The 60,474-nt window shown below is 44.8% G+C and overlaps 3 protein-coding genes across 3 annotated transcripts; 2 read left to right on the forward strand and 1 right to left on the reverse strand.

Moving 5' to 3' along the window:
- The first annotated feature begins 14,134 nt into the window (after positions 1-14,134).
- Positions 14,135-15,079, forward strand: LOC133375161 (olfactory receptor 6N2-like). The gene has a single exon (XM_061606723.1). It carries the CDS (start codon positions 14,135-14,137, stop codon positions 15,077-15,079), a length of 945 nt encoding a protein of 314 aa, XP_061462707.1.
- A 14,719-nt stretch (positions 15,080-29,798) lies between these two features.
- On the forward strand, positions 29,799-30,755 carry LOC133375162 (olfactory receptor 6N1-like). Its single transcript, XM_061606724.1, has one exon. It carries the CDS (start codon positions 29,799-29,801, stop codon positions 30,753-30,755), a length of 957 nt encoding a protein of 318 aa, XP_061462708.1.
- Positions 30,756-38,344: 7,589 nt separating this feature from the next.
- LOC133374693 (phospholipase A and acyltransferase 3-like) lies at positions 38,345-51,153 on the reverse strand. The gene is made up of 6 exons (XM_061605866.1): positions 51,046-51,153; positions 43,352-43,454; positions 42,441-42,709; positions 41,800-41,902; positions 41,183-41,451; positions 38,345-38,859 (listed from the first exon to the last, which is right to left on the reverse strand). The coding sequence occupies exons 1-6, from the start codon at positions 51,106-51,108 to the stop codon at positions 38,761-38,763; spliced, it is 906 nt and encodes a 301-aa protein (XP_061461850.1). The 5' UTR covers positions 51,109-51,153; the 3' UTR covers positions 38,345-38,760.
- Between the last annotated feature and the right edge of the window lie 9,321 nt (positions 51,154-60,474).

Here is a 60,474-nt window from a genome sequence, read left to right on the forward strand (position 1 = left end):
TCGCCCGCATATCACGGCTGCGCCCACAGCTTGATATCAACTTGTTCAACCTGCAGATATAGAAAAACTTCTGGGAGAGATGAGACCTACCACCTGCCCGCTTGACCCCTGCCCTTCTTGGCTTGTAAAACAGGCGAGAGGGGGCCTGGCCACATGGGTCTGTGGTGTAGTTAATGCCTCTCTTCACCAGGGCTCTTTTCCAAGGTGCCTTAAAGAGGCATGTGTAAGACCGTTGTTGAAAAACCCCTCCCTAGACCCTTTATGTTTGAGCAATTATCAGCCAGTCTCCAATCTGCCTTTTTTGGGTAAAATAGTGGAACGGGTGGTGGCTACTCAACTCCAACGGTTTTTAGTTGAAACAGACTACCTTGATCCATTCCAATCTGGTTTCAGACCTGGCCACGGGACTGAAACGGCTTTGGTCGCCTTGGTTGATGACCTCCGCAGGGAACTAGACAGGGGGAGTGTGTCCCTGTTGGTTCTCTTGGATCTCTTGGCGGCCTTTGATACCATCGACCATGGTATCCTTCTGGACCGTCTATCCAGGATGGGACTAGGGGGCACTGTTTTGTGCTGGCTCCGTTCCTTCCTGGGGGATCGGTCCCAGAGAGTAAGACTAGGAGTTTCCTGTTCATCCCCTTGGCCTTTGACTTGTGGTGTTCCACAGGGTTCTGTTTTATCTCAGTTGTTATTTAATATCTACGTGAAGCCGCTGGGTGAGGTCATCCGGGAATTTGGAGTTCGTTATCATCAATATGCTGACGATACTCACCTTTATTTCTCCTTCCCTCCTGATGCCAAGGAAGCTGTCCTACCCCTGAACCAGTGTCTGTCTGCAGTGATGGATTGGATGAAGGCAAACAAGTTGAAATTAAATCCAGACAAGACAGAAATGCTCTACGTCAATCGTGGGACAAAACTGGCAATGGAGAATTTACCTGTGTTGGATGGGGTTACACTCCACCCGAAGACCCAGGTTCGCAGCTTGGGTGTGCTCCTGGACTCGGCCTTGAATTTGGAAGCCCAGGTCTCAGCTGTGTCCAGAAGCGCCTTCGCCCAGCTCAGACTGGTTCACCAGCTGCGCCCGTTTCTGGAGAAGTCTGAGTTGACAAAAGTGGCACATGCCCTAGTTACATCCCGGTTGGACTACTGCAACGCACTCTATGTTGGGCTGCCCTTGAAGACTGTTCAGAAGCTAAAATTGGTTCAACGTGCGACAGCTAGGATGCTGACCGGGGCTAGTTTTCGTGCTCACAGGACTCCCCTTTTACAGCAACTCCATTGGTTACCGATTTGCTTCCGGACCCAATTCAAGGTGCTGGTGTTGTCCTTTAAAGCCCTTCACGGCTTAGGTCCTGTCTATCTGTCCGATCGGTTGTCTGCTTATGAACCCCCCCATCCCTTGAGATCCTCTAATGACTTCCTTCTTACGATTCCTTCAGTTTCACTAGTTCATTTATCAGGGACGAGAGATAAGGCGTTTTCAGTTATCGCTCCTAGACTCTGGAATTTTTTACCTCTGGAGGTACGGTCTGCCTCTTCGCTGCTGACATTTCGCCGCCTGGTCAAGACATTTTTATTCCGGGTTGCATTTAATTTGAATGAATAATAGAATTTCTTAATATTTGATTGTTATATTTGGCAATTTTAAGTATGGAGATTGTAATTTTTATTGTTGTAGTTGTGTATTTTATTTATATGTTTCATTAGGTTGTTCGTCGCTCTGAGTTTCTGGGAAAATAGAGCGGGCTATAAATGTTTTAAATGAATAAATAAATAAATAAATATCACACACACACACACACCAAAAAAAAAGCCATTGAACTCCTCAGAGGAATCCTCATCTTTCCAAAACTCTAAAATCCCCTTTGGGATCACACTGACTCAGCACACCCGGTCATCTGCCAAGCCTTCAGAGAGAACACCTGCAGAACAACCCCTTCAGAAAACTTCGCCCAGAGACACTTCATCTCGTTTTCCTTCCCTCTGCGGAGGGGTTCACAAGGCTCCCTTCCCAATCTCTTAATAACCTTGTTTACGAGGCTGCCTCTAATTTCCCCAGTGTGACTGCAAAGGTTTCATAAAGCCCTTGCTTTGTGTCGGAATAAAGTTTGTCGCAGACTTTAATAAGGACACCAAGATGGAAGATTGTGCGGGCATCAGCCTTGCCTCTGAGTACTGGAAAAGTCAGAAGAACATAGGAAGCTGCCTTATACCGAGTCAGGCCATGAAGCTCAGTATTGTCTACACTGACTGGCAGTGGCTCTCTAGGGTTTCAGGCAAGGAGTCTCTCCCAGTGCTATCTGGAGATACCATGCAGAAGCCTGGGACCTTCTGCATGCAAAGCAGATGCTCTGCCACTCAGCTACAGCCCTTCCCTGAAGAGGGGCATTTGTACATCTCTCCCTCAAAATGGGGGGTAGATGTGTACCCCAAAGAACTTCACGTACTTCCACACAAGCTAGAAAGTTGACATTTGGCACACAAGGAGCCTAAAGACGTCTTGAAAACTGGGTCTCCAATGAGAACTGGGTCACGCTGGCATTTGTCCATCAGACAGGGGTTGTAAAGTGTACCCCCCAAAAAAATCATTTACTTCTATGCAAGCTAGAAAGCAGGGTTGTGCACAGCTGACCTGACCCAGGTTGACCTGGTGGACACTTGACCCGGATCCGGTCCCAAATCAATTTGAGGGTGGGGCTCATGTTTAATTATGGCTATTTCAACCCCAATAAACCATATGGTGGAGAGGGAGAGGGAGAAGAACTAGACCCTTTTGCAAGCAGGAGAGTTCAATCCTGCTGGGTGCTGCTACTGTTTCATAAGCGCTTGCAAAGGAGAACCCTACAGCCTGCAGGATTGAACCCAACATTCAATGGGGTCAGCGTTCCTGTGGGCAACATGCTAGGGCTGCCTGCCATTCCTTCTTCCACCCAAGGAATGCCCCTGATAGCCCTGGATCACTCCAGGTGGCCCAACCCAACCCAGGCCTTTCCAGGACTGTCTCCACCCAGCTCAGGTGAAGGCAGGATCTCCCCCCCCAAAAAAAAAATTGGCCCAATTTGGTTCAGGATTCAGATGAATTCAGTGCAAAACCCTACTGGAAAGTACAAATTTGACACACCCAGAGTCCGAGATATTCTGATAGCTAGAAAAGTCTGGAACTTGGGCATCTCAACACCGGGCTGCCCCAAAAGTGTTAGCCTACTTTCACAAAAGCTAGAAAGCTGAGATTTGGGATACCTGTAGTTCTAAAAACAGTGACTTTTTTTTTAAGTCTAAAAATGTGATGGCCTATGGCCATACTACCCTAAACCTGGAGCTTACTTTTGTCATATTCACTCCTGGCAGTGGTTATAGGGTTTTTTTTCCCCATACAACAAACCAGAGGTTGAGTCAACATTCCCAACATTCAGCTTCATTGGATAGCTTCAACCACAAGACCCATTTAAAGCCCACTTATACCACTTTGTAACATAGAGAATCCTGGGAACTGTCATTTGTTAAGGGTGCTGGGCATTGTAGTTCTGTGAGGTCAGGACCACTAACAAATGACACTTCCCAGGATTCTTATTTTGAGGGGGAGCCATGGCTGTTAAAGTGGCATAAGAGTGTTTCAAAAGTATGGTGTGGATGTGAGCAATGACTCCAGGTTCTTGAAAGAGACCTCAAGGGTCCTTTGTCCAGCCCTGTACTGATGCAGCAGATCTGCTGCTACAACTTCCCTGACAGGTAGCCATCCACCCTCTGCTTAAGAAAACCTCTAAGGAAGGAGCAACCACCAACTTCCAAGGAAGTCTCTTCCACTGTGAAAAACTGTAGAATCAGGAGGTTCTTCCTACTGTTCCTCTGAATGTTGATTTGGGACCTACCATCTGGGGCCACAAATTGGATGGTAGCCAATGAAACTTTACTCAGAGTAGACCCACTGAAATGAATGGGCCTAAGTTACTTGTGTCCATTAATTTCCATGGGTCTGCTCTAAGTAGGACTAACACTAGATACAACCCCTTTACTCAATCCTGGGGAGGCCCTGCATCCACACTAGAGGTGCAGCTGGGCATGGGGGCATAAGACGCTGCATTTTATTGAATTGGAACATTGTTCTGTCTACCTCAGTATTGTATATGCTGATTGGCAGTTGTTCCCCTGGGGTTTTAGACAGCAGTCTTTCCCAACCCTACCTGGAGAGCCTCTGAATTTTTTATATTTATTTTATTATCTTATTATTGCATTTATCTCGCACCTTTCCTCCAAGTTCAGAGCTTGGAAAAGTTACTTTTTTAAAACTACAGCTCCCATCAGCCCCAGCCAGCATGGCCACTGGATTGGGCTGATGGGAGTTGTAGTTCAAAAAAGTAACATTTCCAAGCTCTGAAGAAGCTCAAGATGGCATACAAACATGGTTTCCCCCATTCCTGACTTTCATCTTCACAGCAACCCTGTGAGGTAGGTTAGGCTGAGAGGCAGTGACTGGCCCAAGGTCATCCAGTGAGCTTTACGGCCGAGTGGGGATTTGAACCCTGATTTTCCACGTCCAAGTCCCGCACTCTAACCACTTCACCATGCTGGATTTAACTTGGGACCTTCCGCATGCAAGGCAGAAGCTCTACCACTGAGCTACAACCCTTCCCCATCCATCATCTACAGGCTTTAAAGGGGGGCTAGATGGATTCAGGGAGGATAAGGCCATCATCGCTGCTAGACATGATGCCCTCCAGATCAGAGAGTGTTGTGCACGCGTCCTTCTCATCGGCATCTGGTTGGCTACTGTGGGAAACAGAAATGTTGGGCCAGATGGGCCCAAGGTCTGCTCTTGTCTTCTTGTTTTGGATAATGGATCAATAACTTTTGCACAATTGATATCTCTTTGTTTTATTGCTGCTTCTGCTATGGTTTGTTTGCTTTTACTTCTGTTTTATTTCTAGGGTTTTTTTAACATTTGATCCGCTTGTTTGGTATTCCTATTAAGCTGCTTTATGGAACATGGTGGAGAAAAACAGACAGACAGACAGACAGACAGACAGACAGATAGATAGATAGATAGATAGATAGATAGATAGATAGATAGATAGATAGATAGATAGATAGATAGATAGATAGATAGATAGATAGATAGATAGATAGATTCTGAAGGGCCACAGTTTAGCCACTTTGGGTCAATAGACAGACAGATAGATATTGATATTGATATTGATATAGATATAGATATAGATAGATAGATAGATAGATAGATAGATAGATAGATAGATAGATAGATAGATAGATAGATAGATAGATAGATAGATAGATAGATAGATAGATAGATAGATAGATAGATAGATAATTTAATGATATCTGACTGCTCTGAGAGTTTTGCACTTTTTCACCAACTTTATTGCACCGGTTAAACTCATTTCTATTAATTTTCATTGCTGCTGAATTCTGCTGGCAAGGATTTTTGCTTGGCTGTGTAAACAAATTGTAACTTGCTATTTAGAATTTAAAATGTTGCCAACCTAGCATTATTGAAGCGAACTGTTTATTTGGACAGTAATATTACATTTTGAAATGAATTGGTTTATTGCATTTTTTTAAAAAAATCATGTTAGCAGAATTTGCTCTTAATTGTAAAAACCTCTCAGCGATTTACATAAAATACAAAATATGCAGTTTTGTTCTGATGTGTTGACATGTATTTGTGTTCTTGATTTGTGAGCTGCTTTGGGCTCACTTAGGTGGGAAAGCGGCATACAAAATAAGTTAATAATAAAATAAAATAATAAGCGGAACCTAGGAAGCTGCCTTATACATAGTCAGACCATTGGCCCATCCAGCTCAGTATTGTCAACATGGACTGGCAGCAGCTCTCCAGGATTTCAGACTGGGGACATTCCCAGTCCTGCCTGGAGATGCTGAGGATAGAACCTGGGTAAGATGTTCTAACCACTGAACTACAGCCCTATAGACAGACAGACAGACAGACAGATATATTTTAATCTAACTTAATTTTGTTTTAAATTGTATTGTAATTGTTTTTAGATCTCCCATTCTCTGTACTTTGTGGTTCGTTTTATTGGATTTTATTGTATTTTGTATTAATCTGTTGTTCACCGCCCAGAGAGCTATGCTAGTCGGGCGGTATATAAATTTAATAAATAATAATAATAATAATAATAATAATAATAGATAGATAGATAGATAGATAGATAGATAGATAGATAGATAGATAATTTAATGATATCTGACTGCTCTGAGAGTTTTGCAAAGTTACTTTTTTGAACTACAACTCCTATCAGCCCAATCCAGTGGCCATGCTGGCTGGGACTGATGGGAGTTGTAATTCAAAAAAGTAACTTTTCCAAGCTCTGGCCACAGGTTAGTCACTTTGGGTCAACAGACAGACAGATAGATTAGAGAGAGGGGGGGAGAGAGAGGGAGGGAGGGAGGGAGGGATAGTGTCATGAGCCCCATGGTTCCATAAGGGTCTGGCCCAGAGTGGCAGCCTCAGACAGAGAAGGAGGGAACAGAGGTAGATTTGAGTCATGGCAATCTGGGATAGAAGGCACAGGTTCTCACCCTTGGACTCTAGCAGTTAGAGAAAGAGAAGTACATTCACCAGCTCTCCCCTCTGTTCCTCTTCCAGAGTGGAGAGACTCATTGGGAAGTGAGGAAGACTTTAATCAGCCGGGAAGGGTGGTTGACCAGAAGGAGGCTGATCTGGGCCAGGCAGGCAAGACACCATCCCATAGCTGAGAACCTATCAGCACCTTCAGCTACATGAACAGACCCACCCACCCTGGAGAAGCATGCGTTTGCAAGTGCACCACTGTTGTAAGAGGAGGGAGTCAAGTTGCAGGAAGCCAGATTTCAACTGAACCTCAGGAAAAACTTCCTAACTGTTAGAGCCATACTGCAATGGAACCAATGACCTCAGGAGATGGTGGGCTCTCCAACAGTGGAGGCCTTCAAGGCAACTAGACAGCCACCTGTCAGGGATGCTTTAAGTTGGATTCCTGCACTGAGCAGGGGGTTGGACTCAATGGCCTTGTGGGCCCCTTCCAACTCTACTATCCTATGGTTCTATGTGTCTTGCGAGTGAGCTCACCATACCTTGCCTTTAAAAACTGGGTGGAAGGGGTCTAACAGCTTGCCAGGACCTCTTTGTTGGTTCTGTCTAGTCCTGAACTTCTGGGCCAGTTGTTGAGCTCCTATATCAGGTCCCCTCTATCCTCCGCCTGTTGCTGAACCTGTACCATGGCTCTCTTGAATAAAGCTTTCTCTTGTACTTACAAAACAAGCCTCTGCTGTTATGTTGTGGGATGGGGAGCTTGGACAGATGGATAGATTATACAAACAGATGGACTGGAAAGTTTGGAAAGACGGATCTCATTAGAAAGATGCATGTGTGGACGCACGTTTCTGATAACAGTGAATCTGTACAAAGTAACTCTCTGATCAGCACCCATGAAAGTTCTACCAGAACAAACCCCTCGCCTCCTCCCTCAGCAAACATTTTCCCCTATTCCCTCTGCATTAGAACTTTCACGGCCCTGCCTACTTATTTGTCATTCCTTGCCTTTAGTTAATTGCCCCTGAGAGAACAGAACTGTGCTGGGACGGATCCCTCACACCAGCCCCTGTTCCCCCGCAAACAAGCCACTTAACGTGCAACTCCCCAGAGCGGGTGATGAGATTCTCACTTCCTCCAGAGAAGCAATTGCAAACTAATTAAGGGAGCAAATCCCAGAACTATTTGTTAAAGTAACATTTCAGGGGCACCACAGAAAATCCACTGGGGAAGAGACAGGGTTCAGCTAAACAGATCCATTTTTAAAACGCATGACATCTTCACTGGCATTTTGAAATGCACCTGCATTTTTCAAATGCCTCTGCATTTTTTGCCCAGCATACGAAGGAAAGCCAACATGAACCTGGAGGTTTTCATTCAAAGCAGGAACTTGTTGAGAGGTCTCAAGGTCAGACCCTATCATTTTAAACAAATTCTACCCAAGCGTCCAGTTCAGTATTCTTGGGCAAGTGGTGTCTTCTCACTCCAAGCATTCTTGAATTACAGTGGCTATTTGGACTTCCTCCAACTTGGTTTGGGATAATTACCACTCAGTTTCCATTATTCTGTCCTTCACCAAGGTGGTGGAGGATGTGGTGGCCACACAACTCTAGGTAATGTTGGGCAATATGGATGGTTTCAATCCATTCCAATATGGCATTATTATTTTTTTGCCTGAATTTGGGATGGAAACAGCTTTGGTCACCCTGGAGGTTGACTTTCCCCAAGGAATGGAGTGCACCTTATTGGTTCCCCTGAGCTTTCAGAAGCTTCTGATACCATTGGCCAAAGGTGGGGAATGTGGCCCTCCAAGCCTCACCATCTGGCCGTTGGGACTCTACCCAAGCCACACACAGTTAAAATGACCTGAAATAGCACCTATTATTATTATTATTATTATTATTTATATCCCACCATTCCTCTGAGTAGGAGCCCAGGGTGGCAGCTTGAAAAGACCTTTTTTCTGTGGCCTTGGAGAGGCACTACCAGTTGCAGTAGACCACCTTTTCCAACATGGTACACTCCAGACATTTTGGACTGCAGGTTCCAACAGCCCCAGCCAGCATGGCCAATGATCAGGAATGATGAGGGCTGTAGTCCAATAACATCTGAAGGACACCAGGATGGAGAAGGCTGCAGTAGACTGTACCAGGCAAGATGGTCTGACTCTGTACAACGTGACTTCATAGATTATGACGGAGATCAATGGTGGAGTGCATGGTTTAGATGCAGAACGTCCCAGTTTTGGAACATAAGAAGAGCCCCGCTGGAACAGACCAAAAGCCCATCTAGTCCAGCTTTCTGTTCCCCACAGTAGCAACCAGATGGCTAAAATCAGGACATGAGAACTACTGGGAATAGACAACCTTGCGTGCTACCATTAAGGGGCATGACCAGAGCTTGGAAAAGTTACTTTTTTGAATAACTCCCATCAGCCCAATCCAGTGGCCATGCTGGTTGGGGCTGATGGGAGTTGTAGTTTAAAAAAGTAACTTTTCCAAGCTCTGGGCAGGACTGTGTGTGCTTTAGTACAGTTGTAGGGAGATGCCATCTCTAGCTAGAATTGGGACAACTCTATGTTTGCTATGATGTAGTTTCCTGTTTGTTTGTTATTTTCTCCCTTCTTTCCTCCTCCTTTGTTAGTTGTTGTTTTGCATTTTCTCTGTTGACCACACAAGATGGCAGCCATGAGGCTGCTCTACCAGGCCATGGACTGAAGTAACCTACTCTTTCTATGTTTTTCAAGCTAAGCCTGTGCTTTGAACACATGAGAAGGTAATGAGGAAAGTGTTTTATATACCTTACTAAAGAAGAGTGTATTTTGCTAGACTGTGTGAGAGGGTGGTGAGCTGGTTATTGCTCAGTTCTGGTTTTACCATTTTACTCTGCTAGAGATATAACCATATCGTTGTTTTATCTCAAACCCAACAAGGACAACCACCTTCTCCTGCACTTTTTCCCCAGTGACTGGTATTCATAGGCATGCTACGTCTGATCCTATAGCACAGGGTAGCCAATGTGATGCCCTCCAGATGTTGTTGGCTACAACTCCCATCATCCCTACCACTGGCCATGCTGATAGAGGTTGTGGTCCAACAACACCAGGAGGGCACCATGTTGGCTACCTTTGCTGTGGTATGTAGCCATCATGACTAGCATCCATTGACAGACTTGTCCAACATGGATTTGTTTAATCCCCCTCTTAAAGCGATCTATGTTGGTGGCCATCACTGCATCTTGTGGGGGCAACAGCACTCTCTCCACTTGGGATCCCCAGCAATTGATATTCAGAGGCATACAGCCCTTGACAGTGGAGGGAGAACGTAGACATTGTGGCTAGTAAGCATTGATAATCTTCTCCCCCATGAATTTGCCTAATCCCTATTTGTAGCCATCCAACCTGGTGTCCATTGCTACATCTCTCAGGAGCTAACTGCATAGTTTAACTGGGTGATGTGTGAAGAAGTGCTTCTTTCTGCCTGTCCAAATCTTCCACCATTCAGCTTCATCAGATTTCACTGAGTTCTCCTATTATGAGAGAGGGAGAAAAGCTTCCCTGGCATCTCCAGTTAAAAGAGCCTCAAGTAACAAAGTTGAATCAGACAGCACTGGCCTGCTTGAACTAATGGTCTGTCTTGGTTCAAGAAGGCTTCCTGTGGATGCATTTCATTTGTACATGCATGCATATGAATTGAGTCAACACGGGGTCCTGGACCAGTGGTTTCTTCTCAGTCTTGCTGATTATCCAACTGGGGTAGAAGAACCACTGGGAGCCCAGCTCCAGCTCCAGCTCCAGCCAAGGCAGAGTTTGTTTTCTTTCAGAGTCCCAAAGGACCAAGCTAGCAAAAAATAAAAAGTAGAGAAAACTGACTCTTGTATGCATGGGAACATCAGAAGAGCTCTGCTCGATCAGACCAATGACCTATCTAGTCCAGCATTCTATTCTGGCAGCAGCCAATCAGATGTCTCTGGGATGCCCAAAAGCAGGGCATGAGCACAACAGAACTCTCCCACTCACGATTCTCAGCAACTGGTATTCAGAGGAACACTGCCTCTAATCCTGAAGGTAACATATTAGTCAAGTAGCTGTTGGGAACGGACCGCTTTGCTAGCAGCCAGAGACATCCAGAGAAGGAATCTGGGGAAACAGCTCTTGGGGATCATACTTTCTCTATAGTAACCTAGATGAAAATGACTACATTCCTTGTGATTCCATCTTCTGAATGAAGCTGCAGAGAGATCCAGGTGCCAACCAAGTCATAGGAGAAGGATACAACTATTCACCCTCTTCCAGCCCTCATTGTCTAGCACCTTGTTTCCAAGGCAGAGGACAGATAATTGTTGAATGGAAGGGAAGAGATAGCATGCCCCTTTTGAAGATGTTTCATGCCAGGAGCCACTAAGATTTGTTGAAGGCCAATAACACTTTCTCCTCCCCCACTCACCTCCCAAAAATCTCCTTTGCGAGAGAAGGGTATGGTTTCCCTGATATTGGTAAGCAATCACACCCATTCGTTAATTCAAGCTGTTTGTTTTTTCATTTGTTTTTAAACTACTTTATTCAGGGGGAGGGATTCCATTAGTAAAGAGCAATAAGGATAGTGTAAAACTGGAAAAGTTACAGAAAGCAGCAATCCAAATGTTATGGGATGTCTGTTTCTCCAGTTCAGGGGAATATATAAAATGTAACAGACAATAAACATGCATATCTCAGTCTTCAACAGATATTGCAAATCAGTTACCTTCCCTGCATGCACCCTTTCAAATTTAATGAATTTCTAGAGGGGTAGCCCTGTTAGTCTTTTGCAGCAAAAACAACAAAGAGCCTTGTGACATCTTAAACCTTTGGCTCTCCAGATGTTGCTGAACTACAACTCCCATCAGCCCTAACAAGCATGGCCTATACCTATGTTTACTCAGAAGTAAATCCCATTGAATTCAGTGGGATTTAATCCCAGGTAAATGGGGTTAGGATTGCAGCCTCTCTTGCTGCCTTGATTTCACTGTTCAGTATAACCTTGTCTTCCCAGCCTGTTTTCCTCACTCAGGCATCAGGGAAGGGGCAATTTAGTTATAAGTCAAGAAAATATTAGAGGGAGGAAAGGACAAGAATTTTAAATTTCATGTTATTTTTAACAAGAAGATTTAAGGTGGTCAAACTGGGCAGTAAATCCAAATGGTCCTCCCCACTTTGACAAAGAGGCTAGGACTTTGGGAAGCACAGATAAAATCAACAGCTAAGAAAAGAGATCATTTCTTTCTATGTGAAAAGAACAATAATTAGTGATATATTTCATTGGTTTTTAGAATTCACAATAGGAAGCGGATTAAGGCTGAAATCCTAATTTTACCTGGGAGTAAGCCTCACTGAATTCAATGGGATTCACTGAGTAGACATAGTTAGGATCACAGTCTTAGCACATACAAGTTGCCTTTGGCAACCAACACTTTAGAAACAAGAAAATCAAAGGGGCACCTGTTTACACCAATGAATAACGTATACTGCTACATTTCTATTTATACATAATATGTGCATGTTTTTAAAAAGTTCATTGTAGAGAACTATGCTGAATAGCTTTCACAGCCAGAGTCTGCTGCAACGAGGGTCACATGGACAGATGGAAGGAAATTCCCTTGGTAGTCCTTTTTCAACTGATCCCTCCAGCATCCCTACTCTGAATACTGAATTTGGGAGACAGGTGTTCAGGGGGGGTAGGTAGCGATGGCAACCCATTTGGATTTTTTTTAAAGAGGCTAAGACAAATTCATGGAGGATAAGACTTTCAATGACTGCTAATCATTATGATGGAGGCACTGTTGGAGGCAGAATGTCAATTACTGAGGATCACAAGTGGGAAGAGGAATCCGTTGTGCTCATACCCTGCCTAGGGACTTCCTGGAGGAATCTGACTGGGCACTGACTGGCCTGATCCAGCAGGGCTCTTCTGGTGTTCTTTTGAGCTATAAAGGAGTTGCTGCTTCAACAATAATTCCCAGACTAAGAATTATAAAATAGGAGCTAGAGGTTCCACCCCTTCCTGGCTCTTTGGCAGGCCCTGATGTGGGGATATGTTTACACAGGTTTCCCCATCCTCCTGAGTAGCCTAGCATGCGGCTCTGAAACTCCCACCAGGTTCATAATTTCATCAGTTCCTGTGGCCCTGTGGGTGAGGATGGAGGTGGTGGCTTAAGAGCCAGCCAGTAACCCAGGCAACTGATGAGCTGGTCATACAGGCTCGTAGGTAGTGTAGGCTGAGGCTTACAGGCAGAGATCTTCTCGCTGCTCTTCACAGATCGAGCCAATGGACAACATGAAAAGAGGTATGGCCTCAGAAGAGTCCCGAGGACCAACCAGAGAGGCCTAGAGGGCCATATTTGGCCCCTAGGCCTGAGGTTCCCCACCCATGACTTAGAGCCTGCCTAGCTACGCATTTGATTCTTCATGTCATATATTAACTCCAGCTTTGACGGTTGAGAATCCGAAGGCTTCCCAAGATAAGCAGTGGAAGCTGAACAGGAGTCGGTTGCAGGGAACCTTTTGCCCTTACAATGTTTATCTCTGCTTACCTCTGTTTTAGGGGCAAAGGATTAGGGACAATTTGGCAAAAAGGAGAGGTAAGGCAAGCAACCAACAGAAATTGGAAAAAGGTGGCTGGAAGCTTCTACTTCCTGGTGTATGTACCTGTGATCCCCTTGTCTCTGAAGGAGGCTTCAAAACTGATAGAGTCGAGCTCAGCCTTTCCCAACTAGTGGGCCACCAAATGTTGTTGGACCACAACTCCCATCAGCATCAGCCAGCATTGCCAATGGTCAGGAAAGATGGGAATTGTGGTCCAACAACATCTGGTTGCCCACTAGTTGGGAAAGGCTGCTCTAGCTTATGCAAGAGCTATTATTATTGTTGCTGTTGTTATTGTTGTTGTTATTGTTGTTATTAATAATAATAATATTTTATTGCAAATATAACAGAAAGGAAATAAAAGAACATCAGTTTACAATAAGAATAATCCATGAATCCTAAATTACCAATGTAGACATCCAAACAAGATAGACAATTATAAGATAATATGTTCAAATGTAGAAAGGGCAGTAAGATCTTTGGACTATTGAGTAATAGATGGTGGATCTATATCCTTCCAGCCTTGGAGTATAAAGGCTGTAGGAAGAGCTAGTCTTACTCAGAGTCATCCCACTGAAGTTAACAGACATGACTAACTAAGGTTCATGGATTTCAGCAGGTCTGCTCTCAGTAGAACTTAGCTGGGCACCACCCTAAGTCTCTTTGCAACTGTAAGATCTCACAGGATCCACATGCAAGAGCTACCTTTGCTGTGGCAAAGGTACCATGTAGCCATGACCAGAGCTTGGAAAAGTTAGTTTTTTGAACTACAACTCCCATCAGCCCCAGCCAGCATGACCACTGGACTGGGCTAATGGGAGTTGTACTTCAAAAAAGTAACTTTTCCAATCTCTGGCCATGACCACTTTCTCACAACTGTATGCCCATGCCTCATATTGGGCTCCTGCTGGAAGGAAGGGTGGGATACAAATTAAATAAATAAATAAATATTTCTCCTAGACAAGATGGAAATCCTCAACCAGACCAAGGTCACAGAGTTCATCATGATGGGCTTCCCAAATCTCCAGCAGTTCCACAAACTTCTTTTCCTTTTGCTCCTCCTGGTCTACCTCTTCACCATCTTGGGCAACCTGCTGATTTTCACCGTCATCCGCACAGACTCCAGGCTCCATACTCCCATGTACTTCTTCATCAGCATCTTGTCCTTCTTGGAGATCTGGTATACAGCCACCACCATCCCAAAGATGCTGTCCAACTTGGTCAGGAAAAAGAAAAGCATCTCCTTTGCTGGATGCCTCCTGCAAACTTATTTCTTCCATTCCTTGGGAGCCACCGAATGCTACCTGCTCACAGCAATGGCATACGATCGGTACCTGGCCATATGTGAGCCTCTCCGGTACCCTTCCATCATGACCACCAAGGTGTGTGCTCAAATGGCTGCTGGATGCTGGATTTGTGGCTTCATGTGCCCCGTCACTGAAGTCATCTTAGTATCCAAGCTGCCTTTCTGTGGCCCCAACAAGATTGAACACATCTTCTGCGACTTCCCACCGCTTCTCAGCTTAGCCTGCACTGACACCTCCATCAATGTCTTGGTTGACTTTGCCGTCAACGCCTTCATCATCCTGGTGACCTTCCTGCTTATCATGGTCTCTTATGTGAGGATCATCCAGTCCGTCCTGAAGATCCGGACAGCTGAGAGCCGCGAGAAGGCTTTTTCCACCTGTGCGTCCCATCTTACTGTGGTCATGCTCTTTTTCGGAAGCATCATCTTCATGTATGTCAGGCTAAAGAAAAGCTATTCCTTGGAATACGACAGAGCTTTTGCCGTGATCTATGCCGTCCTCACCCCGTTGGTCAACCCCATCATCTACAGCTTGCGGAACCAAGAAATCTTGAAAGCGATAAAGAGGAGGATCCAGATGAATAGGGCAGAGTTTTTGTCATGATACTCACCCTCAAGAGTCAACCCAGTTATCTATAGCAGAGGTCCCTAAACTGTGGTCCATGGACCACCAGTGGTCCGCAAGCTTCGTTCAGATAATCTGCAACACGTTAAATATTCATATTGATCTTTGATTGGATTTGATTGCTTCTTTCGTTTCTATATATTGTATTATCTATTGTATTATTGTATTATATATTGTATTATCTAAGGAATGCAACTTCTAATACCATAAAATCCAACATAAGAAATAAAAGAAGCAATAAAAATTACCATTTAAAAACCTACCATATGTAGTCCAGTGCATTCAGATTGCTACAACAGGCAGAAAGATCGTCAAGTGGCCCACCATGACCATCAACAATTTTCAAGTGGTCCACAGGGGGGAAAAGGTTTGGGAACCACTGGTCTATGTCTTGTGGAACCAAGACATCCTAGATGGACTAGATGGGCCACTGGCCTGATCCAGCAGGCTCTTCTTATGTTCTTAAAAGCGATAAAGAGGATACAGGTGAACAGACAGAGTTTTCTTCATGATCACTTCAACCAAGCAATCGATAAGAGGGATGAGAAATCTCAGGCCCAGGGACTGCACACAGCCCTTCATGACTCTCTATATGGTTGTTGGGACTCCAGGCCACACACCCTCCATAGCCTCACCCATTCTCTCCAGGCCACCACTCCTCACTGGCCCTGTTATTTATATCCTCCTTGAGTGTTCCTTACCTGGCTGCAATGAGTCCTTGAACTCTGATAATGCTTCTTGCTTGATAGGATGGAGAATAAATGGTGTAAGACTGCCTGTGTGTAGAAACAAGCTGACTGTGTTGTTGTAGCTGTGATGTGCCTTCAAGTCAATTCCGTCTTATGGTGACCATATGAATCGGTGACCTCCAAGAGCATCTGTCGTGAACCGCCCTGTTCAGATCTTGTAAGTTCAGGTCTGTGGCTTCCTTTATACAAGGGTAAAATTAGAATTATTCACTCTGCCCACTTTTGCTTCTGGCTTTAACCACCACTGGCATGTGGCCCCCCAGGAAGGTTGCCAAGAAGGCAGCCCTTGGGCTGAGAAGGTTTCCCCACCACTGACCTGCATTTTGGGGGCAATCCAGAGGAGAAACCAGCTGATTTCAGATGTCACATTGCACCCTTTGAAGGGGAGGCGCTGTGGAAAAAATCCATGTTGAGGATGAGGGATGGAGAGAGCACAAACGTCTGCAGGTCTATCCTTTCTGACTGCACAAAACCCTGTCTTAACCAAGCCCAGTTTACATGGTGTTGAACAACTTTTTATGTAAGAGACACATGTAGGATGCCATCAGGCCCAATGCCTACAACTTAAACTTATAGGAGAAGTGTATATGGCAGGGCTGGGGGAACCTATGGCCCTCCAGATGTTCTTGAATGCCATCTTCCATCAGCCCCGGCCAGTATGGCAAAATAACAGGGTTTATGGGAACTGGAGTCCTGCAGCATCTAAGGAGCCTCAGGTTTCCTGTCCCTGACATATATGTTTTCAAGACCCATCCTATCCGTTTGATTGTAAATTGTTTTAACTTATTTTGATGTTGTTGTTTTTTACATTGCTGTAACCCACCCTGGGACCTTATGGTGAAATGTAAGAGATACAGGGTTGTATCCAGCACTAGCCATACTCAGAGCAGACCCATTGAAATCAATGGGCATGACTAGCTTAGGTTTATTCATTTCAGTGGGTCTACTCAATTAGTTGGAAACGACCAATGATGATGATGTCCTACTGCACATGTGAAGACAGTCTAATCAGGTTTCTTCAAACCATTTGGGTTCATATCCTAGTTCACATCTAAACTCATGGGTAGATGTGTTGTCTTTTCAGTGCCTACTGAAGACCTTCCTCTTCCAACAAACCTTTTAAGCAGAGATCCTTCCCAGTCTGCATCTGTTTTGGAATTGTTCTTAGATATTCCTATATTTTTGTTGTATCTTTTATGTGCTTGCTACTCCAGGCTTCTTTGGGAGGAAGGGTGAGAAATAAATTATTATTATTATTATTGTTGTTGTTGTTGTTGTTGTTGTTGTTGTTGTTGTTGTTGTTGTTGTTGTTATTACTTTTATACCCCTCCAAAAATAGGGGGGGTGAATGTGGCATTGTAATTTTATATCTATTAGCTGTCTCTAATAAAGAGCATACTGGGTGGTATTCATTGAAATTAATGGACCTGTTACTTGGGTTGATTAATTTCAATAGGACTAACATTAGATACAACCCATGGATTTTATTTATTGAGTCAAGATGGGGAGGAAAGAGGAAATAAAAGCACCAAGAGAAAGGAAACGGAAAGGAGACAGATGTCAGTGCTACTATTAATGGGCTGTTTTTCACACTCAACACTTCATCAGGAGCTAAACACAGAATTTAAAAAATTTATGATAGTTTAAGGACAACATCGTTATCACAGATAAAACAAGACAGAGATATCCCCAATATCACTTAAAGCTGTACACTCAGGAATTTCTCTTATAAAAGAGACATGCACTTAATCACCATAAAAAAACACAGGAAATATTTATGAGGCACCTCCATCACTCCCAGACAACGTTATGCTACAGATTTGTAAGACCCTTTGCTGTCAGTATGTATGAATAAATACCAATGAACCCCACAGAACACACCGATAGACCAATATCTGACACCAATGCCTCCCACATCTCTGTACATGAACTGGTGTGCCCTGGTAATATATACGAACTTCCTCCACTCCAACAAATTCTAAATCAAAGAGGTCTAAATAATAACAAATTGTTCTTGTTCTTATCTTGTATCATGTATCCACAGATTTAATCCCAAGACAATACTCCCATTCAGAATGCAAGGTCAATGCTGTTTAATACACTTCCAGGCAAATTAAACGGCACGTAATACAGATCTGTGGTTACTGTAAACACTTGCTAGACTAAACCTGCTACCACTTGCAAGTGGCAACTTGCAAACTATTTTGATAATACGAAAGCATACTATGCAGCTTTGGAACAGGAAACCTGAAAGCTCATCTTACCCCTTATATATCCAGTCCATGACTGTGCTCTGCAGGTGAAGGTCTCCTGCAAATGCCATCCCCTTCCATGATGAGTTTCCGCCAGGCCTTGAAGACCTGGCTCTTCAGGCAGGCTTTTGGGGTTGGCTAGATTTCATCTTCATTGTTTTTAAATTTTTAATGTCTAGGTATTGTATGCCTATTTTGTACGTCGCCCAGAGTGGCTGGACAGCCAGCCAGATGGGCGACTAATAAATTCAATAAATAAATAATCTCATCAAGAGGTCCGCTGGACAGTGGGAAGAGGGGATAAGAGAAAAATCAACTCCTTTGAAATGTGGTGTTGGAGGAGAGCTTTGCGGATGCCATGGACCGCGAAAAAGACAAATAATTGGGTGTTAGGAACTATCAGAACTATCAGTAGAAGCTAAAATGATGAAACTGAGGTTATCATACTTTGGACAGATAATGAGAAGACATGATTCGCTAGAAAAGACAATAATGCTGGGGAAAACAGAAGGGAGTAGAAAAAGAGGAAGGCCAAACAAGAGATCGATTGATTCCATAAAGGAAGCCACAGACCTGACCTTACAAGATCTGAATGGGGTGGTTTATATCAGATGCTATTGGAGGTCGCTGATTCATAGGGTTACCATAAGTCATAATTGACCTTGAAGGCACATAACAACAACAGGAGGTCAGTTCTGTGCAACATAGGAAACAGACCTTTAGTTTTGTGGTTCTGGCCCTTTGGAATTCCCTCCCATTAAGACAGGCGCCATCTCTGTTGTCTTTTTTGGTGTCTACTGAAGATCTTCCTCGTTCAACAAGAAGAGATCTTTCCCAGTCTGTACTGGCATTGTTTTCAGATGCTTTCAGATGTTTTAATTGCTGCCCTGGGTTCTTTTGAGAGGAAGAAAAGGATGTAGATCCTGATCTACATTTAATAAAGGTAAAGGTGTCCCTGCACTTGTAGTGCGAGTCATTTCCAACTCTTAGGGTGACGTCTTGCGATGTTTACTAGGCAGACCGTTTATATGGGGTGAGATTGCTAGTTCCTTCCCTGGCCTTTCTTTACCCCCCAGCATATGCCGGGTACTCATTTTACCGACCACGGATGGATGGAAGGCTGAGTGGACCTCGACCCCTTTTACAGGAGATTCGACTTCCTCCTTTCATTGGAATCAAACTCTGGCCATGAGCAGAGCTTTCGGCTGCGTTACCGCCACTTACCACTCTGCGCCATGGAGTAAAAACAACTAAAACGGTACAAAAAGCAACAACTAAAGATAGGTTTAAAAACAATGTAGAATAAATACCTATGGCAGACACCTTTTTTACCCAGCTGGGAAAGCTTGTTAAAACAAAAATGTCTTCAACTGTTTTCCTAAAAGTATTAAGAGTGGGCTGTTCCACTGTTCACCTTGGTCTTTATCCTGTGTCAAGATTAATGGCAACAGTAAATATGTGTGGTAACCTACTTTTATATTAAGGAACACTCCTCTCTATTTATTTATTTTGCACCTTTGTGAGCTGATACAAAAAGAAAATTTACCCACGGATATAAAAGATGAAAATACTTTATGACACAATCTTATATATTTGTGATAATGTGTATTAATCATTAGGGCAAGGACAATTAGCTTAGGATAAATGTTTGCTTTTACAGCTGCTATCATTAAAAACCATACAAAGATGCTTTAAACTGTTGATCTTGCTCAGTCTTTTTCTGTTGTGGTTAAGAGAAGAAACAGGGAACAAAGAAGGTTTTAAAAAAATCTCATTTCCAAAATCAAAAATGTTTCCATGCAAACAGTGCCATCCTTTGTTCACTTGCTTTTTAAGGAGAATCCAGAAGCTCTTGTCAGTCCCTTGCATCCTAATGTTCTGCAGTGTTCTGTGTTGCCTTCCCAGGGTTTTTTTTACAGATCCTTTAAGTGGCAATTTTTCATTTAAAAAAGAGGCAATTGAGGCACCAGTCTGTCCAGTGTGGACTAGCAAAGCATTATTGAGACTTTCTGGGGCTACTGTACTTTTAATTAAAAGCTTCCTCTTCCGGAAAGAAAATCTTCCTCTATCTGTAATTGCTTCCTGTTCAGTTTGGCCAGCATTGGAAGACGCCTGTGTGTGAATTTGTTTTATGTGGGGAGACCGACGCTGGGGAATGGCTGATAAAGTACCCCTTAATTGCCCTGTAATAAGTCAGTGTTTCTTCCAAGGGGTGGATTCCTGGGTTCCTTACATTATTTTTTTCCCTTTCTTTTAGAGCAGGGGTGGAGAAGCCAGTGGTGGGTGGGGCCAGAAGCAAAAATGGGTGGAGCAATGAATGGAAATTTACCCTGCAGATACTCTAATCAGAAGGTTCGTTCCATACAATATAGGAATTGGGCCTTCAATGCGGTGGCTCGACACCCCTTAAATATTAGACAGTCACTGTCTCTGTTGTCTTTTCAGCACCTACTGAAGACTTTCCTCTTCCCACAAGCCTTTTAAATGGAGACCTTATCCCAGTTTGCATCTGTGTTGGAACTGCTTTTTAAGATGTTTTGTTATATTTTGTGTGTTTGCTGCTCTGGGCTCCTTTGAAGGAAGAATGGGATATAAAATTAATAAATAACAATTGTTGTTGTTATTAACTTTGTACAGGTGACTAGTTTCTACACACCCCTCTCGGTCCTTTATTCAGGCAACTAAGAGGCATGATCAGAATTCAAGGGCACATTCCAGGCAGGCAAAAACATCCCATGTGCAAAGCAGGGCCAGTGAGGGGTGTGGCCTAGGAAGAGGGGTGTAGCCTAGGGAGAGTCCCAAGGGCTAGACAGAGAGGACTGGAGGTCTGCATGCAGCCCTCATTTCGCCTCCCCTTGTTTTCGAGCAAAGTAGTACTATGAGAAAAAAAACTAAAGAATTTTAATTTAGAAAATATGACAGTTAAGGGAGGGGAGCTGCCGTGGCCATGGACAAAGAACCTTCAGAGACTGAGCTCTCCAGCAGCAGCTCAGAGGAGTGAAACTTGCTTTGCTGTCTTTACCAAGCTGGACCCTTCCCCATGAACCCATCCACAAACACCCAGGGAAGTACCACTGCTCTGAGTCTCTGAGGATCTGGACCTCAAACTGCTCCAGTAAGTAGGAAAGCCCACAGCAGTGTTCCCCAACCTTCACACCCAAAAGGAGATAGTGGGCTGCATTCAGTGCTTCTCCTACTCAGCATAGACCCATTGTAGTTACTAAGCATGGCTAACTTACGTCCATTGGGCTATATCCAAAATTAGTCCTGCTCAGAGTAGGCCCATGGAAATTAATCAGCATTATTATTATTATTATTATTATTATTTATACCCCACCTTTTCGCCGAAGGCCCTCAAGGCGGCTTACAAAGAAAAATAAACACAAGTATAAAAATACATCAATAAAAGCAATACAATTTACAAAAATTAAACTAAATAACAAACATTATTAAGAAAAACAAATGTCCAAGAAAAACTTTGAACAAGTGAATTTAAAATGGATCATGCCTAGTTGAGTTCCATTTGTTATAGTGGATCACCTCTAAGTTGGATTTACTTGGCTACCGCCCATTCATTTCAGTTGGTCTACTCTGAGGAGAAGTTGGATACAACCCAGTAACTGTAGAACAAGATGTAGGCCTGTTCAGACAGCCAGATGCAGCACTCAGGGATGGAACTATAAAACCCTGGTAGTAACCCCAGGCTGGTGCTGAGGCAAGCTCTTTCTTTCCTTTGCTCAGGGTTAGTCAAGAGGAAAGCCGGGTCAGTACCACATCCCAGAGATTCTTGGCAAGAGTTCAGGACCATGGCTAGCAATCTGGCAACTAAGGCAAGAGTAGTTAACATGGTGTCCCTCCAGATGCCATTGGACTACAATTCCCATCAGCCCCAGCCAGCATGGACAATTGCCAGGGATGTTGGAAGCTGCAGTCCAGCAACATGGTCCCAGGCTATGGCCTGAAGGTACATAAGGCCAGATCCCAGCTGAAGCTAAGCAGGGTCAGGTGTGGTCAGTGCCTGCATGGGAGACCACCTGGGAACCATATGTAAGCCACGGGTTTCTATCATGGGAAGAAAGGCGGGGTATAAATGTAATAAATAAAATAAATAAAGCATCTGTTGGGTACCATGCTAGCTACAGTAGGGCCCCGCTCATACAGCGGGTTACATTCCGGACCCCCACTGTAAAGTGAAAACTGCTGTAAAGCGGATCCCATTGACTTACATTGACCAAAATGGCGCCCGGCAGCAAAAAAACACCGTAAAAGCAGAACAAGCGCTGTAAAGCGGGGCCTTTCTACAAGTCACAACCGCTGTATTAGCGGAACACTGTAAAGCGGGACCCTACTGTACTCCTGTCTTGGCTGCAAGATCGCTGACCATGGTCCTGAATTCACGCCTAGAATCACTGGGATGGTACTGTCCAGGGTCCTGAAATCTATCCCATTCCACTTTACCTCGGAGCCATTGTCCCCTCGCCCCCAAATGACAGAATCCCTGATGAATCAGTACAGGAACAAGATGTTCTCCGTGATTCATGGTGCAAAAAAGTAAATTGAGAAAAAGGTTTATTTCACTATAATGGAAGGTTTCATCCTTGACATGCTTGATAAAAATATCTTCTGTTTTTGTACTCATTGTTGACTTTCAGGAGGAAGTTAAAAACATTCCTGTTTACCCAGGCATTTGATGGCTGAAAGTGCTCTTGGAAAGCCTGAGGTCACTGGTTGAGTGTTTTACCAGTTTTCATAATATTTGTAGCGGTTTCCTCTAATGTTTTTAAAGAATTGTTTTGTTGTAATAAGTCTGCCACCAGGGGCTCCTTTAGGAAGAAGGGTGGGATATGGTTTGAATAAACAAATAAGATACCCATGATCCTTCCCTATGAACCACAAATACATTACTTTGAGATTCTTTTGAATATAATGTGATTAAGGATGGTTCTAAGTAAACAAAATAAATTTGAAATGTGGAGCCCATGCGGTCCAAACTTTGGTTACTGTAAATACTGTTTTGCTTTCTCAGACTTATCACAGGGCAGTTAAAGGGTGTACATCAGTTACTCATCACCAGTAATACTAGCTGTGCTGAACAGGAAGCAATTTGAGGTACAGGCTGGGGTTTTTTCCCCTTTCCAGAGAAGGAAGCTTCTAACTAAAGGCATAGTACTCCTGAAACGTTTCAATAGTGTTTGCCAGTCTGGTGCTGCAGTTGCCTTTTTCATGAAAATATTTGGCTGCCTCTTTCAAACTGGGGAAGATGGGTATATTCTGAACTGGCTACTTTCATTGCCCATATTAACATAAGCAATCTGTCACTTTTCATGTTTACCAGTGGAAGTGGGTGGATGAACTTTTGAGGGTTATGCATTACCAGAAAAAGTAAGAACATAAGAACATCAGAAAAGCCTGCTGAATCAGGTCAGTGGCCCATCTAGTCCAGCATCCTGTTCTCACAGAGGTCAACCAGATGCCTCCATGGGAAACCAGCAAGCAGGACCTGAGTGCAACAGCAACTCTCCCCTCCTGTGGCTTCCAGCAACTGGTTTTCTGAAGCATTACTTAAACAGTCACTTAAATAATCACATCACAATATTCCCCTAGTTTCATGAGGGGGTTGTAACATGCCACCTTCTGACCTGTTCAGTATAAAAACATGTTCTCTCAAATTGGTGCCAAGGGGTTTAAATTTGGTATAAGGGGACTTGATTCCCAGAAATACTCAGTATCAATCCAGCCCATTAGGTTTATAACAACAAGCCCCAGAAGACAAGTTGCAAAGTAGATATGTAGACATCCAACCAAACCAGCATTTCTGCCATGGGTTAGAGGCTCCACTTGATGGATTCACAATCTGCTATTCCCTTGAACCTGTACACATCAGAGAAATCCTTCCAAGAAATGAGAAGGCAGGTGAGTGCCTACTTTGGAAACATCAGCTCTATGGTGATCACCATGCTGTAGCAAAGGAATATAAATATATATGGCATTTATTGTGGGCTTCTAATTAGGACTTGCTTTAAAGCTTCTGCAACAGGGTATGCTGTAAAAACTGGGCCCTGTTGGATCAGACCAAAAAGTCTACTTACAGCAGGGATGGAGATCCTGTGGCCCTCCAGATGTTGCTGGAACACAGCTCCCATTGTCCCTAACCATGGGTCGTTTAGTTGACAAACTGCATCCTGAAATTCTAATAAATGCAAATTTTGAAGGATGGCTGTGTTTGGTTCTCAAATTGTTTCGGATATTGCAAATTTGATAAATTCTGCTTGAAATGAGAACTGAATTGAAATTTTCACCCACCCCTAGTTCCAGCATAAGTTTCCTCACTTTCTTGTCATGGATTGTGTGCCAGAGGTTAAAGAACCACAAGGAAAGAGGTATTTAGCAGTGGATTCAACATGTTCATTTTGCATTGTGCAAAAATGTAAGTTCCTTGCTCAGTCCTGATCCCAGTCAAGTTCCCTGGGTGAAACTCTCCATCTGATACGGTTTTAAGTTTTTTATTTTTTATTTTTATTATCTTTTAAGTTCTTCTATTATCACTTTCTTATATGTGCATGCACATATATGCATGCATGTATGTTTGTATGTATGTGCATAATGCATTTTATGTATTTTAATAGTATTTTATGCATTTTAATTTACTGTAATGTTTTATTGTGTATCTCATGTATTTTATTATATATGGGTGTGATTTTATTGTAGCCGCCTTGAGTGCCCTATTGTAGGGTAGAAGGGTGGGATAATAAATAATAAATAAATAAATTAGTTACATGAGAAACAGAAAAAGGGAGAGAGGAAAGTCTCTCCTCCTAGTTTACTTCAGGGTACTTCGAACCCTGGTCTCCCAGGTCATAGTCCACCACCTTAACCACTGCACCACACTGGCTCTATGTACTGGCTCTATATACAGTTAACAGTTTAAAATATTGTAAAACACAATTAAAATTTTTCTAAAACACAGTTTAAAATATTCTAAAACACAGCTTAAAAAATGTTCATTCATTGGTGATCTTCAGGTTGCCAGGAACCACCGAAGGCCTGGGTAAACAGGAATGTTTCCAAATTCCACCTGAAAGTCAATAGTGATGGAGACAGACACACCCCACTGGGGAGAGCATTCCACAAAGGAGGAGCCACCACTGAACAGCCCCTGTCACTCGTCAGCACTGCCCGGGTAGTGCTCAGTGGCAGCACCACCAACACGGCCTCAGCTGCTGATCGTAGTGTCTGAGATGGTTGATACTGAGGAAGGGGGTCTTTTGGAGTCCAACAACATCCGAAAGGCGCCCCATTGGCTACATGTACTCTAACCACTACACCACACCACACTGATTCTCTCAGGTGAGTTTCATGCTGAGAAGCATCGTGCAGTAGCATTCTATTGAGTACTATCTTGTTTAGGAGATGGTTGGGGAACCTCAGCCCCGGGGGCCAAATGCAGCCTCTCTATGCTGCCCCTTGAGACTCCCCCAGGCCACACTCTGACCCAGTCCTACTCTACACCTTCCTTGGTTGGAACATGTGTTTGAACTCTGGTCATGCCTCATGTTTGCATGGATGGAGAATAGAGAGGGGTGAGTGAGTGTGGGTAGAAGCCAGCCTGCTCTCCAGAGTTCATATGCACACTCATTGCTTCACCCACTTTTGCCACTGACCTTGCCCACAACTATTCATGTGTCTCACAGAGACAGAGGGAAAGTCTCCCAGAAGGGAACGTGGCTCTTGTGCTGAAAAAGGGTTTTCCCCTTTTCAAAAGTGTATGACTCTGAAGGGTCATGAGGCCACCACCTTGGAAAGGAGATCTGGATCTGGTCAGTGACTGGATGGGTGGCTAGCTGGGAACCAGATATATACTGCTTTGGATTCCATGATGGAAGGAAGATGGAATATAAACACAGAAAAACAAATTAATACATACCATTGTCTTCTTTTTTCTAATAAGCAAGGCTAATTAGGCTAATCCAGTGTGAGTTTTTATGGTGCATTTTTAATGTTTCTCTTCTGCTTGGTCTTATTGCAACTTTATATTGCTTTTTTTTAAAAAAAATCAATTTCTTCTGCACCTCCTTGATAGTTATTCTGAAAGGCTGCCTTTGAAATACATAAACATATATTTTAAAAAATCTGTCTAATAAGCTGTACTTACTTTTTTTCAGTTGCATTTCTGAAATTTATTTCTGTTCTCTGTAAAGTTTTGATGTTCATTGGCTAAAAGCAATGAACGTTTATCTGCTTATCTGCTATGCCTATAAAAACATTCTGAATTATGAGATAACCTCGAAGTTATTAACATGTTAGTCCTATGCATTCTTCTGTTCCCTATCTTTACTTGGCCAAATAGCTTGAAATATTAAGGATTCTTTTTTGTCATCTCTGTATATTGGAAAATGAATTCAACATTAGTCATACTCACAATAGACCCACTGAAATTAATGAACATGATTTATAGAGAGCTTAACTCTGCAAATGATGCTCTCAGGAGATGCTCTCCAAATGTTTTGAACTCTATCAGCCCCAGCAAACAAGGCCAATGGTAGAGGACGATGAAAGTTGTAGTCCAAAACATCTGGATGGCACCACATTGGCTACACCCAATGTAGACCCACCAATTTCAGTGGGTCTACTCTGAGTAGTGACTTAATTGGATACAACCCATTTTCTTGTGGCTTCCTTTCATGTGGACTGCCATGGATGTCTTTCTGAGATCTACCAAAAAGACAACAACACCTTACATGAATCGTATTTATACAGGAGAGTGCTTTTCTACAAAACATATCAAGGACACCCAACGTGGTGACTTCTAGATGTTGTTGGACTACATCTCTCATTGGATCCTGCCAACGTGCCCAATGGATAGGCATGATAGGGGTTGTAGTCCAGCAACATCTGGAAGGTACCATGTGGTTACCCCTGAAATAGATTGCCTTTAGATGACATTGCTGGTTTCTACAGTATCACCAGATGAACACCAAGGATGGAGAACATCAGCCCTGGGATCCAAATGCAGTACTCTAGGCCTCTCTGTCTAGCCCTGAGGGCTCCTGGGCTAAGGACTATTGCTCAGGGGCAAAGCATCTGCCTTGCATGCAGAATGGCCCAAGTTGAGTCCCTGCTGTCTCCAGGCAGAGTTGAGAAAAGCTCCTGCTTGAAACCCTGGAGAGCCACTGCCAATCAGTCCAGACAATATTGAACTAGGTGGACCAATGTTCTGACTCAGTATAGGGCAGCTTCCCATGTCCTCTTCCTAGGCTACACCCCCTCCTTAGACATGCCCCTTCTCCATAGGCCACACCCCTCACCTTCCATACTTCATATCCTCCTTGAGTTGTTCTGGCTGGATGGAATATGAACTCTGATCATGCCTCTTGTTTCCATGAATAGAGGATGGAGAGGGGTGTGTGAGAGAGTATGCAGAAACTAGCCTACTATACAAAAGTAAAATTGATATGTGTTGCTCTGCCCAGTATTTATTTATTTATTTGATTTATATCCTGCCCTTCCTCCCATAGGAGCCCACCCAGTTTTGTCTCCGGCCCTGCCCACCGGGGACATGTGGCCCCAATTAGGGAATGTGGCCCCCGGACTGAAAAAGTTTCGACACCCTGGCTGTACACTATGAAAGCATCTCTACAGGGCTATGGTTATGGGCATTCTTATGAAATGGCTTTTGCAGTCGCTGGGTCTGTGTTTGTCATTTTGATCAGCAAGCTCAGCTTTGTGACTTGGGGCCTGGCTCACAACACATTTGATTCTTCAAGTCATGCATTGAAATCGGCTTTGATGACTGAGAATCTGACAGCTCCCCGAGACAGGCAGTGAAAACTGATGAGGAATCCACTCCAGGGAACCCTTCCCCCTCCCATGTTTTATCTCTGCATATCTCTCTCTTTGAGGTTCCATCTGCACTATACATTTAGAGCAATATCATACCAATTTAAGCAGTTATGACTTCCCCCAAAGCACCCTGAGAACTGTAGTCTGTTCAGGGTGCTTGTTGCTCTTAGGAGACCCCTCTTCCCCTCACAGAGCTATGCTTCCCAGAGTTCCCTGGGAAGATGGATGGATTGTTAAACCAGACTGGGAACTGTCACTCTGCAAGGGGAATGCGTGCCTCCGAACAACTCTCAGCACCACTCACAAACTACAGTTCCCAGGATTCTTTGGGGGAACCATGACTGTTTAAAGTGTTGTGATAACCTATAGTGTAGATGGGGCCTTCATGGCAATGGCTGAGGGAGAGGATTTGGGGACAATTTGCTGCAAAGGAAAGATAAGGTAAGGAATTGGTAAACTGTGTAATTGGTTTTTATATTTGTAAACCCTTTACGATAGAAACTGCTTTACAATAGAAACCTGTTATTGTGGTGCTGGCAGCAGCAGCAGCAGCAGCAACAACAAGCCACCAGTCTGGATGAGTACTGTATCCAGTTCTGGACACCACGCTTTTAGAAGGATGCAGACAAACAGGAAGAAGTTCAGAGGAGGGCAACAGGGATGATCAGGGGATTGGAAACAAAGCCCTACAAGGAGACGCTGAAAGAACTGGGCATGTTTCACCTTGAGAAGACTGCCAAATGGCTCAAATTACAGGAAGCCAGATTGCCACTAAATATCAGGAAAAACTTCCTAATGGTTAGAGCGGTACGACAATGGAGCCGATTGCCTAGGGAGGTGGTGGACTCTCCAACACTGGAGGCCTTCAAGAGGCAGCTGGATAGCCCCCTGTCGGGGATGCTTTGACTTGGACTCCTGCATTGAGCAGGGGTTTGGACTTGATGGCCTTATAGGCCCCTTCCAACTCAACAATTTTATGATTCTATGAAAAGGAGAAAGTTGGTTGGAGGCACCTGCTTCCTTGTGATCAGTCGTGTGGTGGCAAATTCAGGAGTGCAGGGTCCCTTTATGATAGTCACAGCCACACCCCTCCTTTTTTTGCTGCTGGGTTGAGAATGGGACCCCTGTTAATGCCTTCTCTCACATCAACAGACGGCCCTAGGAGCCAATAAGAATGAAAGGGGGGAGTGTTCGCTATTTAAAAGAGTCTTCTCACTGGCTGACTCACCTGCTTCCACTCCGATTGGCTTCAATCAGCAAGAATGGACAAGGAAGACGGTTAGACGACTCTTCTCAGTGGCTAACACACTCCCCTTTCATGCTGATTGGCTCATAGGATGCTAGAGATGTAGGGACCCTGCTCCCAAAAAAAGTAAACCATCTAAGACCCCCTGAGACCCCAGATGACTACAGCCCTGCCTGTGACTTCCTCCTCCCTCAGTCAGTCTCTGCAGAAGCCATTAGGTTTGATAGTCAGAGCCCAGGTTCAATCCCCAGCATCTCCAGGTAGGCCTTGGAATGTTAGACACCTTGTAGAGATGCTGCCAGTCAGTGTAGATAATACTGAACTACATGGACCAATGGCCTGACTTGGTATAAAGCAGCTTTCTGTGTTCCTAAAGGAGAGTTAAGGTAAGCAAGAGACAGAAGTTGGAGGAAGGTGGTTGGAGGCTTCTACTTCCTGGCGCGTTTGCCTGTGATCCCAACCAGCCTGTCTCTGGGGGAGTCTTCGCAACTGATAGTCAGAGCCTAACTCATGCAAGAGCTACTTTTGATGTGGCAAAGGTATAGTCACAGCCTCTTGCTCACAACTGTATTCCCGTGTGTCCTGTTTCTCCAGATCACCTTGCAGTTGAGATGGACACCGTCAACCAAACCAAAGTCACGGAGTTTGTTGTGGTGGGCTTTCCAAACCTCCAGCGCTTCCACAAGGCTCTCTTCCTTTTGCTCCTCCTGGTCTACCTCTTCACCATCTTCGGCAACCTGCTGATTTTCACCGTCATCCGCACAGACTCTCAGCTCCATACACCCATGTACTTTTTCATCAGCGTCCTGTCCTTCTTGGAGATCTGGTATACGGCCACCACCATTCCCAAGATGCTCTCCAACTTGCTCAGTGAGAGGAAGCGCATCTCTTTCACCAGCTGCCTCCTGCAGATCTATTTCTTTCATTCATTGGGGGCCACTGAATGCTACCTGTTTACGGCCATGGCGTACGACAGATACCTGGCGATCTGCAACCCACTGCGCTACCCAGCCATCATGACCACCAAGCTGTGCACCAGATTGGCCGCCACCTGTTGGATCTGTGGCTTGGTAGGCCCCGTTGCTGAAATCATCTTGGTTTCCAAGCTGCCCTTCTGCGGCCCCAACAAAATCGAGCATATCTTCTGCGACTTCCCACCTCTGCTCAGCTTGGCTTGTACTGACACTTCTGTCAACGTCCTGGTTGATTTTGCCATCAACGCTTGCAAGATCCTGGCCACCTTCCTTCTGATTTTGACTTCTTACCTGTTGATCATCAGGGCCATCCTTAAGATCCGCACGGCTGCCGGCCGGAAAAAAGCATTCTCCACCTGCGCCGCACACCTCGCTGCGGTGCTAATCTTCTTCGGAAGCATTTTGTTCATGTACGTCCGGCTGAAGAAAAGTTATTCCTTGGATTATGACAGGGCACTGGCCGTCGTCTTTGCTGTCCTGACCCCTTTCCTTAACCCAATTATCTACAGCCTGCGAAACAAAGAAATCAAAGCAGCTTTAAAGAGAATGTTCCAGTGCCGGAAAATAGTGACTAGAGAAACAGAGCGGCCTTAAGGGACTGGACGATAGGACAGGAAAGGCAGGGAAGACACCAAGGGTTTTCCCCCCAAGGGTTCTGTGCCTTTTATTGCCCCATTGAAGTACAGAATCTACTGGTGGGCATAGATCTCAGTGCTACAAGGAACTCAGCTCTTGTTGTTGTTTTAAAATGAAGATGTGAAAAGACGTGAACACCAAGCCAAAGTTGAATTGAGTTGCGCTGAGCTGAGAGGGGTCACCACTGCATTCACTTCTCTTTGGCATCCCCAAATCCTCAGCCTCTTTTCAGCCTTATTTGGTCTACAGACCTTAAGCATCAAATACACTGCAGAATCATCAAGACAACTACAGCATTGGGGGGAGGGGAAGAAATCACAACATGCATGCACACAAATTGTGCCTTTTTTTAAAAAAAAAGAGCATAACAAAAGCCATGAGCAGTCAAAATAATTTTAAAAAGACAAGCATAAGGACATTGGAAGCTGCCTTATACTGAGTCAGACCATGGGTCCATCTAGCTTAGTAGTGTCGACACTGACTGGCAGTTGCTCTCCAGGGTTTCCGGCAGGAGTCTCTCCCAACCCTGCCTGGCAGGGATTAAACCTAGGACCTTCTGCCTGCAAAGCAGACCTGAAGTGTGAGCAAAACCTGTCCAGTTTTCCTGCTTAGGAAATGCACTGTAAGCAACTGAGTATGGGCGAAGAAGGGACCTTGGATCCTTCCATGCTGTCAGGTCGCAGGAGGGATGTTGGACCAATCAGCTCATCGGCATGAGGGAACCTGTGTTTCCCCTGAAGATGATGACATCGAAGGAGATGCAAAGGCCAAAGGACAGGGATTAAAGCAAGCTAAATCCAGCCGACTATTCAGAGGATTTACAGTCTGCCAGCTTTCCTGACAATCCACAGACTGAGAATTGAGTCTTGTAGGAAGGAGTGAAAAGACCCTCCGTGGCGCAGAGTGGTAAGTGGCGGTAATGCAGCCGAAGCTCTGCTCATGGCCGGAGTTCGATTCCAACAGAAGGAGGAAGTCGAATCTCCGGTAAAAGGGGTCGAGGTCCACTCAGCCTTCCATCCATATGTGGTCGGTAAAATGAGTACCCGGCATACGCTGGGGGGTAAAGAAAGGCCGGGGAAGGAACTGGCAATCCCACCCCATATATACGGTCTGCCTAGTAAACGTCGGAAGATGTCACCCTAAGAGTTGGAAATGACTCACACTACAAGTGCAGGGACACCTTTACCTTTACCTTTAGGAAGGAGTGAAAGCAAAGACCCACTGGCCCTTTTCCCTCGGATAGGTTTGGGGAACCTTTTTCCATTACTTTCTGGGCAACCGTCCAAGGGCCACGTGCCAGGGGTGGATGTGGCCTGGGAATGGGGAAGAAATTCGACCCACTTCACATTTCAAGCCGAATTTATCATATTGGCACTTTCCAGAAAGAACATGAGAACGGAAACGCAGCCATCCTTTGAAATTCGCACTTCTTCGGATTTTACAAAGCAGTTCGCCAGCCAAGCCATATTTACAAAAGTGTGCGTAAAAATAAATAGAGGAGTGAAATTGACATACAAAAATGCATCATATGATGACAAAACGGCTTGCAAAAATGTGTACGTTAGTCAAAACTACCTACAAAAATGTGGTTATTCAGAGAAATGTGCCCTGAAATGCTGGAGAATTTTTGTGAAGGGTTTTTTTTGGGGGGGGGAATCGCAGATTACTGAGAAATGTGGAGAACTGAAGATTTGAAAAATGAGAAACTGAGAGAACTGAAATGGAGAGATTTTTCCACCCCTAATGTGGACAGAGGGAAATGTGAGCAGAACAGGGGTAAATTATACCTGTCTACCATAGGCTAGTTTCTACACAAACATGCACAAACATAGGCCACATTCACACTGTACATTTATTCCACTATTATTCCATTTTAAACGGTCATGGTTTCCCCCAAAGAATTCTGGGCAGTGTAGCTTGTGAAGGATACTGAGAGTTGTTAGGAAAGCCATAGTCCCTGTGCTGCCTCCGCAGGGTTAGAATTGTATATAGAGATATTCCTTCTGTTGTGTTAAATAAGGCATTTATTAGGTTAAGTTATGGAACTCTAGAGGGCTGTCTCTATGCTCCCTTAGCCTCACAGTAACTTCCTGTCAGGTGACATCACCCCTCTCTTTAATTGGTTAGTCATTTTTTCCCTCCAAAAACCTGCCTCAGTTTGTTTCAGTCATCAGTGAAGCCAGCAGCAGGCCTAGTAGCAGCAGAGGACAACACTCCTTTTTTATCTCTCTCTCTCTCAGGAGAATTGCCTCTTGCAGAAGCTTCTTCCTCAGAAGGTAACTTTCCTCCATTTAATCTACCTCAGCAACAATCCTGCAATATAATTTACCTGCTACCAATCTTCTTCATCATCATCACCCTCCTCAGTTCATCATCCCCAGAGACTGTATGCTTTCCTTTAAGTTTCTGTATACCTTTGTGTTTTCTGGTTTAATAAAATAGTTCTGATTAAAAGAGAGAGATTGAGTCGACTGTCTGGCAAAGTGGGTTTCAGAACCACGGGCTCAGAACAGTCCCCTTACAGGCCGGCAATTCCCAGAATTCTCTGGGGAAAAGGACTGACTGTTAAACTACTCAGGGAATTGTAGCTGTGCGAAGAGAATAGGGGTCTCCTAGCAACTCTCAGCACCCTTCACAAATGACACTTCCCAGGATTCTTCGGGGGAAACCATGGGTGCTTTCACACTGCACTTTATTCCGTTATTCTGACAATTTCTTACCTGGTAATTTGAGCATTATATTTGAGCTTTCACATGACATACCGGGTAGCTCCAGAATTCTGGTGGAACGTTGTGCAAGTATAGCGCTAATTTCCGCAATAAATGATACCAGAAATAATCTGTTAGCAAGGCTGGGAACCCGGAAGATCGTGCGAGTTTTTCGCCAGCTGCTGCCACTCACGTGACAGGCATCCCAGCATGCAGTGCGTTCCCGCCCTTTAGTCACGCAGTTGTTGTTTTTTTGCCTGACAAACGTTGTACCAGTATTGGCACAGTTAGCAGCAGCATTTCCCACACACACAACTAAAACAATTTTAAAAGTCAGATCCTGAAGGGAGAGGGCTTGCATGGCAACGGAACAAGATCTTAGACCTCCTACACAGTGGGGAACAGTGTGCATGGGTGAGGGACTAAAACAAGCTGTGTGAAAGACAGTTGGCACTATATTCTGAAAAAGTACTGTTCCTTAACGCAACAGGTACTGCAGTGTGAAAGGGATTTTAGAAATCAGGACAGAAGTGCTACCATTTTAATCTGTTAAATTAGTGCTGTTAGCCCCATGTGTGAAAGCAGCCCATGACTGTTTAAAGTGGAATAATAGTGGAATAAATGTACAGTGTGAATGTGGCCAGACACTCTATAAGAACATAAGAAGAGCCTGCTAGATCAGGGCTGTGGCCCATCTAGTCCAGCATCCTGTTCTCACAGGGGCCAACCAGATGCCCCAAAGGGAAACTGGGAAACAGGACCTGAGGATTAGACAAATTCATCGTGGGTAAGGCTATCACTGCTACTAGCCACGACGGCAATGTCCTAATTCCACTGTCGGAGGCAGTATGCTTCCGAATATCAATTGCGGGAAAGCATAGGAGGAAGAGAGACATACTCTTGCACTCATGTCCTGTTTGTGGGCTTCCCATAATGAGCATCTTGTTTTTAAAAGATATTTTTAAGGTATTTTATTTTTTAAGATGATTTGGTTTTAGTGTGTTTTTTTCCTTTGTTTGCCATCCTGAGCTGCTTCTGGGAGGAAGGGCAGGATAAAAATTTAATTCATCATCATCATCTGAAGGGCGGGATATAAATCTAATAAATAAACAGGATGCTGGAGTAGATGGGCCACTGGCCTCATCCAGCAAGCTCTCCTTATGTTCATATTTGGAGCAAGGCCAGTAAGCATTGTGGCCTGAGGAGGTGATATGGCCTGCAGAGAGTTCCAAGGGCCACATAGAGACGCTTGGAGGGCAGCATGCGTGCTCCAGGCATGACCTTCCCGAGTCCCAAGCCCTGTTCGAAAGTTGACCCACCTCCATGTTCAGGCCTTTTCATGTTCACAAACGAGAATCCACACACACAAGTGTGTTGTCAGGACCTGCCAACCCCTGAATTGGAGGGGACCTTGGAAATGGAGAAAGATCCTAACCCTGACCTCTCTGCATGACAAGGGCCAAGACATAACAAAGAGAGAAGGAGCCATCTCTCATCTTTTCAGCCAACCAGCCTCGGTCACATCCTCTACTATTCTATGATTCTATTTGATTTGGATTCCTGCATTGAGCAGGGGGTTGGACTTGATGGCCTTATAGGCGCCTTCCAACTCTACTATTCTATGATTCTCCCCCCATGCATTTTTAAAGCACATTTAAGGCACATGGGTTCTTCCAAAGTATCCTGGGAACAGTAGCTTGTTAACGGTGCTGGGAATTGTAGCTCTGTGAGAGTTAAATGACACTTCCCAGGATTCTTGTGGGGTGTGCGTGGGTGGGTGCTTTAAATGTATGCTGTGTATGAAGTCATAGCCTCAAACCCCTGATATACCCAGCTGATTGCTGCACTCTGCCAGAGTGAGACTCCTGAAGATCGTGGCACACCCACACCCCTTTAAACAGGAGCTTCCTCCCATCACGTACCAGACAAGCCCCTCCTCTGTGGTGCCTAATGAAGCCCTTCCTTTCTCAACCACCCCCTAAGCGGAGAACTTGATCCCCATCTCTGTGTCTGTGTTAGGTTTGAAATTGTTTTTTACGTAGGAAATTGTTTTGGATTGTTTTTACATCTGAAAGTGTTTTTAATTGCTTTTAGGTGAGAAAGCATTTTTCATTGGGGGGGTTTAATTGTTATAATTGCTTTTATAGATGAAGTCGTGTAATTGTTTTTCATTGCTGCGGTTTTTATTGCAAAATTGCCAAGAGATGCTTTGCAGGAAGCGGTTCGTAGATGGAGATTAAACAGATAAATAAGTTATCATATGCAAATTTTATGCAGATCAGCATCCTCTTTCGTCGGCATCATGCATTCCCCCACTCTCCTTTTTTTTGGCTATGTGTCAGTGACCACCCTGGAGGACATACTCCCCTTTCTGAGGAGATGTCTGTACAGTCCAACCACCCACTCTGGCTTCTCTCTCCCCCTCAACAGCTGGAGCACACTTCTAGCTCTGAAAGCTCCCTCCTGTAATGTGCCCAGCCTGACTTCTATCCTGGCATCCTTGCAAGCTTATTATCTCTGGCCATAAAAAAGAGAGAAAGGAGGAGGGAGTGAGATGGAGAAGCTCTTTGGCTTGAACTTTGCTGTCTCCCTCCTTTTTCCACTCTGCCGAATAACAGCCCCATCCATTCAAATGTTAGTCCATTTGAAATGCAATAGAGGCTGGCCCATTAGGCCCTGCCAACCTCCCAACCCACCTGCCTTCTTACTTACTGTACGTGCCCAGGTTTGTGGCACTGCCTGTCAGTTTTCTCCTCCGTTGTCTCACTGTTGCCCCTTGTAGATCTCAGCAGGGAGGAGGAGGAGGATGGGGGCAAAACAACAATGGGTTGGCTCTGCCTGCCATTGGCTACAGGGGTATAGTCATCCAGGGTTGCGGTGGGTCATAGGCCCTTTAATTTTTAGGAGCAGAGTCCCAGCCAGGTCCCTATGTATGAGCCGATCAGCATGAAAATGGAGTGTGTTAGCCACTGAGAAGACTCCTCCTCTTTTTGTGCTGATTGGAGCCAGCCACTGAGAAGACTCCTTTCAGTAATTAACACGCAGCCTCCCCTTTTGTGATGATTAGCTCCTGTTGTAATGGAGTATGGACTCTTGAGATGACAGGTAGCAAGGGAGATGTGGGAAAGTGGAAAAGGGGGCTTGGCTATGATAGGGTGTGGCTTGATGATCATGAAGGGACCCTGCACTTTTGAATTTGCCACAGTGCTACTGAGAGGCTATAGCTGTGGCTCTGCCTGTCTTTGGCTATGGCTCCACCTGCTGATGGGCTCCCTCCCTTCCGCCCTACCAGTCTTCATGAGCACCAGCCAGCCAGCCAGCCCTGTGGAAATGGGCCCACGTCAGGGGCTGCCTTGGGGATTTTCCAGTGACTATTTTTATTTCTGCGAGCGGAAACTGCTGTTTGCAATGGGAGGAACTGTTGCAGCACTTTGTAAAGGAGTGGTGGAGACCTCCTCAGGCCGGGAGCCGAATATGGCCCTCCAGGCCTCTCTGTGTGGCCCTCGGAATTCTCTTCCAGGCCACACCCCTCACTGGCCCTGCTTCATACCCCCCACGTGTTCTTGCCTGGCTAGACTGTGTCCTTGAACTCTGCTCGTGCCTCTGGCTGGCTTAGATGGGGAATAGAGAAGAGTGTATGCGTGTGTGTAGAAACTAAAGGTAAAGTGCACATTTGTTGCCCCTCCCATTTTTGCCTCTGTCTACACCGACCACTGCTATATGGCCCTCAGAAGCTTGTCCAGAAGGTAATGTGGCCCTCGGGTGAAAAAAATTGTTTCCCCCTTCCCTGTTGTAAAGTATGAGATACCTCTTTCCACCACCACCACCCAACAAATTAAAAGGATGTGTTTTATGTTTGTTTTTAACCAGAGTCTCACCTAGGGCATGTTGCCAACTGAAGCAAAAATGAGGAAAGGCAAGGGTTGCTATCGTCGCGGCAGGCCCTGTTCTTATTACGTTAACAGACGTTGGGCATACAGAAATTACAGACACTTGTTTTTAATTGTTTTATTGATGATTCTAATGTTTATGTAAACCACACGCTACAGTCAAGCAGTATATAAAACTGTACTTTTTAAAATTTGCAAGTGACACTTTCGCACGTCACCTGCAGGCTTTCTGGGTGACTAGTTGCTACTAACGTCACAGGAGCAGGCCCAGACAAAAAAGGTGGCAACCCTCAGATAAGAGGACAGAAGGCCTACTCTACTTGGGGTGATCCACTATTACCAGAGGAAGAGAAAATGGGGGGGGTGATGATCCAAAAAGCTGAATGACAGTCCATCTTGCAGAACCATGGCATCTTTGAGCAGCTGTCAGGGCACCCAGGGCCCTGAGAATGCTCTTTGCTGATGCCTGCATCGGTCAGGGGCATTGTGGGAAATTAAAATGGTACCTTCCACCTACCCTGAGCTCACAGAGAGCACTGCTGCTGCCCACCATCACCAGAGCCCATATAGGACATATATTTATACTGAGTCAAAGCCATTGGTCCATCTAGCTCAGTATTCTCTATCCTGAAGGGCAGCAGCTCTCCAGGGTTCAGACAGGGGACATTCCCAGTCCAACCTGGAGGTACCAATGATTGAACCTGGGTTAGATACTCTGACCACTGAGCTACAGCCTTATGGGTGGATAGATAGAGTAGAACGATGCACAGACAGATGGACAGAAGCCTAGATAGATTAGAAAGATGGATATATTAGATATATAGATGATGTCCTGAGCCCCACGGTAGCGGCCGGTCAACCACTGCACTACTGCCATGGCAAGATAGGAGGTGGTCCTAGCAAAGGTCCTAACCACCCTCATGAGGGCACTAGTGCCACTGTCTGTGCTGCCTGGCAACCATCGCAATAGGCCTAGCAAAGCAAGAGGCTGTTGCCTAGCTGCCAGAAGAGGGCACGGTTGCTACCACCTGTTGGTTGCTGAGAGGCTCAGTGCCACCATCTCTGTTGCCTAGCTACCCTCATAAGAGGCCAATGGTGCCTCCACCGCCCGCAACGTCCATCAGACAAAAAAAAGGAACCTAGTGCCGTCGTCGGCAAAACAGTTTGCGCCACAGGTCTATATCCTGAAGAGAGTTTTATTGGTTCCAAGCACGGCGTAGGTGGGTGGCTTCTGTCACGGAAATCTGATTTAATTTTTGGTCTGGTGGTCTGAAAACAAATAAAGGACACTGGGCAGGCAAAAAAAAACCACCCCCAGAGCTGGTAATAATCCTGCCATGGAGGCCCCTGGCCTCTCCCCACAAGCTATTCATAGCGGTGCTTGCGCCTCTTCGCCGCTGATCGGATCATGGCGGCCGCCACGCCCATCATGCCAATGGTTCCCACAGCAATGGCTTCAGTAACCTGCAAGAATGGTAGGAAAAGGTTGGCTGTCTAGGAGACAGAGAGCAGTTAACAGAGCTCACAAGCTGGTGTCGCATTGTGAGCAAGTCTTCAAAGCACATTAGTATAATCATGACCATTCTTACCCTCACTTCTACAATAATAAGTATTGGAATCACGCACACTTTGCCCTAATGTCCCAGCTAGGGATGGAAAGGTCTGTCCATTTCAGTTCTCTCTGTTCCTAATTTTTTCATTCTTAAATTCAGTTCTGCACATTTCTGCAGCAATTTGTGGATTTTTTTAATTTAAAAAAAAATCCTCATGAAAATTCTCCAGCATTTTAGCACAAATTTCTCCTAATAAACACATCTTCGTCGGCAGTTTTAACTAACGTACACATTTTTTGCAAGCAAATTATCCTAATATAATGCATTTGTGTATGCTGTTTTCACCAATATATTCATTTCATGCACACTTTCCCCTAATGTATGCATTTTTGTAACCATGGTTTGGTTGGCGAACTGCAAAATTCAAATAAGTGTGAATTTCAACGGATGGCTGTGTTTCCGTTCTCATATTGTTTTTGAAAGTGTGGATTTGATCCGTTTAGCTTGCAGTGCAAACTTGAGTCAAACTTCTCCCCCACCCCTAGTTACCACAGTTTAAAATACAACATTAAAACCTCACAGGCGCCTGTTCTAACAAATCCTTACCGGCTTGGAAGTAGTGATGGCTGAATCTATCAATTTCAGTGTCTCTCTGTTTCTCATTTTTCCAGTCTTAAGTTCAGTTCTCATTTTGCAAATTTATTTGTTGGTTTGTTTATTAAAAAGGTCCTCATGACAATTCAGCAGCATTTTAAAAAAGGTAAAGGTAAAGGTGTGCCTGCACTTGTAGTGCGAGTCGTTTCCGACTCTTAGGGTGACGTCTTGCGACGTTTACTAGGCAGGCCGTATATATGGGGTGGGATTGCCAGTTCCGTCCCCGGCCTTTCTTTACCCCCCAGCGTATGCCGGGTACTCATTTTACCGACCACGGATGGATGGAAGGCTGAGTGGACCTCGACCCCTTTTACCGGAGATTCGACTTCCTCCTTCTGTTGGAATCGAACTCCGGCCATGAGCAGAGCTTTGGCTGCGTTACCGCCGCGTACTCTGCGCCACGGAGGGTCTTTAGCCACAGAGGGACTTATATTTAGCGTGGGTTTATATTAACGTATACATTTTGGTATGAAGTATTCCCCTAAAATATATGGTTTTTTACAAAGCAATCTTCCCCAATATATGTATGGTATTTTCACAAACATATGCATTTTATGTACACTTTAGTATGTGCATTTTTCTACACATACTTGGCTGGAGAATGGCATTGCAACATTCAGAGAAGGGCACATTTAGAAAGATGGCTGTGTTGTGGTTCGTGCATTTTTTTAGAAAGTTTAAATTTGGTAGGTTCGCCTTTAAATGCAAACTGAATCGACTTTCTCCCCCATACCTACTTGCAAAGTAGGCCAGAATTCTAATGCTCATTTTGCAGAAGGAGGAGACACTGAGACTAAAGTAACAGTGGCTCACCTCAAGCGGTCTGAGGTCACGTTTGAACTTTCTGATTCACAGCATACCCACTGCAATACATGAGCTCTAGAAGGGTGGCCTTTGGGGTAGGAGAGAAAATAACAGGTCCCTGCTTGTTCCAGAGAGCTGGAAGTGCAACCAAAGGGACATCACTACCCCCGTGGTGAACGCCTTCATTATTCATTCAGGTCAAACAGGTGTTGCAGGTTTTTGGCGTTGCTTCAAAACCGGCAAAACCTGTTTGAACCAGAGATGAGAACAGGACCTAATAAATGTACAGCACAGATCAAGAAGACTCCCTCGTACCATCTTCACCTCTCTCTCTCTGTCTCTCTCTCTCTTTCCCACCCTCCTCTGTCTTTGTTAAAAATTATCAGTCTTCATCCTTGATCCATGTTTGTCTGGAAATCAACCATCCACCCTGTTCTTGCCATGATGATGATTAACATAAATTTACATCCTGTCCTTTCTCCAAAGGAGCCCAGGGCAGCAAACATGTCAATACTAAAACAATTAAAACTTCTAAGAACAGTTAAAAACAACTGTCTAAAATCAGTTAAAAACTCCTGAAAGCAATCAACTACTCTCAAAACTAATAACTCAGGGTTGGCAAGGACAGGTCCTTCAGCCATTAAATGCCTGGGTAAACAGCAATGTTTTTAAATAGTGATGCATCTCACTAAGGAGGGCATTCCACAAATGGGGAGCCACCACCAAGAAAGCCGTCAGGATCCACCACCAACCGGGCCACCCCCAATTGCACTTACCTGGTCACTCATTGCAACGCCATATCGCAAGTCCATCACAAAGTGTTCACAGTTGTGGCTAGTCAGATTGTAGGGCATCTCCCTCCCAACCAGCTCCTCTGCCCGCTGGAGGATCTTGGCAAGTGGCAGCGCAGGGTGCGTGTGGTCATGCTTGTTATTCACTCGGTACTGGTCCTTCCGCACCACGACATCAAGCCAGTCCTTCTTCACATAAGCTCTGTCAGACAAGACCGCCAGTACGCTGGCAGCACCGTTAGCAAGACGGTCGCCTTGGTGGAAGGAAGGAAGGAAAAAAGAGGGAAGGGGAAGATTCTCAGGGGTTGAACATCTACAAATAGGGTTGGAAGAATTGCAAGAACAAATCAAGGCCTCATCTGTACCATACATTTAAAGCACTATGATGCCACTTTAAACAGTCACGGCTTCCCCCAAAGAATATTGCGAACTGTAGTTTGTTAAGGATCATCATCATCTTGCACCTTGGACAGCTCCTTGAAAGCTGAGACTAAAACCCAGAGCGGATTCCACTGCCCCACTGACATGCAGCCACCAGCTGCCACTGACTCAGCCCTTCCATTGGCCCTGCCTTGGGCTGGTGGGTTTCCATGGAAACTTACATTCAGGGGCTAAATGAACAACTTTGCCATCCCCAACGTAGATGCCCCAGTGCTGATAGCAAGAGCGGAAGATCTCGATGAGGTCACCAGCTTTAATTTCTTCCTTCAGGGAAAAAGTAAAAAGTTGGAAGGTTCATTAGGCACCGCTAAGAGGCTGCTGCTTGCCCAACTTCCAAATTGCATTGTAGAACGAGACAGAGTTGCATTGTCTCCCTTTTGTGGCTGGATGTCTGTTCCTGATTACACAGCTTGGTTAATTCGGACATTTTTGCAAGCCATTTCCCCTAATACGATGCATTTTTTTTTTGCATGTTACTTTCAACAGCATCCACTTCTTTTTTGCACGCTTTCCCCTAATGTGCACCTTTTTTTGTACGCATTTTTTGGACTGGCGAACTGCATCACAAGATCCGGAGGAATGCTCATTTCGCAGGGCAGCTGCTTTTTGGTTCGCCGTTGACTTTGGAAAGTGTGAATTCCGACCGCATTAAAATGTGAACCGAAACAGATTTCTGCCCCATGTTCCCTGCCCTGAATACAACCCCCAAGCGCAATAAATGACAAGTAGCCCCCTAGATCTACAGTCTGACCCGCCACCTTCCCCATAACACTACGCACACAGCCCTCGCCCCCACACACACCTGTTCGTTCATTTCCACTCCATACCGTAGCTCCATCACAAAATGCTCACAGTTGTGGCTGCTCAAGGCATAGGGCGTCTCCTTGCCCACCAGCTCCTGGGCCTGCCAGAGTATCTTGGCAAGGGGAAGTGGTGGGTGCGTCTCGTCATGTTTGTTGTTCACCCGGTACTGGTCCTTCCGTAGGACATCTTCCAGCCAATCCTTCTTTACGTAAGCTCTGTCGGACATGATTGTCAAGGCGCTGGGAGTTCTATTTGCCAGATGGTCTTCTGGGAGAGAGAGTTGAATGAGACAGAGAAGGTGACAAAAAGCAGGACATCTATCTTATACCTATGGGTTGTAGTCAACTAATTTTTACTCAGAGGAGGCCCATTGAAATTAATGACTATGACGAATAGGTCCATTAATTAAAATGGATTTACTCTGAGTTGAACACAACCCTCATCTGTATCTTGGAAAGTTGTTTGTCTGTCCATCTGTTCCCTCTTAAGATATCGTAACAAAATTTGGCATGATGATTCCTGAGATCAAGGAGAGGGTTTTTTTCCCTATGTTGGGATTTATTTATTTTATTTATTTATAAATGTATTTGTATACCGCTATTTCGTTAAAAATATCAAAGCAGTTTACAGGAAGTTAAAAACAAAACAAACAACTATACAATAAAAACAAAAAATACAACAAAAACAACAGTCAACTATTGCAAAAGGACATCTTAATTGCCTTATTTTTACCATTGGAAGCCATTTTGAAACAAAATGGCGGACTGTACTGTTCCAAACCGCATGCATTTAGACACCTCTTAAGATATCATAACCAAATTTCGTACGAAAGATCCTGAGATCAAAGATATGCTCTAGGGACAGGTCAGCAGAACCAACAGAAGCTGCCACGAGTATGGCTGAACTTACGTTCAGTTGCCAAGTGGACAACCTTTCGATCCCCAACATAGATGGCCCAGTGCTGACAAGAAGAACGGAAGATCTCAATGAGGTCTCCAGGTTTTAATTCATCCTAAGGGAAACAGGAGCCAAAGTTCACTTATCGTTCTAAACCAGCACAATATCGTTACGACACGGCAAGTGGGTACAAGGGAGAGCGCCTGTAGCTTGCAATTAGCAGTGGAGGTTAGTCCATTAGGGTGAGTACTGCAGTGCCCTTCAGCCAGCCTCCACCTGCCTGCCTTCTTACATACAACCAGTGGAGACAGGTGACTCCAATGTCACTGGGACAGTGAATCTGCTCCAGGTTGGACAGCTCCTAGGAAGTTTGGACTAAAAACCCCACTGACTGCCCCATTGCCCCACTGACATCAGAGCCACCAGTGCTTACAACCAATCAGGGGGAGGCTTTCCCTATCATTGGCGTTGACTCCACCTAGGGTTGGGGCTTCCTGCCGGCCAGGCAACAACCAGCCCCAGTGGGCACCAGCCACCACTGGTGATGACCCATCTTGGGGGACTACTGTGCACTTTGCACAGAGACACATTGCCTGCCTCTTGGTATGGGCTGTTCTTATGTTCTTATATCCAGGGCCAGAAGCCCGGTGTGGGTGGGACAATGGATGTGACTCTTACCTTCATATAATAGATTATAGAGAACCAGAGTGGTGTAGGGGTTACAGTGTTGGACTAGGACCCAGGAGGCCAGGGTTCGAATCCCTACTTAGCAATGAAGCAATGAAGCTCACTGGGGGACCTTGGGCCAGTCACTGCTTCTCAGCCTAACCTACCTCACGAGGCTGTTCTTGGGATTAAATGAGGAGAGGGAGAGCCACCTCAAGCTCCTTTGAGGAAAATGTGGGATATGAACAGAATAAATAAATAATGCTGCCCAGCTACGCAAAAGCCAGAGGTTTCTACATAGATTTCGCTCCACCAAGGCAAGCATGAGGCATCGTTACAGTTCAAGAACATACCAGCCAGGGGAAAGAACCAAAGGATCATGTGGAGCAAGGCTGGTGAAGGGCGTGGCCTAGGAAGACTCCCAAGGGCCAAACAGAGAGGTCTGGAGGGCCACATGTGGCCCCCCCAGGCTTGTGATAGGCCTAAGTGGACAGGGATTGGCCATACATGTCAGCTGACAGGATGCTCAGGCAAGCTGGTACTGCAGCCTAAATGGCACCCTAGAAACACAGTCTGCACCACTAGCAGAGGTCAAGAGGTATGTAAATGTAAATGTACTGCCTTCAAGTCAATTCCGACTTATGGTGACCCTATGAATAGGGCTTTCACGAGGCTGAGAGGCAGTGACTGGCCCAAGGTCACGCAATGAGCTTCATGGCTGTGTGGGGATTCGACCCCTGGACTCCCAGGCCATAGTCCACGAGCTAGAGGGAGCCCCAGCTGATGAAGCGTCAAGGCGAGTTAAGCAGCAGAGCGAGTTCGGCAGCAGGGCGAGGAGGCCAGGGGCCCCCACTCTGCCCGTCTGTTCCCTGACCTCTACTAAACCGCAGTCTCCAACCCATTGACGTAATAAACCTTAAACAAAACTATGCAGGTAAGAAGCCAGCAGGGGTGTGGGGGCTTTCCAGTGTTTTGCACCGCCTGCAGCATGTACGACTATCTGCCTGTTGGACAGAAGTCGTGGGTGTGCTCTCGGTGCAATGAGCTCCTGGCTCTCCGGGAACGACTTCATTTCCTTGAGGCCAAGGTGGCGGACCTGGAAAAGCTGAGAGAGGCAGAGAGGTGTGTGGAGGAGGCCTTCAGGGACGTTATAGCTGTGTCCCACTCCAACGATGATAGCTCTCCTGCTATCATGGACAACGATGGTCTCGGGGAAGGAGAGCATCCAGCTGAGGAAGAGGGAAACGATCCCTTAGAAGGGACCCATTCCTTGGGGGATGAGCAGCTATCCTCTCGTGCCGAGGATATATCTCCAGGGGGTGGAGGGATCCTTGTAGTGGGTGATTCGATCATTAGGAACATAGACAGTGGGGTGTGTGATGGGCGTGTAGACTGCAAGGTGTTTTGCCTGCCTGGTGCGAAGGTTGCGGATATCGTCCGTCGTTTAGATAGTTTGGTAGACAGTGCTGGGAAGGAGTCAGTGGTCGTGGTGCACGTTGGCACCAACGACATGGGGAAATGCAGCCGTGAGGTCCTGGAAGCAAAATTTAGGTTGCTAGGTAGGATGCTGAAAGCCAGGACCTCCAAGGTGGCTTTCTCTGAAATTCTACCAGTTCCACGCACAGGACCAGCCAGACAGGCCCAGCTTCGCAGTCTCAATGCGTGGATGAGACGATGGTGTCGGGTGGAAGGGTTCGGATTTGTTAGGCACTGGGGAACATTTTGGGACAAGCCGGGCCTGTACAAAAGGGACGGGCTCCACTTGAACCAGAATGGAACCAGACTGCTGGCACTTAAAATTAAAAAGGTGGCAGAGCAGCTTTTAAACTGACTGAGGGGGGAAACCCGACAGGAGCTGAGAAATGTCCGGTTCGGAATAAACCTCCCCCCTGGGATAAAAACCAAAGAAATGATGAAATTTTAAAAGGGGTAGGCCTAGAAGTAGGCATTGTGAGAGCAGGGGCACAGGATATAAATTCAGAAGAGCAAAATTACCAAAGGCCTAACCACAAGTGCCAAAGACACTTGAAGAGAGACACTGCTTACAAGTGCCTGTACGCTAATGCTAGGAGCCTCCGAACCAAGATGGGAGAACTGGAGTGCTTGGTCTTAGAGAAGAGCATTGATATAGTGAGCATAATGGAGACCTGGTGGAATGGAGAAAACCAGTGGGATACGGTTATCCCTGGATATAAACTATATCGGAAGGACAGGGAAGGACGTATTGGTGGCGGAGTCGCTCTATACGTGAAAGAAGGCATTGAATCCAGCAAGCTCGAAACCCCAAAAGAGGCAGACTCCTCCACAGAATCGTTGTGGGTGGTGATACCGTGCCCCAGGAGGGACTTAATACTGGGAACGATCTATCATCCCCCTGATCAAAATGCTCAGGGAGACCTTGAGATGAGATATGAAATTGAGGAAGCATCCAAACTAGGAAATGTGGTAGTAATGGGTGACTTCAACTACCCGGACACAGACTGGCTGCATATGTGTTCCAGTCATGACAAAGAAGCAAAGTTTCTAGATATTCTAAATGACTATTCCCTAGATCAGTTGGTCATGGAACCAACCAGAGGGGCAGCAACCCTGGACTTAATCCTCAGTGGGGACCAGGACCTGGTGCAAGATGTAAGTGTTGTTGAACCGATTGGGAGCAGTGACCACAGTGCTATTAAATTAAACATACATGTAACTGGCCAATTGCCAAGAAAATCCAACACGGTCACATTTGACTTCAAAAGAGGAAACTTCACAAAAATGAGGGGATTGGTAAAAAGAAAGCTGAAAAACAAAGTCCAGAGGGTCACATCACTCGAAAATGCTTGGAAGTTGTTTAAAAACACTATATTAGAAGCTCAACTGGAGTGCATACCGCAGATCAGAAAAGGTACCGCCAGGGCCAAGAAGATGCCAGCATGGTTAACGAGCAAAGTCAAGGAAGCTCTTAGAGGCAAAAAGTCTTCCTTCAGAAAATGGAAGTCTTGTCCGAATGAAGAAAATAAAAAAGAACATAAACTCTGGCAAAAGAAATGCAAGAAGACAATAAGGGATGCTAAAAAAGATTTTGAGGAGCACATTGCTAAGAACATAAAAACCAACAACAAAAAATGCTATAAATACATTCAAAGCAGGAGACCATCTAGGGAGACAATTGGACCCTTGGATGATAAGGGAGTCAAAGGTGTACTAAAGAACGATAAGGAGATTGCAGAGAAGCTAAATGAATTCTTTGCATCTGTCTTCACAGTGGAAGATATAGGGCAGATCCCTGAACCTGAACTAACATTTGCAGGAAGGGATTCTGAGGAACTGAGACAAATAGTGGTAACGAGAGAGGAAGTTCTAAGCTTAATGGACAATATAAAAACTGACAAATCACAGGGCCCGGATGGCATCCACCCGAGAGTTCTCAAAGAACTCAAATGTGAAATTGCGGATCTGCTAACTAAAATATGTAACTTGTCCCTTGGGTCCTCCTCCGTGCCGGAGGACTGGAAAGTGGCAAATGTAACACCAATCTTCAAAAAGGGATCCAGAGGGGATCCCGGAAATTACAGGCCAGTTAGCTTAACTTCTGTCCCTGGAAAACTGGTAGAAAGTATCATTAAAGCTAGATTAACTAAGCACATAGTAGAACAAGCCTTGCTGAAGCAGAGCCAGCATGGCTTCTGCAAGGGAAAGTCCTGTCTCAGTAACCTATTAGAATTTTTTGAGAGTGTCAACAAGCATATAGATAGAGGTGATCCAGTGGACATAGTGTACTTAGACTTTCAAAAAGCGTTTGACAAGGTACCTCACCAAAGGCTTCTGAGGAAGCTTAGCAGTCATGGAATAAGAGGAGAGGTCCTCTTGTGGATAAGGAATTGGTTAAGAAGCAGAAAGCAGAGAGTAGGAATCAACAGACAGTTCTCCCAATGGAGGGCTGTAGAAAGTGGAGTCCCTCAAGGATCGGTATTGGGACCTGTACTTTTCAACTTGTTCATTAATGACCTAGAATTAGGAGTGAGCAGTGAAGTGGCCAAGTTTGCTGACGACACTAAATTGTTCAGGGTTGTTAAAACAAAAAGGGATTGCGAAGAGCTCCAAAAAGATCTCTCCAAACTGAGTGAATGGGCGGAAAAATGGCAAATGCAATTCAATATAAACAAGTGTAAAATTATGCATATTGGAGCAAAAAATCTGAATTTCACATATACGCTCATGGGGTCTGAACTGGCGGTGACCGACCAGGAGAGAGACCTCGGGGTTGTAGTGGACAGCACGATGAAAATGTCGACCCAGTGTGCGGCAGCTGTGAAAAAGGCAAATTCCATGCTAGCGATAATTAGGAAAGGTATTGAAAATAAAACAGCCGATATCATAATGCCGTTGTATAAATCTATGGTGCGGCCGCATTTGGAATACTGTGTACAGTTCTGGTCGCCTCATCTCAAAAAGGATATTATAGAGTTGGAAAAGGTTCAGAAGAGGGCAACCAGAATGATCAAGGGGATGGAGCGACTCCCTTACGAGGAAAGGTTGCAGCATTTGGGGCTTTTTAGTTTAGAGAAAAGGCGGGTCAGAGGAGACATGATAGAGGTGTATAAAATTATGCATGGCATTGAGAAAGTGGATAGAGAAAAGTTCTTCTCCCTCTCTCATAATACTAGAACTCGTGGACATTCAAAGAAGCTGAATGTTGGAAGATTCAGGACAGACAAAAGGAAGTACTTCTTTACTCAGTGCATAGTTAAACTATGGAATTTGCTCCCACAAGATGCAGTAATGGCCACCAGCTTGGATGGCTTTAAAAGAAGATTAGACAAATTCATGGAGGACAGGGCTATCAATGGCTACTAGCCGTGATGGCTGTGCTCTGCCACCCTAGTCAGAGGCAGCATGCTTATGAAAACCAGTTGCCGGAAGCCTCAGGAGGGGAGAGTGTTCTTGCACTCGGGTCCTGCTTGCGGGCTTCCCCCAGGCACCTGGTTGGCCACTGTGAGAACAGGATGCTGGACTAGATGGGCCATTGGCCTGATCCAGCAGGCTCTTCTTATGTTCTTATGTTCTTATGTTCTTAACCACTACACCACGCTGGCTCTTCTGGGACCTCCCTGGTGGCTAACATCTGCCACGTTTTGCTCTGGCTTTGCCCCCCACCCTCAACCTGCGAGATTCTGCTGTAGTTCTACCCCTAAGCTGCTTGATGTTCTGCCCCCCTGATGTGGCCCCAGACCCTGCCCAGCATACACCTGAAATCAAAACCCTCGCAGTCCTACCTCTGGATTGCTAGAGCCAGAACTTCCATGCCTTTTTAACAGCTATAGGGAGGATTTCACCGCTTGTCCTGGCCAACTGTGAGACTGCAGCAGAAAGCCCCTTTTTATGTGTGGGGGGGGATCTCCCTGCTATGCTGCTCTTAAAGGTACAGGAGGTTTTTCAAAATCTGAGCTAAATTATGTGGGGTTTTTTTTTCAGTTGTAACAAAACTCCCTCTTCTGGCAGTTTCATGTGCAGCCTGTTTTAGACTGCTTTTAATACTGTATTTTAAATTGCTGGGACTTTATGGCAAAGGGCCGGTAATAAATAGAACGACTGATGGCAATAATTCCTGTTTGCCCAGATTCTAATTACTTAATTTAGACCACTATTACGGTACGATTTATGGCGTGTTTCTGGCACACATCTTTTTATTCCTGTTAGAGAAAGACCATTAGAATTCTGTTTGTTTCATTTTGTGTTCATTCTATGCAACTGGTTTCAAAATGTTTGATAATTAGTTTGGCATTTTGAAATAGTCTGTACATCGCTTTGAGACACATTTGTTAACAGCGGTGAACAGATACAATTCATAATAAAAATATAACAATTTTATAATAGAAATATAATATTAGGTAGGAGTGTACTTTTTATAAACACCAACTTCATCTGGATAGAAATTTGGACATTTTGGATGGCAAATACTGGTATGTGTAAAATAAAATGGATGTAGAGATGATCAAATGTTCTGCTAATGTGAGTTGACAAGGTTTTTTTTCTTCTTTGCTTCTCATTCTTGAATTTTTTTTCTTTTCTTAATGAAATTGCAGTTAAAAATCAATAGTGATGATAATGGCACTGTCTCACCAAGCCTCCTGACTTACAACCAGTCCAGGGGGTGACCCTAGCTGTCAACCTCCTCCTCAGTCTCAATCTTGCCTTTGTAGAACTCAGCAGGGAGGCAGATAGGGACAAAGCCAGAATTACAAGGACATTAAACTTGTCAAGGGTTATCAGTACTTTGGCACAGTCGTTAACCAAAATGGAGACAACAGTCAAGAAATCAGAAAGAGGCTAGGACTGGGGAGGGCAGCTATGAAAAAACTAGAAAAAGTCCTCAAATGCAAAGATGTATCACTGAACACCAAAGTCAGGATCATTCAGACCATGGTATTCCCGATCTCTATGTATGGATGTGAGAGTTGGACAGTGAAAAAACCGGACAAGAGAAAAATCAACTCATTTGAAATGTGGTGTTGGAGGAGAGCTTTGCAGATACCATGGACTGTGAAAAAGAGAAATAATTGGGTGTTAGAACAAATTAAACCAGAACTATCACTAGAAGCCAAAATGATGAAACTGAGGTTCTCATACTTCAGACACATCATGAGAAGACATGATTCACTAGAAAAGACAATAATGCTGAGAAAAACAGAAGGGAGTAGAGAAAGAGGAAGGCCAAACAAGAGATGGATTGATTCCATAAAGGAAGCCACAGACCTGAACTGAACAGGGTGGTTCATGACAGATGTTCTTGGAGGTCACTGATTCATAGGGTCGCCATGAGTCACAATCGACTTGAAGGCATATAACAACAACAATCACTGACTCCAGCTCTGCCTATCATTGGCTCTGGCCCCACCTATTCTAGGGCTCCTTGACTTCTGCCCCACCAGCCACAGTGGGCACCAGCCTCCACAATGAGTTCATTCCATCCTACCTTCTGGAGGAACAGAGAAGAAGCCTTCTCCATCGCTACCAACCTTCATGCCCTAGGCGGCTTACAGGTGGCAACTTACCCGCTCAGCTGGGTTCTTCACCCGGATGAAGAAGGCTGAGTGGTTCTGCTCCTCATCGTTCATCTTCACTAGGCTCAGGTTGTTATTCTCAGTTTCGGCTTCCAATGGGCATAGCTAGAAGGCAAAGCGTCTGGATGAAGCACTTGGTTTTTCTCCCTCTCGCGTGCTGCTAGGACCCAGCATCAGGATCCGATGAAGGGGAAGGACCATAGTTGAGTGGCAGAACATCTGCTTTGCATGCAGAAGGTCCCAGGTTCTACCAGTCACTGGCTCCACCTAGGCCACATTCACACCATACATTTATTCCATTGCTATTCCACTTTAAACATGTGTGGCTTCCCCTAAAGAATCCTGGGAAATGTAGTTTGTGAAGGGGGCTAAGAGTTGTTAGGAAGCTGTCATCCTCCTCACAGAGCTACGATTGCAAGAGTGGACTGTCAATCTTTCTTTCCAGAGACCTCTGAGAATTGTAGCTCTGTGAGGAGAACAGGAGTCTGCTAACAACTCTCAGCACTCTTCACGAACGCAGGATTCTTCAGGATTCTCTGGGGGAAGCCATGACTGTTTAAAGTGGAATCATAGTGGAATGAATGTATGGTGTGAATGTGGTCCTACTGTTGGACTCCCTGCTTTCAGCCCTAACAATCCCGATGGGCACCACCCATCACTGGTGCACTTCACACTGTGACATTTTGTTGCCGAACCCAGTGGTTGCTCTGTTCCTGGCTGGTTCTTCCAAACCTCACCAAAAAACCCAGGGGAGGTTTCTCAGCCCAGCTCGAAAAGGAGGAAGTAATAAAGCCCTGACTCATTCCCAGTGGCAAATTCAGAAGTGCAGGGTCCCTTCATGTTAATCACAGCCACACACCCTTTTTTTTTTTTTTTGCTGCTGGGTTGAGATCCCTGTTAATTATTTCTCCCACAACAACATATAAATGCCTAGGAGTCAATAAGCATGAAAGGGGAGAATGTTAGTTGCTGAGTGGCTGACTCAACTCCTTTCACTCTGATTGGCTCCAATTGGCAGGAAAGGACAAGGAAGCATGCTAGAAGACTCTTCTCATTAGCTAACACACTCCCCTTTCATGCTGATTGTCTCATAGGATGCTGGAGACACAAGGACCCTGCTGGGACTCTGCTTCCAAGAAAAGGAAAGGGTCGGAGATCCCCCAAGACCCTGGATGACTACCCCCCTGCTCATTCCAGGTTTTGCATTAGCACAAAGCAAGGATGCAGCATTAAGTTGATCAATCAATTTAAACCATCCTGATCATTTTTTAAAAAAAAAATGTGACTGACATTCCACAGCAACCAGGATATGAACACAGAGCTCAAGGAGGCATAGATTGAAGGAGACCATGGGCATGAATTGAAAAACCAGGGGCTCCCAAACCTGATTCCCCCACCCCCTGAGCCTGGTTCCCCAGAGACTGAAACCCTCAAGGTCTGTTGTGAAAAAGAGGCTCTCATTCCTCTTTCGCAATGGCCTTGCTCTCCATCAACACCAGCTCACTGATGGAAGCAGTGCGCCTAGCATGAGGGGGGGCGGTATGCCTGGTTCCAGGCTGGAAGGCTGCCCCTTTAAGACTCTGCTCTCCTCAGCAAAGGGATGGACCCCGAGAAAGAGGCTCCACTGAGCAAGCATAGAAGGGCTCAGTTGAGAGTGAGGTCTAGTTCAAGGCTAGAGAACCTCTGGCCCTCCAGATGTCACTATACTACAACTTCCATCATCCCTGCCCCTTGGCCATACTTGCTGGGGATGATGGAAGTTGTAGTCCAGCAACTTCTGGAGAGCCACAGGTCTCCTCCACCTGCTCTGGTTGGATCAAGGCATCTGCTCCCTGGGCTCTGTCCGGGGTCCTGAAAGACCTGGCTCTGGCCATCCTTCTTTACTAGGATCCTGATCCTGGCTGAACCTTGCCTGTCTTCTCCCTCAACCCCAGCCCACTTACCAGACCCACCCATGGGCACTTCTTTGCCAGGGTGGCCTGATTACTGGGCAAGCCCATTCACAATATATTTAGTGCAACTTACAAAAATAACGAGAGGATGAGTGCTGTCTTTGAAGAGGCATCCCTGTGTGTGCACGTCTGTGCGTTTGACAGAGTAGGACGTGCCTCTTTGAAGGCTGTGCCTGCCATGATGCAAACTCTAAAGGGATACTGGGAGCCTGTGGCCCTCCAGATGTAGCCAGACTACAACTCCCTTAATCTCTGACCATTGGCCATGCCAACAAGGGCTGATGGTGGTTGGACACCAACAGCATCTGGAGGGCCTAAAAGGTCTCATAGCCCTCCAGTCCACTGTTCTTCAACCTTGGGTCCCCAGATGTTGTCAGACTACAACTCCCATCATTCTTGGCCATTGGCGAAGCTGGCTGGGGTTGATGGGGGTTGTGGTCAGACAACATCTGGGGACCCAAAGTTGATGAGCACTGCTCCAATTGACTATATATAGTTGGGGTTCTTAACCTGGGGTCCATGGACCCTTAGAGGGTCATGGATGGGCGATGGAGTCCATGAACCAGGCACAATGTGTGTGCACATGCATGCATGCATGTATGTATGTGCGCGTGTGGGTGTGCATTTTTCTGGGGAGGGGTCCCTAGCTTTCATCAGATTCTCAAAGGGCTTCATGACCCAAAAAAGGTTAAGAACCATTGGTGTATGGAGAACTGTATATAGAGGTGTAATTTTGACTGAGGTGATCTCTGGAGTGCCACATGTTCTCAATCTTTGATCTAAAAGGAAAGAAAACATGCTCCTTTTGTTTTATGAAGCACTAGGGGAAGGGCTTAGAGCTGGGCTCAAATAATCTTCTGAGAATTTCCTTTTTCAAACATTCGTTGAACTGCTGGCAAATTTCAGCAAAGGTAAGAAAACAGAGGTCTGCACCATCAGTCACAAGAAAAGAAATGTGTGGGACACCACACACGTGCAGAACTGATCTTTCAATTGCTTCCAGCAGAAAATGGAAAGTACAGAGTGAGATATAATAGTCCTGCCTGAGAAAATGTGAAGGACGTTATAAGAATCCAACAAGCCTTTTAAGCAGAGATCATTCCAGTCTTCTTCTGTACTGGAATTGTTTTTAAGACATTTCAAGACTTTTTAAAATTATTTTATCGCTTCTTGTTTGCTGCCCTGGGCTCCTCTGGGAGGAAGGGAGGGATGTCGACTTAATAAATGAATGAACGAAATGCAATCCCAGCAGAATGAGGTATAAGAATCCCAACACGGTTCAAGTATTGTTCTTTTATGCCTGGCCTGGAGAATGAGGGTAGAGAAAAGTTTTTCTCCCTCTCTCAGAATGCATCCAATGAATCTGAATGTTGGAAGAGTCAGGACAGACAAAATGTCCTTCACCCAGCGCATAGTCAAAATATGGAATTTGGTCCCACAGGAGGCAGCAATGGCGAGCTTGGATGGCTTTAAAAGGGGATTAGACAGATTCTTGGAAGATGGGGCTATCAGTGGCTACTAGCCACAATGGCTACATTCGCCCTCGACTGTCAGTATATCAGATGCTGGGAATCACAAGTAGGGAGAGTTGCTATTAGCTCAGGTCCTACTTATGGGTTTCCCATAACAGGCATCTGGTTGGCTACTGTGAGACCAGGATGCTGGACTGGATGGGCCACTGGCCTGATCCAGCAGGCTTATGTTTTTTTACAGGGGATCAACTACAGCTATTCGCCTGTTAAAAGTGAAAATGAGACAATCTTTCTCCTCAAAGACTGATAGGGTAATGGTAATACTTGAAACACACTGGAATGATTATACCGTATTTCACTGAGATTGTTATACATGATTTCACGTTTTCTCAGACAACATTACTGTGTTCCATTCTGCACTTTCTAAGATGGGGGTTGCTAACCTTTTGGGGCTAATGAGCACGTTTTGAATTTTGAGAAAATGCCATGGTTGCCAATCACAAAATCGCTGCTATGGGGTGTGGCAGTATCATACCACTTCAAACAGTCATGGCTTCCCCCAAAACAATCCTGGGAACTGTAGTTTCTGAAGGGTGCTGACAGTTATTAGTTCCCCTCTCAGAGCTCCAGTTCCCTGGGAAACGGGATTGATTGTTAAACCACTCCGAGAATTGTAGCTCTGCAATTTTTTCTGCTCACAAATAGGAGAATTGGGGAGGCCATTTTTCACCCACACCTACTTTCCTTTGCATGCAAACAATGTGCTTTTTAATTACTATATATTTTTAATACTTTCTTGTTTGTAAGCCAGCCAGGGAATAGTTATCAGTGGGTGGCTATAAAAATGTAAACAACAACAATTATTATTATTATTTAATTAAACCAAACTCATATGATAGACCTACTGTCATTTCTTAAATTGCGGGGACAGACCAGTGTAAAATTCTCCCATTTATCGATCAGTGGCTACCAAAATTAAATAAATAATAATAAATATATTTTATTAATTAATCAACTAATAAGACCAAACTCATATGATAAATCTATTGCAGATTTCTTGAATCAAGGGACAGCTCAGCAGAAAATCCCCCTATTTAACGATGGGTGGCTATAAAAATGTAATAAATAACGCTAAAAATTATAATTAATTAATCAACAAATCAAACCAAACTCGTATGATGAATCTCTTGTGGCTTTTTGAACTTCGGGGACAGCCCACCATAAAATCCTCCCATTTATCAATGTGTGGATATAAAATGTTAATAAATAATAATATAATTGATTAATTAGTCTTATTTGTTACTATTATTATTATTACAATTTTATAGCCATATAAATGGGGGGATTTATTAATCAACAAATCAGACCAAACTCATATGATAAACCTATTGTGGCTTCTTCAGTTGCGGGGATGGCCTGTTGTAAACTCTTCCCTGAACCCAAAATCTCTATGTAAACGTTTATGATAGTACAGTGAAATAGGAATCAATCCCTTGCTCTCCCCCACACGCTCCCACAAAAAAACCCTTAAGAACATAAGAACATAAGAAGAGCCTGCTGGATCAGGCCAGTGGCCCATCTAGTCCAGCATCCTGTTCTCACAGTGGCCAACCACGTGCCTGGGGGAAGCCCGCAAGCAGGACCCGAGTGCAAGAACACTCTCCCCTCCTGAGGCTTCCGGCAACTGGTTTTCATAAGCATGCTGCCTCTGACTAGGGTGGCAGAGCACAGCCATCACGGCTAGTAGCCATTGATAGCCCTGTCCTCCATGAATTTGTCTAATCTTCTTTTAAAGCCATCCAAGCTGGTGGCCATTACTGCATCTTGTGGGAGCAAATTCCATAGTTTAACTATGCACTGAGTAAAGAAGTACTTCCTTTTGTCTGTCCTGAATCTTCCAACATTCAGCTTCTTTGAATGTCCACGAGTTCTAGTATTATGAGAGAGGGAGAAGAACTTTTCTCTATCCACTTTCTCAATGCCATGCATAATTTTATACACCTCTATCATGTCTCCTCTGACCCGCCTTTTCTCTAAACTAAAAAGCCCCAAATGCTGCAACCTTTCCTCGTAAGGGAGTCGCTCCATCCCCTTGATCATTCTGGTTGCCCTCTTCTGAACCTTTTCCAACTCTATAATATCCTTTTTGAGATGAGGCGACCAGAACTGTACACAGTATTCCAAATGCGGCCGCACCATAGATTTATACAACGGCATTATGATATCGGCTGTTTTATTTTCAATACCTTTCCTAATTATCGCTAGCATGGAATTTGCCTTTTTCACAGCTGCCGCACACTGGGTCGACATTTTCATCGTGCTGTCCACTACAACCCCGAGGTCTCTCTCCTGGTCGGTCACCGCCAGTTCAGACCCCATGAGCGTATATGTGAAATTCAGATTTTTTGCTCCAATATGCATAATTTTACACTTGTTTATATTGAATTGCATTTGCCATTTTTCCGCCCATTCACTCAGTTTGGAGAGATCTTTTTGGAGCTCTTCGCAATCCCTTTTTGTTTTAACAACCCTGAACAATTTAGTGTCGTCAGCAAACTTGGCCACTTCACTGCTCACTCCTAATTCTAGGTCATTAATGAACAAGTTGAAAAGTACAGGTCCCAATACCGATCCTTGAGGGACTCCACTTTCTACAGCCCTCCATTGGGAGAACTGTCCGTTGATTCCTACTCTCTGCTTTCTGCTTCTTAACCAATTCCTTATCCACAAGATAAGTCCCACAGGACTTACAGTCACCTGGGCAACCCAAATAGGATAAAACGGAAGACTGAAAATATCAGTATATTTTGGTGCTGTGTATATATCAGCTAGTGCAGTGCAGCAGCTAAGAGACCATCATCTTACCTCAGCCATGAAATCACTAAGAGGCCTTACTGAGGCCATTATTCTCTCAGCTTCAGCTGCAACATGAGTGAGTGGGGGTAACAATTGTGGCTGACTTTGCAGGACCATTGTCATGATGACTGGGCTATTGTACGCAAAGCACTTAGAAGAATGCTCATAGGGTTCTGTATAAATACCATTATTACTATTACTACTATGATTTTTAATCAGCGTGACTGAAAGTCGAAGGCAGACATGTCTACTTTAAAAGGCTGTTTTGTTCTGGCCTGTTTGTGTCATCGGAGATATAAAATAAAAAAAAATCGACAATGGCCTTTTCTTCTGACACTGAGTGATAGCGCTTGTTTATTAAATGAGATTGTCCTCAGTGCCTCAAAAAAAAGACACCTCCATCAAAGGCTTTTCTCATTCACGAATTCATTTCCATTTAATCACTTTAAGAGGCAGGTGATTAATCAACCAAAATTAATATGCATTAATCATCTTCCTGCTACCTTTCTTTGCCACCCTCCTCTTCCTTCTGTTATCTACCCTTCTCGATTGTAAGACACTTGGATGCAGGGACCTGTCTTTTTGGTTTTGTAGATCAATAACTGTCCTGTTTATTGACGATTGTCTCAATCAGCCTGGTATTATTATTATTATTATTATTATTATTATTATTATTATTATTATTATTATCATCATCATCATCATCATCATCATTATTATCATTATCATTGTTATTGTTATTGTTATTGATTTATATCCCGCCCTTCCTCCCAGCCGGAGCCAAGGGCGGCAAACAAAAGCACTAAAAGCATTAAAACATTATAAAAACAAACTTTAAAACACATTAAAACAAACCATCTTCAAAAAGGCTGTGAAACCATCTTCTAAGATTAAAAACATTTTAAAAAAGAAAGTTTAAGAATATATTAAAAAGCAATTCCAACACAAATGCAGACTGGGATAGGTCTCAACTTAAAAGGCTTGGTACACTCCAAATGTTTTGGACTACAACTCCCATCAGCCCCATCATGAAGTAGAGATGGCCACCTACTTGGATGGCTTTAAAAGAGGACTAGACAAATTCATGGAGGAGAAGGCTATCAGCGGCTACTAGCAGGCAATATGCTTCTGAACACCAGCTGCTGGAAGCCACAGGAGGGGAGAGTTGCCCTTGCACTCAGGTCCAGTTTGTGGGCGTCCCATGGAATCATCTGCTTGGCCACTGTAAGAACAGGATGCTGGACTAGATGGGCCCTTGGTCTGATCCAGCAGGCTCTTCTTAATATGGTCGTGGGTTGACAGCCCGACTCAAGATCGGTAAATCACTAGATCCCAAAGCAAGGAGACAGATATTCTGACAGTCAAACAGGTTCTCTCTTAAGAGACTCTCCCAATAGGTACAAATTTGATACACACCACCAACCAGCACCGAGAAAGCAGAGAGAAAAGCCACCCTTCCAGCAATGTCCAAAACCCCTGTGTACCTGCAGTGGGCTGTCAATTATTTCCTGTGGCAAATGAATTTAACCACCCATTTTCTACTTGGTACTTGGAGTGACATCACAGGGAAAGTGCCACCTCACTTGTTACCAAGTAACCATTAAATACTGTTGGGGCGGGTATGTGAAGTGGGGGAGTATGATGCCATTTGCCCCATGAGCTTTGGGAAGCATACAAGGAGACCTTAAGGGGAAGGGCTTAGCTCAGTGGCAGAGCATCCGCTTTGCATGCAGAAGGTCCCAAGTTCAATCCCTGGCAGCATATCCAGGTAGGCCTGGGAGAGCCTCCTGCCGGAAACCCTGGAGAGCCGCTGCCAGTCTGTGTACACAGTACTGAGCTAGATGGACCAATGGTCTGACTCAGTGTAAGACGGGTTCTTTTCCGTTCCTTTTCTCAGATCCTTCATCCATAGGAAGAAGGTTACTTGAGAGATCACCTGATCCCATATGCAACCAGTAAGTCACTGCTGTCTGCAGGAGAGCTTCTCTGGCAAGTCCCAAAGAGATCAGAAGCCCACTCCTCAGTAACACAGAGCAGGGCTTTCAGTGTGGCTGCCATTGTTCTGTGGAACATCCCTGTCGAACGGGCTCCCACTGTCTACACTTTCTGAAAATCAATGGAGACGTTTTTGTTCCGACAAGCTTCCGAGCTGGATAAATAGGTCTCTGCCATGGATGGCCACCTTCTATTGGATTATCAGCAACTAGATTCTACTCAAGTAGACCCACTGAAAATTAATAGATCTAAGTTAATCATGCCTATTAATCTCAATGGGTCTACTCTGAGTAGGACTGGTGCGAGATACAGCCCAATGTTTTTACATTGATCTGCTGTTATTTTCTGAGTTGTTTTTACTGGATCTTGTACATCGCCCTGCGACGTGTGTGTGGAAGGTGAAATGAAAATCACCATCATCATCATTATCATAATCAGAGAGGGAGATGGAGAGGAGAGTCGTTTTCGGTTCCCCGCATAGCTGATGAGCATCCCTGAGCCAACAGCAATGATTGAAGATAGATTGTCTCCAACTAAGTCCTCCTTAGAATCAACCTATTGACTTACAAGATCTTACAAGATCTGAACAGGGTGGTCCATGCCAGATGCTCTTGGAGGTCGCTGATTCATAGGGTCGCCATAAGTCATAATCAACTTGAAGGCACATAACAACAACAACAAAATTGAAATTAACAGACCTAAGATAATCATGCCCTTTAATATCCATAGGTCTACTCTAAGTAGGCCTAAAGCTGAATACAATGTGTTATGTCTGAGCCACACTTTTGCTCTCTCAGCAAAGACAGCTAATGTATGTGCCAAAGGCTGGTATTCCGTTCCAGACCTACTCAGAGTAGACCCATTGAACTTAATAAAAATTACTAGCTTAGGCTCACTCATTTCAAAGGATCTACCCTGAGTAGCTGAAGTACTACTTCCCTTCTGTTTGGCATTGGTTAGGCCTCATCTTGAGTACTGCATCCAGTTCTGGATGCTGCACTTTAAGAAGGATGCAGACAAACTGGAACAGGTTCACAGGAGGGCAACAAAGATGATTAGAGGACTGGAAACAAAGCCCTATGAGGAGAGACTGAAAGAACTGGGCATGTTTAGGCTTGAGAAGAGGGGAGATATACTAGCACTCT

Source organism: Rhineura floridana, chromosome 22 (assembly GCF_030035675.1).
Source record: "Rhineura floridana isolate rRhiFlo1 chromosome 22, rRhiFlo1.hap2, whole genome shotgun sequence".
In the NCBI taxonomy this organism is placed as follows: Eukaryota; Metazoa; Chordata; class Lepidosauria; order Squamata; family Rhineuridae; genus Rhineura; species Rhineura floridana.

Coding starts and splice junctions, on each gene's coding strand:
- LOC133375161 (XM_061606723.1), top strand. CDS start 14,135: ATGGAAATCCTCAACCAGACCAAGGTCACAGAGTTCATCATGATGGGC.
- LOC133375162 (XM_061606724.1), top strand. CDS start 29,799: ATGGACACCGTCAACCAAACCAAAGTCACGGAGTTTGTTGTGGTGGGC.
- LOC133374693 (XM_061605866.1), bottom strand. CDS start 51,108: ATGAACGATGAGGAGCAGAACCACTCAGCCTTCTTCATCCGGGTGAAG. Junction 43,455..51,045: donor TGAAGAACCCAGCTGAGCGG/GTAAGTTGCCAC, acceptor TGTTTCCCTTAG/GATGAATTAAAACCTGGAGA. Junction 42,710..43,351: donor TGTCCACTTGGCAACTGAAC/GTAAGTTCAGCC, acceptor TCTCTCTCCCAG/AAGACCATCTGGCAAATAGA.